Source organism: Pezoporus occidentalis, unplaced genomic scaffold (assembly GCF_034315485.1).
Source record: "Pezoporus occidentalis ecotype Australia unplaced genomic scaffold, CSIRO_AGI_Poc_V1 ctg365, whole genome shotgun sequence".
Taxonomy (NCBI): Eukaryota; Metazoa; Chordata; class Aves; order Psittaciformes; family Psittacidae; genus Pezoporus; species Pezoporus occidentalis.
The window spans coordinates 43,189-104,136 of record NW_026915647.1 but is presented as its reverse complement, the minus strand read 5'-3'; the positions used below and the strand labels follow the sequence as shown (position 1 = coordinate 104,136).

General features: G+C 54.1%; 1 protein-coding gene and 3 long non-coding RNA genes across 6 annotated transcripts; 1 reads left to right on the top strand and 3 right to left on the bottom strand.

Annotated features, from left to right (window-relative positions):
• The first annotated feature begins 3,260 nt into the window (after positions 1-3,260).
• On the top strand, positions 3,261-36,970 carry KCNJ12 (potassium inwardly rectifying channel subfamily J member 12). 2 transcript variants are annotated; one of them, XM_062631046.1, is made up of 3 exons: positions 20,445-20,573; positions 30,670-30,797; positions 31,008-36,970. In XM_062631046.1, exon 3 carries the CDS (start codon positions 31,166-31,168, stop codon positions 32,453-32,455), a length of 1,290 nt encoding a protein of 429 aa, XP_062487030.1. In that variant the 5' UTR covers positions 20,445-20,573; positions 30,670-30,797; positions 31,008-31,165; the 3' UTR covers positions 32,456-36,970. The 2 variants fall into 2 exon arrangements, with proteins under 2 accessions (XP_062487029.1, XP_062487030.1); XM_062631045.1 differs by lacking the exons at positions 20,445-20,573; positions 30,670-30,797 and adding an exon at positions 3,261-3,994.
• On the bottom strand, positions 3,826-4,762 carry LOC134170011 (uncharacterized). Its single transcript, XR_009967094.1, has 2 exons — positions 4,487-4,762; positions 3,826-4,120 (listed from the first exon to the last, which is right to left on the bottom strand). It is a non-coding gene; the product is annotated as an uncharacterized LOC134170011 (long non-coding RNA).
• Positions 36,971-47,186: 10,216 nt separating the features above from the next.
• On the bottom strand, positions 47,187-52,161 carry LOC134170008 (uncharacterized). The gene is made up of 3 exons (XR_009967093.1): positions 52,117-52,161; positions 49,301-49,445; positions 47,187-48,484 (listed from the first exon to the last, which is right to left on the bottom strand). It is a non-coding gene; the product is annotated as an uncharacterized LOC134170008 (long non-coding RNA).
• A 1-nt stretch (position 52,162) lies between these two features.
• Positions 52,163-55,889, bottom strand: LOC134170007 (uncharacterized). 2 transcript variants are annotated; one of them, XR_009967091.1, is made up of 4 exons: positions 55,694-55,889; positions 55,018-55,081; positions 54,586-54,671; positions 52,163-52,215 (listed from the first exon to the last, which is right to left on the bottom strand). It is a non-coding gene; the product is annotated as an uncharacterized LOC134170007 (long non-coding RNA). The 2 variants fall into 2 exon arrangements; XR_009967092.1 differs by having other exon boundaries at positions 52,169-52,737.
• Between the last annotated feature and the right edge of the window lie 5,059 nt (positions 55,890-60,948).

The following is a 60,948-nucleotide window of genomic DNA, read 5'->3' as shown; positions in this document are numbered from 1 at the left end:
AGGGGGGACATGGGTGTTTTGGGTCATCAAATGGCAACCCTGAGCCTGAAAATGGATGTTGTAGGAGCAGAGATGGGAAAGGAGCAGGGTGTCAGGAGAGTGGAGCTGGTACCCCATTGGTGCAGGTTGGCGTGGCTTGAGTTTGGGGTGTCCTGGCTGTGCTCTGGGATGGATGCTGCATCCATCAGCCTTGGGTCTTTCTCAGCTTGTACTTTCGAGTTCCAGGCATCATACTGTGAGCTACTGTGGGGCTTCCAGCCTGTTTCCACCAGCATCCTGATCTCTCCTGCCGAAAATCCTTGGAGCGAGCAGAGGAGATTCCCATGGGAGCCAAACCCTGCCTTGGCATGGTGGATTTATGAACAACCGTGCACCTTTTTGGGGTTCAACAAAACCGAGTTGCTCCAAATCCCACCCTCTCCAGCTACTGGGCATTGGAGGGGCTGGAGGATGGTGAATCATACCCCTGGGGCTAGGCTGCTCACCATAGGATGGGGAGCTCACCTGGATGGTGGTACCCGGTCCAAGCATCCCCGTGCCGTTGGGAGGATGGGTGACTTAGCACGTTTCCCCAGCCCTGCTCCCCCCATGCTTCCCTCTTGGCCTCTTCCTCCAGGAGCCCTGACACTAATGCAGCGGGAGTGCGGGATTGATGGGCGGCAGCCCTCCAACGGGGCCATCCGTCTTGATTAAATTAGCCCTAATGGCTCTGTGCTGACTCGCTCGCGCAGCCGCGCTGCCGGCATCGGGAAGGGACCTGCTGGAGACCCCACTGGCTCCATCCCCTCCTTTCACCCTCTTGCCCTCCTTCCCTTGCTTTGCTGGATCCTAAGCAAGTGGCTGAGTCTGGCCTGGCTGCAGGGTGAGGGTGGATCCCAACCTGTTTCCCCAGCCAAAAGCCTGCCAGGAACTTGGGGTTCCCAGTGCTGCAGTCCTGCACCCACCCAGAAGCAGGATGATGGGGTGATGCGCTTCCCCATGGCTCTCCCCATCCCCAGGGCCGTGCTGCTCAGAGCTGATGGGGGACCTTCCTGCTTCCCCCAAAGCAAAAGGAACCTTGGGGCTTGCTGGGATGGAAATCCCAGGCTATTTATTAGCATCTCCTGCTGTAAACCAGGGAGTGAGGAGTAAGCCACCAGGACGGCAGGGTGATGGCGACACCAGCCTCACCAGTTCTAGCTGCCCAGCTCCATCCTGCCCTCCCAGCCAGCCCAAGGGCTGCGGCCCCACAGCATGCCCACATCTCCCCCTGTGTTTAAGCCCCACGTATTTCCCACTTGCTGCTTTGCTGCAGCAACACTGAGCTCGAGCAGCTTGAAACTGCTGCCCTGGCAGAGCACTGCGCTGGGGAGGGGGCCAAGACTGGGGATCCTATAGCTGCTCCCACTGCTCTCACCAGTGCCTCTATGCCTTGTCCTGGCCTGTATCCAGCTCCCTGCCCCAGCCCTGCAGCCAATTTCCAGCCTGCCCAGCATGTTAATTATCATTATTGCCGGAGGGAATGGATGGAGCTGGGGGGCCGGAGAAGGGAGCCTGGGGCTGGCACCGCTGCCAGGGACCAAGGGGATTGGGAAAGCTTCCCATGAGTGATGGGCATGGTGGGGTGGAAGGAGAGGAGCCCTCAAAGAGGAGCAAGCCAGGGTGTGAGGGGCTGCCTGATAGGCAGAAGGGAGCAGTGTTTTGGGGTTAGGATGCTGATGACTGCCCCTTGTTCTTTGGGTGGTTGTGACCACCATACCCACCATGCAGGATCTTGTTCCCTGTGATCTGCAAAACCCTAATCCCCACTGGATTCATCCATCAGGACTCAGAACAAGGCCCTGCAGTGCTTTTCACCTGGGGATCGTTGGTTAAAAACAAAAGTGCTTTTATTTGTGTTTTGATTTCACCAAAGTGTTAGTTAAAATTTACTGTGGGGTTGGTGCAATGGGATGAGATGGGGAAACTGGTTTGGAGAGGGGAGAGAAGGCAGCACTGCCAGCATCACCCTGGGATGCTCTGGAGTTCAGGGGTGTTTGGGAGCAGCAAGGGGAAGCACGACGCTCTGCTGTGCTGAGGAGAGGATGGGAGCTGGGGATGAGGAGCATCACTGCTCCGGGATGCTGCCAGTGGGAAGAGGAGAGGGAGTGATTGCTGATCCCAAACCCATGTTGGGAAGCCAAGAGCGAAGAGAAGGCTGGGAAGGAGTGGTAGGCTATGCAAAAGGGAGATGGGGCACATGGGGAAGCTTCATGGGTTTGATGTGACCCGCTGGCTGCGTGGCAGCCAAGCTGAGCCGTGTTGAGCATCACTGTTGGGGCTGGAGGGCTCCTGGCTGTGACTCCTTGAGTGAAGCCCACGAATCCCCAAAAAAGGAGCAGGCAGCAGCTCTGGGATCTCGCAGGGTGAGGAGGAAGTCTATCAGAAACTACAGACGGTGGCTGGTTTGCATCTCCCTCTGGCTGGAAGCCAGCCGGGGTTGTGAGCCCACTGCAGCATCCCTCTGCCTCCCTGCCTCCATGGGGGGGGGCAGAAAAAGGCTGCTGGAGCAAGGTTCCACTTTGACCCTGTCCAAAAAGGCCTCGCTGTTATAAGGACAGAGTGACCTGGAGGCACCCAAAGCCTCCCGAATGGCTTAAAATAACGCTCACCACCACGAACCAAACTTGGACTCCAATCAATCCTTAACAAAAAATAGAAATCTCAGCCTGCGATAAAGGCAGAAGCGGTTCAAATCCCAGCCCTCCTCTCACCTCACGCAGACCCTGCCCCTCCTAAAGCAGCCGAAAGCGGAGCGAAGCCTCCGGGGACGGCGGTACCCGCCATCGATTTTTCATGGAAGGCGCCCAGAAAGGACGGTGATGGGCTGCGGGGCCGCAACCCCCCGACCACAGCAGCGGGCGCGGGGGAGCTGAGATGGATCCATGGGGAAAGGGTTGTTGCTTCGTCGTGGTTGTGGCTCTCGGAGCTGGGGCCAGGCTGGGAAAAGCAAGCGGAAGCCATCAAGGTAAAGGAGAGGAAGCGAGGAAGAAGAAGAAGAAGAAGGGCCGAAGGAGTCGAGTGAAGCAGCCATTAGGAAAGTGCTGATGCAGAGGTTCACTTGTGTCTACGGGCAGAGTTGGAGTAGTTGCTGTTCACGGACAAAGGCAGTAGGAGGGAGTGGAGCTTTGTAGAAGCTGGAGCCTGTCTCACTGGGTGTCTGTGTTTCATTCCCTGTCAAAAGGCTGGGAGCTGGAGAGAGGAGAAGGGAGGGGTGGTGGTGGTGGTGGTGGAGGGGGGGGGAAAGCAGGGAAGCGGCGAGCTGCAGCGCTCGCTCAGGATCAGATAGCAGGGAAACCAATAGCAGCGAGAAAGGAGGCAGGAAAAAAAACCGGCAGAAGAAAACCAACCCACATCAACCAACCAACCCACCCACCCTGCACGCTGGGGCTGAACCAGGCAGGTCCCTGCCAACTCCACAGCACGCAGCAAGCAGGGAAGAAGTCCACCCTCCCCGGGCAGGAGCGGAGTTGAGCCCGAGAGGATATTTGATGACACTTTGGCGACGATGGGTCCCCCAGCATCTTCCAGAGCCCGTTTGTGGCTGAAGGCTCTGAAAGCGCAGAGGGAGTTTGAAGCGAAATTCACCTGAGTCTGGATCTTTTGCTCGCTGGGATTTATCTGTTTTTATTCTTTATTTCCTCCGGGGGGTGGCAGGGGGAAACCAAACCAAGAAAAACAAACGTGTGGGGTTTATTTTTTTATTCAGAATCTCCCCCTTTTACATTTTTTTTTTTTTATTTAATTTTTGTTTTTCCCTTTTGGAAGAAGATACGTTTATTATTTCCACCCCCCCCCACCGCCCCCCCCACTACCAGTGGTTGGAATGGAGGGGTTGGGTCTGTGCCTAAGAAGCAGCAGCCGAACGTCGGTCCTGGAAGAAACCCGAGTGGATCTGGGGTCCCCCGCCAGCTAACTCTCCAGGACCTGCAGCCCCACGGCCGGGGCGGGGGGGCACGGCTGGATGCAGTGAGAGGTAAGTGACAAGCTCCAAGCGCCTGCCTGCCACAGAGCCACTGCTCCTCCAGCTCCGTCTCCATCCCAAGTCAGAGGCAAAAACAGCAGTCTCATAGTGAGTCAATCACTTCCACCTATTGCAGCCCTAATGGGGAAATCAGACGGGGGAAGTTTCGCACTCCGTCACCCCTGTACCCAAAATGCCAGTTTGGGGATGGGGAAAGAAGGGGTGGATTTTACCAAGCTGACCACTATCACCATACCGATACCACGGGCCCCCTCCCTCCCTGCCTACCCAAAGGGTTTGCTGTTGGCTTTTTGGGAGCGCCAGTGCCGCGCTTGCCTCCGCTCGCTTCCCACATCCAGCTGGCTTTCCCAAGCCAAAACTTTTGCACACTGCCTGGTTTCGGGAATGCCCATGGCAGGGTAATGCCCCCGGTGTACGTGCCCGCATCCGTGTGCCCGCGCGTGTGCGATGCGCGCTCGCGTGACCCTCTTCTTCCTGGCTAACCTGGACCATCGCTGGGGTGAGCTGATGTGAGAGCAGAGGGGTTTGTGTCTGTGTGCTTCGAAGGCAAACTGCAAACCGCAAGGAAGGAAGCTGAGGGGAGGGGGGGAAGGCAAAGGGAGCTGACAACGACAGCAGCAGCAGCAGCATAAATTGCATCACTGTAATAGTATCGGCGCGGAGCACGAGCCAGGCTAGTAAAATGGTCCACAAAATGAGCTGTACTCAAGTGCCTCCAGTTAGCAGCACCTGCACACGCCTTCTCTGGGTGCTGGAGGCTATCTGTATTTTTAGCAGCCTCTCTTAATTATAGAGCAAAGAGTGTTCGAGGAAGGGGGAATGGTGTGTATTTAGCAGCATCCCTTCCCAGGCGCGTCTGCACTGAATATGAGCACAAAATCACCAAAACAAGGGTTTTGTTTTTTCCTTCTCTCCCCCTTCCTGCACTTGTGGTATAGAACCACCTGTTTAGCAGCGGTGTCGGCAAACGAGGGCTGGGTTTTCTCCTTTCCCATTCTTAGAAAGCGTGGCGAAGACTTTGCTTGCATGTGGGAAGGATGGGAAGCGGTCCCGTTGCACCCCGAATCAACCCTGGCCTCCTAGGGGCTGTGAGACATCCCTGCTCCCAGCCCGGGGGTGACACTGGTGGGGATGGGGACTCTCATGCCAGGTCTTCCCAGGGCTGTTTTACAGCTCATTGCAAAGAAAACCAAGCCCAAAGCCTGCAACAACTCATTTTGCTTCTATAAAGCTCCTTCTCCTCATCCCCTTCTCCACCAAACTTTCCAGGGCCTTTTGTTCCGAACAGGAGGTGAAATTCCCTTTGTGTGAGCACAAAGCAATGGAGCTATCAGAAAATAATGAAAACAAGGCTAAAAAACCCCATAATATAATAGTGATAAATTCCTTGCCTGCTCTTTTCAGGCCTGGAATAACAGTGAGTGTTCCATCTGTGCCGGATAAGCACTGGCTTTACTGGGGGAGGCACCTTAAAGGCTGCTTTATTTCTTCCTTCTGATTTATAGGCTTTAAAATCCACTATTACCTCTGCTGCTCTTTACCTGAAAGAGTTGCTTTATCTATGGCGTCAAAGTGGGTTTTTTTCCGAGCCCTGAGATGACCCCAGGGAATATGGCAAATCCCGTGGGATCAGTCGGGGTGGGATGGCAGCGTTCCCCCTGGTGTGGTGTTTTGCGGGCATAGCTATGGCTTGTGGGTTCCCGCATCTCCCCACCATCCATCCGAGGCTGTGGGAGCATCTTCCCTGGCAGTGTGGTGGGAATGGTTCTCCAATACGGATAAACTTCGGAGGAGCTGTCGAGGGAACTGCACCATGAGCTAAAACCAGGCATTTCCTTCCCAGTTGGGGTCTGGGTTTGGAGTGTGAATGTGACTGGGAGCTTCACCCAACCTCTGTGCAGGTAGAGGAGAGGGCAGCGTGGCACTTGGGAGGATGCTGTCTCTAGAAGGAGCGGGAGCGCCGCCGCTATGAGGGATGGATCCATCCCCTTCTCCTGTCGCCACTCGGGATGTGGCACACGGAGCAGGCACCTTATGTAAGCAGTGATGGCAGCGCTGTGCCCTGGCCATGCTCTGCCATAATGCTCCACCACTGCCAGCCCCTATGGCCTTGGCTGCCTCCCTTAACCCCTGTTTTGGGGGTGCCCTCTGGGTGCAGGAGCTGTTGCATCACTGGGGGGCCCATAATCCTTGCTATTGACCGGGGGTACCAGGGCAGTGAATGGCTCCAAGCCATTGTCTGTGCTTTCTGCTTAGTTCATGGTTGCATCTTTACGGCACTGGCTCCATGGTCTCCGGGCCTGGGGAGGTGCTCTTGGGGCTTAAGCCCCTTTATTAGGCTCTTCTGCACCCTTTGGTTAAGGTCCAGCCCTGTTTGGGTTTGACAGCGCAGGGCAAGGCTGCTTGTGGGTGAGAAGGGAGAAACCACCCTGGTTTGCCCCCATTCCTGGTGCTGCTGCCTCGCTGCAGGAGCTGGGAGCTGTCCTCTGAGCATGGGGAGATGGGCTGGGGAAGGACCTGTGTCCCTGTCCCTCTGTCCCCACTGCATGGCCTCAGTGCCCATCCATCCAGCTGCCCTGCTCCCAGTGTGTCTGGAATGGAAGGAAGGAAGGGAGGGAAAAATGAGCATCAAGGGAGCCCCTGCATCCCGGCGAGCAGGACACGGCCCCACTCCAGCTCTAAGTTGGGGTGGGAGGGTGGTGGGTGCCTGATGTTGCTCCCCACAGCTCTGTTTGACTGTGGGTCTGTCACCTCACTGGGACATGCCCCTCTTTTCCCATTCCTGGCTTATTCCCTTGTCCTAGCTCGGTCCTTCAGTGCCAGCTTTGATGCTTTGGTCCCAGCTCCTGATCCCCAGCTCGCTCCCTCGTTCCCAGCTTGCAGCGAGGCAGGAGTGCCGGTGGGCGATGGTTTTCTTGCAAAGCTCTTTCAGATTCCCCCGTTGGACTTTTGAAGCATCTGGTATCACTATCGCAGCGTCATTATGAATTAATTAACATTAATTTCCTGTTCTGGTATCTCCTATTGCTGGGAGCCTTTGCCTGGGCTTTCTTCCCTTCTCCCCACCTCCAAAAAGGAATGGCCAGATCCAGACCATGCCTGGCAGAAGGCCAGGGAGAAGCCACATGGTTGGGGGGCCATGGGCTCCCTATCCCTGTCCTGTACCATAGCAGGGAATGCTGCTGGGTCTCTGCCGGTCCATGAGCCAGGGTAGGGCTTGGTCCTGGGGGAGCCCTGGTGCTGCCAGCACTGCCTGCCCGCTCCCTGTGCTTCCAGGATGGATGATGCCCGTTGTGCCATCCCTCACCTCTGCTTCCCTGCAAGGCAGGTGATGCTGGGGCTATCCCGCAGGGGCAGGATCTCCCCTTTAGCTCTGGGAAGCCCTGATCCTGGTTCCCCAGAGTGCACTGGAAGCAATAGGGATGCTCTCCTCAGGGATGCTGCCCAAGGGTTGTTAACACCAAGGATGCTGTTCCCCAGGCAGCACTGGAAGCAATAGGGATGCTCTCCTCAGGGGTGCTGTCCCAGGGTTGTTAACACCATGGGTGCTGTTCCCAAGGCATTCTGATCCTAAGGAAGCTGACCACAGGGGTGCTGTCCCAGGGATGCTAATGCCAAGGATGCTGACCCCAGGAAGGCTGTCTCTAGGTTTGCTGACCCTCTCGAGACGCAGGGATGGGGAATACACACAGCAGGCTGGGAGGGCGGCCGGGATCCTTTTCCCTGGCTGCATTCATCCTGCTCCATGAGTCACTCTGAGGGAGGCGCAACCCAGGAATCACAGCCTGGCCACCCAGCTCCATCCCTCAGCTCTCACCTACATGGGTGAGCCCCGGTAAAGTTGGGGCTGAGGGATCCAGAGGACTCAGTGGGATGGGAGCGCATCACCCGTTGCCCCCCAGCTGCATCCCACCCCATCTCCAGCCCCACAGCTACACAGCCCCCAGCACACACAGCACACACCCCCCCCCCCCCCACTGCTGCCCCCCTGCCACCACCGTGTGCCCCTCATCAGGGCCACCCTGATCCCCTTTGCACCCCTTGCAGTGTGAGCTGAGTTAACGGGGGGTCCCCCCCTTTGCTCCATGACCCCGGGGCCGGGCTGGGGTAAGGGGGGGCAGCCCCCCAGATGGGGTGGGGGGTAACCCCGGTGTCCTACATCCCTGGAGCCCGGCTGGGGCTTACATAACGGCGGTGCTGCAGTGTGCTCTGCTCAGCGCCAGTGCCACCGGCAGAGCTGCAGCGCGGAGCATCTCCCTGGATAGCTGCTTTTTGGGGAGAGGAGGGAGGGACGGAGGCACTTGAGGAGCAGGAGAGCCCCAGGGGATGGCTGGGCACTAGCGATGTGGCCTCTGCACCCAAGCCTGTCTGCCCAGTGACCTTGGGAGCCAGAGCTCCCCCCCCCCCGGATGGTAGTACCTGGTGGAAGGAGGTGATGGGGAGGAGGAGGGCAGAACGAGCCCTGCTCTGGTGTTAAGGGTGGGATCAGGGTATAGACCCTGTTGGCATCCCCTGCCAGCCGTGTTCCCATCTCTGCCCTGCTCAAAGAGCATAGCCCTGCTGTGCAGGTGGGGAAACTGAGGCAGGAGGCTGTGGTCTCCTGGGGGAACAGCTACCAGGGTTGCTCTGGATGGGGAGGAGGAGATGGGACATTACCAGCCTCTTGGATACCCTTGAGCTGGATGAGCACTGGTCCAGCTTTAGCTCTGCCCTCAATGTCCCTGCTTGGGGCTGGCATGTAGGGGCAGGGACCTGCTGATGCTCAGTGCAGCATCCTCGCAGGGAGATGCTGTATGTGCTGTGGACCGGTGATATGGGGTAGGGGGGACAGCAGGCAGGCCACAGCATCCTTTGAGCCTCTGGCTTGGGTACCCAGAGAGGAACAAGGTGCCAGAGCAGGCAGCATGAAAGAGAGACCTTATTGCCAGGTTGTGCAGAGGCCGTGGTCTGGTGGGGGTCTGTGTGATCGATGCCAAATGCTGGGGTGCATCTGGAGCTGCCTCAGTGCCGGCAACCACTGGGAGAACTGAGGTTAATGGGTGGGCTCAGGCTGGTACTCACTGAGGGTCCCGCTCCATCCAAAATGTCATCACAGCTGCACTCTGACATGGCTCGATGGATGCAGGAGGAGGATTTGGGCCCCAGCTCTGTCCCAGTTGTCACCTAATGCTATGGGCACCTGGCAGGTCTCTGTCCCATCCTGAGGATGCTGGGTCACCCGGTGCTGCACCTCCATGGTGCCTCATGGCCAGTGCCAAGGTGGCCTCAAGTAGGGGCAGATGCCACCACCCCTGGGTGCTGCCTGCTTGACAGGGCAGTGTGGACATAGAATCATGGAATCAGCCAGGTTGGAAAAGGCCTTTAAGATCACTGAGTCTAAGCATTACCCCAGCACTGCCTAACCCATCACTGTGGGAATACCTGGTATGATCCCGGTGTGAATATGGTGTTACCCAGCAGTGAGAGCCAGGACTCCCAAGATCCCCATCCTCCCTGTCCCATTCTGCCCATCGCTCCCTGGTGTTCTTCCCGGGCCCCAGTGCCGTGGATCCCAGCTTCCCACTGGTTCCCCATCCAGCCCTGTCATCTATGGTGCATGGCACAGGGACCCTGCACCCCGAAGCCGGGGGGGGGAACCAAGGACGCCGGTGAGCTCATCCCTGCTGCCCGGGCTGGGAAAATCATTGCATTGTGCTCACTGCAAGAGGCTCAAAGGCCTTTGGTTCCCTTTTAGGACATGGTTGGAAAGGAGCCACTGGAACAACCGCCAGGAAAAATAAGCCTTCAGTAGCAGCCGCTTTCTCTGTGAGTTTGGAGGGATCCAAATGTGGATCCTTCGCCTTGGGGAGCCCTTTGGGGAGCCCCCAGTGCTTGGCTGCAGGGATAAAGCTCCCCTAGTTCAGGCCCTTCTTTTGTGAATGCCAAATCCGGCCCTGCCAGGTGATTCCCATGTTTGGGAAAGGGGGATTGGGCGCTGCTTGGATCCTGCTGCCTGTTGTCTCTGGAATCCTGGCACTGGGAATCCCCCCGGGCTCTGGGATACCGGGAACAGTGGGGTCCTTCTCCCCGGTGCTATTGTAGTGTGGTTCTGAGCCGGGCTGAGAACTCACTGCAACTCACTGCACACGAGGGCCAGCTAATCTCCATCTGACAGCAAGTCATCCTTCCTGCCGCGCTGAAGGCTGTAATGACAACATGCTCAAAGGGGCTGATGAATTAAGTGCATCTTATAAATACACCAGATATTAAAATTCCCGTGTAATTACAGAGCAATGGATTATGTGTGGTGCTGAAGGGGAAGCAGCTCCGCAAAGGAATTACAGTTCCAGAGGAGGGCCAGGGGAGTGGAATCACGCACGGCTCTGCTCTGAGGGTGGTGGAAAGCCAGGGGCCCGGTTGGAGCTGCAGTGGGAGCGGTGCCGAGTGGCACCGGGGCTCTGCCGGCACCGAGGGCTTGTCCAGGATGCTGCAGGGGTTAAGGAAAGCGATTGGGACTTGCAGGGCACAAAGGGAAAGGGCTTTGGGCTGCTTCATCCCTGCTTCTGCCGGGGAGGAAAGCGCTCTGCTCCCCACAGCTGGGGCTGGGGTCCGTGCATCGCTTGCCCCTGCACCCGTGGCTCAGCACTTCCATGGGCACACACGAACACTGTGTGTGATACAGAGAGCGCTTGAGCAGAGCAAAGGGGAGAGAATCTGACCAATCCTTTTCCTTCTCCTTCTCCTTTTCCTTCTCCTTTTCCTTCTCCTTTTCCTTTTCCTTTTCCTTTTCCTTTTCCTTTTCCTTTTCCTTTTCCTTCTTTTCCATTTTCTTCTCCCTTTTCCTTTCCCTTCTTTTCCTTCTCCTTCTTTCCCTTCTCATTTTCCTTCTCCTTTTCCTTTTCCTTCTTTTCCATTTGCTTTCTCTTTTTCTTCTCCTTTTCCTTCTGCTTCTCCTTTTCCTTTTCCTTCTTTTCCATTTGCTTTCTCTTTTTCTTCTCCTTTTTCTTTTTCTTTTCCTTCTTTTCCTTCTCCTTTTCCTTCTCCTTTCTCTTTTCCTTCTCATTTTCTCCTTTTCTTTCCATTTCCTTTTTCCCTTTCCCTCTCCTCTCCTCTCCTCTCCTCTCCTCTCCTCTCCTCTCCTCTCCTCTCCTCTCCTCTCCTCTCCTCTCCTCTCCTCTCCTCTCCCCTCCTCTCCTCCCCTTTTATCCCCTCTCTTCTCCCTAGTTTTCCTTTCACCACTTCTTCTTTATCTTGTCCTTTTCACTTTTTCTTATTATTATTTTCCTTTCCCCTTTCCCCTTTCAGCATTTCCCATTTCCTTTTTTCCTTTTATCCCTTTCTCTTCCCTCTCAGGGCCCATGCCCTGCAGGGCTGCGAGCTCCAGGCAGAGGCTGCCATGTACACCCGAGTGTCCCCTTACAGGCGAGGCAGTCGCTCACATCCTCACTCCTTACTTTCCAGTGTCAGTGACACGGGGGGGGTCGGGTCTCCCTGATGCTTTCAGACCCCTCCCATGGTGAGGGGCTGCCACCAGCAATGGGGCCCAGGTGAGGAGCGTCCCCAGCACCATTTGGCTGTGGGGCTGCTGGAGCAAAGGCTCCTGTCTAATGAGCCGGTTTTCCCATTAATTACATGGTAATTAATGGAGTGGTGCCATCGTCAGACAATTAAGTAGTGTTGGCCCGGCTCTAATAAGGGCAGGGAGAAAGCAGAGCATGGGATGCTGTGTGATGGAGCGAGGCTGCATTGAGGCACTGGCATGTGGGTACCAGCCAAAACCCTGCCAGCACCATTGACCCGTCCCAGGTAGTGCCACCTCCTCCTCCTCCTCTTCCTCCTCCTTAAAGGGACACGAGTCCCACAGGATCATGGTCCCCATCACATCCCTGACCACAGCCCTGTGCTTGGTGGGGAGATGGGGCTGTGGGATGCCTGCAATGGCGCTGGTGCTCTAATTAGCAGGATCTGGCAATCGGCACCGTTCTCCCAGTCATTAATTATTATTAATTATTTGTTATGCAAATAAAGTTGAAGAGCACAGTGCTGGAGACAACACAGATGAAAACAGTCCCAGCTCCAAGCAGTTTATGTAACTGGTGGGTGAGTGGGTATCACAGCAGGACACAGAGCATCCAAGGGCTGTCCCCTGAACCGGGGCTGCTGCACATCAGCATCCCTGGGATCTGGGGATGCTTAAATGGCATCAGTGCTGCTGGAGGGGATTGCAGGGTTGAAGGGTGTGGGCTGTAATAGGGGAAATGGTGCTTTTAAGGTGAATGAGGGCATGAGGGGGGAATAAGGGGAATGAGGGCAATGGGGGTACCCAAAAGTGGAGGGTGAATGTGTTGGGGATAAGTGTCCAAGGCAGCTGCTGCAGGCAGAGATGGGAAAAGCGATTACTGGGTGGGTTTTGTGGGTGCTGAGGGGATCCCATCCCACCCCTTTCCCTGTGCTCTGTCCCAGAGGGTGGTGTCTAGGGAAAAGGTGGGATGTTCACAAACGATGCTGTTCCAATAAGTGGCAGTTTCCTGCCAGGACCTGGCTGTGCGTCCCCCCTGCTTGGCTGCCGATGGCTCCGGGGTGTTATTTCAGTGCTCCCCACCCTCCTTTTTCCTCCACCCCATGGCTCTCTGCCCCATCCAGGGCTTCCTTCCCCTCATGTGCCTCCAAGCTTGTTACAGACCCTATATGCAACCACTCATCACATCCCTGTGTAATGGAGTGATAACGCTGGCAGCGCTGTGCCGCAGGGACATGGACCGGTGCCGGTGGAGCCCAACCCCTACCTGAGCAGTTGGAAAGGGAACTGAGGAAAACTGGAAGTTAAAGAGAGGAAGGAATTAATAAGGATCCTGCCTCGACCACAATGGCTTTGTTTCAGGAGAGCTGATACCACACGCTCGCTAATGCCGCTCCTCAAAGGCCTTTGGGAAGCAGTGGGGTTTTGGCGATGCTCAGGTACATTTTTGGTTGCAAGTGCCCGTTAAAGCTGCGCTTGGTCCATGCCCATGATGTCCCTTGTCATCCGGCTGCTGTCCCCAGCCAGGCTCTGCAGCTCTCATCATAAAGCATCATCCCAGCAGGCGCAGATTTGGGGTGAGAAACCCTGTATTCCTCCATCCCAGGGAACGCACTCTTTAGAGGAACATTTCTTTAGGGAGCATTCAAACAGGGCTGGGAAAACAGCAGGGCTCAGAGCTGCGGCCGACATCCCAGCAAAGCTCTCCCATTATTCCCGTGCCTGATATCCACTGGGAGCTCAGGCTGTTTTCTTGCCTCTCCCCTGCAGGAATCAGCTCTGGTTGCTGCCAGGGTTATCTCCATCCTCCAGCTTGCTGCATGCTCTGCTAGTTCACCATCCCTGTGCGGGCTGGGGCTCGACCCCGACCGTGCAGCACGTGCTCCTGCAGAGGAGGATGATGTCTTTGTTATCCCACCACCAACAACGGGTTTGCAGATATAATCTGGAGCAATACTGGGGATTCATGGAGGTACACCCCTGCTGCCACAGTTGCCTGGGCACTCGTATGTGCTCACTGCCCCATCCTGAGTGCAAGCTGGTGGCCATAGGGAGGGCTAAAGACAGATGCCTGCTTCTAATAGAGCTCGGCTCCTGCCGTGAGCTGTGCTCATCCTCACCCACTCCAGATGATAACGGTGGGGATGCTGCCCCTGGACAGACCTCGTGGTAAACATGAAGGTGAAAGAACAGGGCTCCAGCTCCATATCCATGCACCAGCCTCACTCTGCCATAATAAGGATGCTCTAAGGAGCCCAAAACACCTCCTGCCTGAGACCTGTCCCCATAGGGGGGATATGAGGGGCTGTGGGGAGGCAGCAATGTGGAGGGCTGGGGCACAGCAGGAAGGAAGCGCTCGGCGAGGACACAGCCAGCACTGCGTGCACGTCCTTACATGTGTGCTATTTTCAGCTTGACGGGGAGCAGGCCAAGTTCTCCAACAGATTGAGTTTGGAGCTCAAATCCTCCTCTCCTCCTCCCCGCTGCCCAGCACCCACTGCCTGCAGGCATGGGGAGTCCAAGTGTGCCCAGGGCACCGCGCTCTGCCCCGCTCAGTCTGCATTCCCACCGGGAGATGCACGCACGCTGCATGCACCTTCCCAATGCTGCTGCTGCTGCCTGGATCCTCATAGCAGTGCCACAGGATCTCACCCTGCTCACCGGGAAGCAGCTCCAGCTTCTCCCCTTCCTGCTTCAGGCTGGTTCAGAGACCAGCACCAAATCCATCCCCGCTCCATCATGGACCTGCCTTTGGCTTCGCGCTCTCGTGCACGCTCCCACCCGCTCTCTCCTTGCTTGTTTTCCCTAAGCAGGAATTATCCCTCCTTCCTCCTCTCCCCAAATCATCCCTCCTTTTGCCACCTCCCCTCTCCCCCATCACTGTGACCCTTCCAGAAGTGCAGCTGCTTTTGCGGCCGTGTCCTCACCCTGCTTGAAATGCAGGGAAGAAATCCATGTACAACTTGTGTCTCAGCACCCTGTAATCATTGTGTCAGCCGAAAGGCACTTTTGTCAAACCCCCACAGGCAAACCAGGAGGGGATGGATTGGGGGGAGGCATCTGACACCACTCGCTGCTTGTTTTCCCCCTTCTTGCATCCTGGGTTTTGCTTTACGGGTGGGATGAGCGTTGGGTTTTCCTCTCCTTTCCCTCTCTTGGTGCTTCAGTGACTGTCCGGAATGAGGGAAAGGAATAAGGAGAGTGAGGCTGGAGAAAGAGCATGGCCAAAGGCTGGGTTTGCTCACAAAATGCACTTATGCAATGGGAGGAGAGAGCCGTGTGGTCCGGCTGGAGAAGGGTTTCCAGCAAGGACTAATGGAGCCCCAGGCTCCGTTACCTGGGATGGCCCCAAGAGCAGCCCTGGCCCCTTTGGGTGCTGGGAGGCTTTAAATGGCTCCTTCTGTGTCACACATGCGCTGCTCGGGGTGGGGGGGTCTTTACAGCAGGGGGTTAATGTCAGGGTTTTGATCCATCCTGAGCAAACAAACTGGGCTGCAGCGGCTGCTGTGCCCAAACCTGGTGCGGTTCCTTTCTCCGGAGCTGAATCCCCAAATAGGATGTGGTTGCTTCAATATCGTGTCCCCCACATCCATAGGAGTGCTTGTGTCCCTTTCTCAGCCCCTTCAGCATCCCAATGAGTCAGGGGTCACAAGCCTCTGGGAAAGGGTTTGAGGGTATCTCTTATAGGGTAGACTCTGCTTTACCCCAGCATGGGATAGGCGGGTGGGATGCGGGGACAAAAACAAGCATGGGGACCACTGATGTGGCTCTCCTCTCCTTGCTTTGTTTCTGGCCTGCTCTTGCCTGAGCCTCGGGGCGAGCTGCCTTTGCCAGCCTGCGTCATGCGAGCACCACGGGGAGTTTGCCCAGAGCCGATCCGTTCTCCCTAACCTTTCCACTAATGAGGAAGCAAATGCCTGGGATGGCTGCGGCGCTGGAAGGTCAGAGCCATTGCATCCCAACAGCCCCACGGTCCTATCCTTCCTTGTGTTTTTTCCTATGTCTTTAGTGATGTTTTGGGGTGCAAAGAGAGCGATCGAGGTGCTCCATGGAAATGGTGTGTTGAGGCGGGTACCAGCAGCTGGAAAAATGCTGATCCATAAAGGAAAGCACTCACGGAGCCCTGCCTAACGAACAGGTTGTTATCTCGGCGTGAAGGGTTTGCAGGTCTCAAACACATTCAAAACCCCCCAAAACCCGCTTGCAAACGCTGCTCACCTAATTAGGTTACCGGCAAAGACTCATCCATCCTTATGTGTCCAGCGTGTCCTCATCAGCGCATGTGAAATTCAGGCCATCAAACACTCGCAGTTGACGCCGCAGCAAAGTGCTCCCGTCCGGAGACAGGTCTTTAAATCATCCCTGAGCACTGGGGAAATTGCAGACAGCTCAAGAGTGGAAAATGAAAAGGCAAAACCTTCTTCCCGGAGCTTTCGCCCTGAATTATTTGCTCAGCTTTAATAATAACTTACACACAAGCCAAACTGAAGCGGCTCAGATGAGTTTCCTAGGGGAAACCAGAGGATGCTGCGGTGTGGTACCTGGTCCGTGGCTCCTCCGGCAGCCTTTGGGGATGGGAAATGGTGTGCTCTGGGAAGATGGGCTGGGAAAAGAGGGGAAAATAAACCCGCTTTATAATGTGTCTTGGTGCAGTATCTGGATGCTTTTCATGTGTTTGACTGAGGGAAAAGCAGTGGTGGGGATGATCCCGTCGCTTCCATAGGCTGATACCTGGCAGGCACCAGCAGGGCAAGCTCTGGGCTGTTTTCCTTGCGTTACTCCAGGCTGGTTTAACTACATTGGGCTTGTTTAGGATGAATCACTCCAGCACTGCTGGCTGTGACCTGCTGGCCGCTGTGCTTGCTGAGCTTCTGCATTTCCCCTTTTACTGGTAGAAATGAGAGGTTGCTTTATTCTGCCTTTTTCTCTCCGGGATCACAGATTGCAAACAACGATTGCCTTAAACACAGTATATTTCGCAGCCTGCTGGTGCTTTTGGGGATGGGATGGCTGGGTGTCCAGCACTGGTGACACCAGGAGCCAGGCCAGTGCTGTGTTGACATGGTCCAATGGGTGCCTTAATTTAACTCCCCATGATTTAACTCTCCATAATTCAACTCTCCCGTTTCTCATCTTTATCTTTTACAATGAAGAAAAGTGGGGCGATACCAAGTGTTTTGTTCCTGCCAACGGCTCTCCTCCTAGAGAGGCAATGTCCAGGCTGGATCCTGCTCTGTTACGATGGATCCCATTTTCTCTTGTGCCCAATTCTGCAGGGTCACAAGGCCCACAAGGAGCTGTTTGCCCGTAGCTGAACCCATCTCCCTTGATTTATTGGTTTCTGTTTGCTGCTTTTCCACCTCTTTCATTTCCATTGGTGTTATTTATAGCAGGGCCAACCCTGCTCCCCTGCCTCCTCTCCCTCCTACCTCCCCGGGCTCTGCCTTGAGGAGGCAGGTGGCTTGTTCCCAGCAAAGGATAATGTCAAGGCTCTGCTCAAGGGCACAGGTATAAAACTTCCTGCAGGAAGAATTGGATGCAGAATAGCCAAACAGGGCAGATTCAGGGGAGCAACCAGGGATGCACTGAAACGATCTCCCCTGCTTGCTTCCAGCTCCATCCCATTGCTTGTGCGACCCATAAATGCTTTGCAAGGAAAATCTAAACTGCCGATCCTTCACCCTCTGGGTTGGTCTGGGACCTGATTTGGGCACTTCTTGCAATAGCAAAGTATCAGCTTTTCCCTCAGCTTCTTCCCTATGTGACTCCCATAAGAGCCCTGAGGAGTCTGGTGATACCAAGCCGCATCCCCTGGGACAGCGCAGGGTCTGGGTGCATGGTGTGGATAGGCAGGAAGGTCTCTGGGAGCCTGGAGAACAAATCCACATCTGCCTGGCTGCTGGCAGGATGCAGCAACCTTTCCCCCACATGGAAAACGTGCTTTTAGAGTAAAAAAAAACCCAAAACAACACCAGGAAAAAAAGGAGAAGTCAGGAGCTGCGATGCCATCTGTGTCTGCAGCATCGCGCAGCGGGGACATGCCGCCCGAGCAGGCTGCCGTGCACAGAGCCCCCTGAGTATCTATACAAGAGGTGGTAGGAGCCTTCCTCCTCTCGTCCTCCCCCTCGAAAGGAATGTCCTGTTTCTCTCGGGAACAACTTATCTCCTTGGCATCTCTCTCTTTGGAAGCTTTGATTTGTTTTCCAACTGTGGCTCTCCAGCCTCAGCAGCATGTCATGGATATTTCCCCCCCTCCCCTCCATGGTTCCCCTCCCGTTGATCCCAAGGGAAAAGCTGGTTGGAAAACTCCCCGGCAGCCCTGGCTGGAAAGGTTTGGGGCAGCGGGTTGCCAGTGCATTTGTTTTCCTCTATGGGGCTTCAAAAAGTGATGGGTTTTGAGTCTCAGGGGGGCAATTTCCCCAGCAGCATCCAAGTTGTGTCACCTCTCTGCTTGGCTCTGTGACGACAGTGTTGATTTGAATTCTTCCAACTCAAGACTGATTTAAATGATGGTGAAGTTGGGGGGTGGCGTGTGGGAGGAGAGCACTGAGCGCTATTCTTTTTTGGTTGTCATATGCCTCCATAAAGACTTCTGCCTTGGGGATTTGCATAGATCCGTGGTCCAGATTGTGCTACCAAACTCACCGGGGGTCTGCAAAGCTATGGCAACAGCTTCTGCGCTGGCTCCTCAGTCTGAGGGAGCTGGAAGGTTTGGGTGTATTTGCAAGTGTTATGCATTGGGCATTCCTCTTTCAGTTGCAGGCTGGAGGGCAGAGGGGAGCCCCTCCTCAGCTCCTGACCCACAGCATTTCTCTTCCTTTGCAGCCTCATAACCTGGGAGATGCTGGCTTCATCCTATCCTACCCTACCCTATCCTATCCTATTCTATCCTGTCCTGTCCTGTCCTATCCTATCCTATCCTATCCTAATCCCATCCCGTCCTACTTATCCTTGTCCCATCCTATCCTATCTTACCGCACCCTATCCCATCCTTATCCCATCCTATCCTATTCTATCCTATCTTATCGCATCCTATCCTACCTTATCCTTATCCCATCCTATCCTATTCTATCTTATCCCATCCTATCCTATTCTATCTTATCCCATCCTATCCTACCTTATCCTTATCCCATCCTATCCTATCTTATCGTATCCTACCCCATCCTTATCCTATCCTATCCTATCCTATCCTATCCTATCCTATCCTATCCTATCCTATCCTATCCTATCCTATCCTATCCTATCCTATCCTTATCCCATCCTATCCTATCCTAGCACCTGCCACTTTGCCAAGCGCTCCCTGCCTTGCACTTGAGACAACTCCAACCTGAGGTCAGGAAAAGCCCCATTGTCCATGTTTTTGTGAAGAACAGGGATTTGGGGAACAACCTCCCAGCAGGGAGGCTGCAGAATGAGCCAGTCTCCTACCAGTGAAACCACAGGAGGCAAAGGAGGGGGATCGGGCTAATATTCCAGGCGCAGGGAAAGCTTCATTCGGCAGTTGCAATCCATGAGGACACGCACATCTGTAGGGAAGCAGGCTCCCTTCCTCCGCTGCTCCCACAAGGGCTCCTTTGTTTAATTTGATCTTGCAGAGAAAATTAGGAAAGGAAAAACCCACTCCAACCCAAAGCACCGCGCTCCGGCTTTGCTCAGCTGCAGCACAAACCCACCCCGGCAGAGCCTGGGAAGCAGCAGGGATTGAAACCCAAGCCTGAGCCCGGGTATTTCCATAGGGAAGAGGAGCAGTGAGGGGCTGTGAGGCAGCCCCTGTGCCCTGCCAGCACCCTGCTGCCTGCCTGCTATGGGCTGGGAATGATGGAGCTGGCTATAGGAATAATCGGAGCTGGAGAAATCACGACATCTCACTCTGTGCTGGTCAAATCCCATTGCACAGAACAAGCATATCCATAAAAAAGGGGGATATTTGACTTCTGACAGGCTTGGAGAAGGATGGGGACGCCGGCATGGCAGCCTGGCTTGCCTGTCCGACCAAGCAGAGGGGGCAAAGCTGCATTTTGGGGTAAAAAGGGGAGATCTTTGTGACGGTTGGTGCTCTGCAAGCTGCCATTTAAACCCTGCCCTGGTGCAGCTGGATAACACGGGAGCGTTTTTGCTCTGGTTTCAGCTCACTTTCTTCGCTGCCATTAGTTTGTATTTCCAAGGGAGCCTGGGCTTGGCATCAGACACCGACATCCTTTAATTTAGCAAATGTAAAGACGGGCCCTTTTCCAACTGGAGCGATTCGAACCGTCCCGCGCCGTGTTGGGTGCTGGCTGGGTCTCGCTTCCCCCACCCTAGTACTGAGGCCACCCACACTCATCACATGGATGTGACAGCCCCGTCATCATCATCCCTGTCCTCTGGATCATCGGGAGATGCCGATGGTCCCACTGGAAAAGAGCATCGGAGTGGGCTGGATGCAGGAGGGGAGGGATGGAGCTGTGACCACCCCCTGTGACACCCACTGAAATCCCATCCCCTTTGCCCTGACCAGCCCCTTCTCCACCTCCAGGTTTGCGTATAACAGTGCGTGTCCCCCCTAAGCTGCTTAATAAGGGTTAAGAGGCTAATGGGCTTATTACCAGCAATTATAACCACAGCCCTGCAGGTGTCCCTGGGAACGGCCGGGGCCCCGTTTCCCATACAGGAGCATCCTGCTGGAATCACTGCATCCAGCCTGGGGTGCAGTGAGCTTGTCGGTGCTCAGCTGGTTCCCAGAGCCAAATTGGTGGCTGTTTTCAGGGTGGTTTTACACCCTGTTACAACGATCCGGGCCGTGGTTTGGGTAAAGGAGTGGAAAAGGGGGGTGGTTTCCCTATGGATACCTTCCCTCTCCCGCCCTGGTCCCTCTCACTGTGGCTCTGCAGCATCCCTGGGCGGTCTCCTGGAGACGGCCGCGGCAGGTTGCCACAGCGACAGAGCCTTCGCTCAGCATCCCTCCGACTCCACAGCCCTGGCCGAAGTTGGGAGACAGAAACGTACCCCAGGGAGGGGACATCACCCCCCCGCCAAGCAGCACGAGCAGGGATGGGGAAACTGAGGCACAGCTGGTAGAGATGGAGCTGTGAGGTGATGGAGAAGGTTTTGGAAGCTGCCTGTGGGTGCAATGGGGCAGAAAGGGGTGGAAATGGGGCTGGTGGAGAGCAGAGGGTACCTGCAGTCACTAAAGTGTGTGTGTGTGGGGGGGATAGGTGCTGATGCAGCATCTCCACACGCATCCTCCCAGCAGCAGCGGTCGATAGTCACCATGGCAATGTCAGCCGTGCTCAGGCTGTCATCGGCTGTGACACCCAGCGCGTGTCGGGATGGGCTGGAGGAGTGTGTGCCAAAACCATGGGGTCCCCTACACAGGGTGAGGGGATTCAGCACCAAACCATCAGGGCCCCTTGGGGATGGGGTCCTATGGGGACATGTGGTGGCACAGGCTGGTCCCTGGCTCTGCCATAGTGAGGGAGAGGAGGGTGAAGCCCTTTGGGGTGACACTGGCAGTGGTGCCCCTCACCCCAAACCTATAATTACAGATGGTTTCCATGGAGGACAAGGAGAGGGGATGTAGATTTGGCATTGGGAAAGTTCTTTCTGCTCCCTTATTGGTTTATAAATACCTCAAACTCTGGCCAGGCCAAGAGGAAGGCAGTGATGTGGGCATCCAACTGCTGTGCCTCAGTTTCCCCCTCTCTATGGACTAAAGCATTCCTCCTGCTGTGCTAAGGAGAGGACTTCTGGCTGCTGGTGAGACCAGCAAATGTGTTTCACCTCCAGCAGAACAGGAGGGTGATTTTTCTTCCTACCCTGCAAAAAAAGCTTGAAGGTGATTTTTGGGTCACGGGCATCATTAATGGCGTGTTCAAAAAGCCAAGGTGCTGCCTGAGGGCACTTGGAGCTTTGCTGCTTTGTCTGGTGTCACAACCCTCAGGTTTGAGCTTGTTGCATCCTTCTGCCTGGTCCTTCACGTCCTAAAAACCAGTGGGTCAGGCTTGGGGTGCTTTTAGCTGCAGGGTACTGGTGGTGGGTGCTCTCCCCATTGCCCCTACTCTGCTCATCACCATCACATCCCTCCCAACCCCACCACCGCTCAGGGCACAGTGGGATGCTGGTGAATCCAGAGCATCACTGAGGACCACTGCAGGAGCTATGGGGTCAGAGGGGGCTGGATCAGTCCCCCCCCACTCACGTGCACTCACATTTACACCGCTTGCAAACTTTCCTCCCTGCAGGGATGTCGGAGGGCGGCCGGGGCCGTGTCGATAGCAGCGTGCACAGCGCACACAACCAAGGGCAGCCGGGGCAGGGTTGTGTAACTGCGTGTGGCTCTTCACCGGGGGCATGTCACCGTGTCCCACTGTCCCCAGTGCTGCCGGTCCTGGGTGCTGCACCAGCCACAGGGCACCTTTGCTCCGTGCCTGCCCATCGCAGGGATGCTGAGTGATGTCTGGGTTTATACCTCCAAGGGTTGCTGATGGGCAGAAGCAAGAGGCTGCTTTTGCACCCCAGAATCTCCTCTTGAGAGCATTTTGGGTTTGCTAGCTGGAGGAATGGTGCCCTGCTCCTTGTCAACCTGTGTGTGTTCATATAGAGGTTCCCGGGCTCACCAAAGCTTTGCATTCACCTTATTTATTGTAGGGTTGTCCTGGAACACACATAGGGGTTGGTTTTATAGGGCTAGCATAAAGTAAAAGGGATTCCTGGCTTCTATTTCATTGTGATCTACCCCTGTGATCCTGCAGCGTGTGCCTGAGTGAGCCACCCATCAGTGACCGGGCTGTGCAAGGGAGCAAAGGAGGGGACACAACTGCATGTGTGCTGGACATTGCTGGGTTGAAAATGACCTTTTCAGCGCCCAAGTCTCTGCCCATAGGGTCTGCATCTACCAGGTCCCTTAACAAAGTGATGCACAACAGAGGTAATGAGAAGGGAGTTATTAATGAGCATCCACATCTGCCCAGTGGGTACCTTTGTGCATCCCCATTTGAGCAGCGCTTCCCAAGTGACGTAGGTGCCCTGGGTGATGGTGTTGGGGTGGCCCCCAGGACCTCATCCCCAGCTTATGGGGTACCAGCCCTTGTGGATGCTGATGTTGGGCAGAGATTTGGCTCCTTCCTGCTGGGCCAGGCTGGGTGTCCATGGGCAGGGAATGAGGGAGAGGGAGGATTAACTGAGTGGCTGATCCCTGATGGTGATAGGGGCCGGGAGCAGTGTCCCACCCCAGCGTTACGCAATGCTTGTGCTAAATCTTCCTTGCAGCAGATAAAGATGGTCCCCAAAATACCCTGCAGATGCTTGATTTGGGGTCATGTCTGCAGCCTGGGGGTGTCCAGCTCCCCAGTAACATTGGGGTAGAGCAGAAAGGCAGAAACCTGGGGCCAGAAAGTTGGTACCCCCCTCCCATGAAGGAGATGCCCCCTCAAGAGGCTCAGCTTGAGGCATGGGAGTGTTAACGGGAGTCCATGCAGGATGTAAAAGATACTGGGACTCTTGAGCTGGTTGTGGGCAGAGCCATGAGCTGGAGCCATGAGCAGAGCAGTGTAAAGGCCTCCTTTGTCCTGAAGATGCTGAGTGGCATCATGTGCGTGTCAGGAGGGTTTGTGCCTCCCAGATGAAAAGGATGGGGATTTTAGTTCATCCCTTGGGAAACACATGAAGATGGGGTTTGGGTCATGGCCATCATGAAGTTGCAAGACCAAAGAATCGAGGTCTTGCCCTGCACCCCTGGCAGCCTGGCCCTGCTGTCTGACCCGATAGGTTTGAATGTGTTGCAACCCTCTGGCTGCTCCTTTGCATCCCAAAAATCTCTGTAACCCTCCTTGAGCTGCTTCTATTCCAGTCCCCTGAGACCACTGAGGCATCCTGGGCTTCCTACTCGTTCTTCCTTGCCATGACTGCAATTTCACTCCTTACCCCTTAGAAATAGCATCAAAGGTGGGTGTCCCTCTGGCTGGTGATGGGTCCCCATGGCTGCAGCCAGCTCCTGTACATGTAGGGAAGAAGAGAGGCTGTAACGTGAGCTGGGGAGCCATCAGGCAGGACAGCAGCGTGCTGCTGGGCAAAGTCCCTGATGTTCCTTTATGGGAAGGAAGGAAGTGGTATCAGGCTTGGCATCTCCTGCTCTTCCTGCCATCATTGGGTAAGTAGAGCCAGGAGGGTGGCTCTGCCCAAGCATGGCTTGGCCTTTCCTCCCCATCTCCTTCTTCCTTTGCTTACAAGCCAAGTTTAGGGCTCTGCTGACACCTCAACGATGCTGAAGGTTGCTGAAGGGTGGAAATGGCAACTTTACCCCAGGAGAAATTGCCTGGGATAGCAGGATGCGGGTTGTATTCCTCATCAATCAATAGAGCTTAGGTTAGGTATGAGGCAGAAGTCCTTTACTAAGGAAGTTGTGAGCGCTCCATCCCTGGCAGTGTTCAAGGCCAGGCTGGACAAAGCCTCGTGCAACATGGTTTAGTGTGAGGTGTCCCTGCCTATGGCAGGGGGTTGGAACTGGATGAGCTTTAAGGTCCCTTCCAACCCAAACCATTCCTTGATTCTAATGCTTGGATGGAGCAGGAATAGCAGTGGGTTTAAAGCCCAACAAAGAGCGGAGGATGCAGATGAGTGGTCGATAGCTCAGCCTTGCCTACATCCCATCTCTTGCGGGAACATGGGATCCGTGCATCCATCCCGAGCTGGTTCTTGTGCTCACCCTGCTCCTTTCCATGCTGACTCCCAGCCGGTGCCGTAGCACTCACGGCTCCATGGGCTCCGGCTGTCATCCCAATCGCTCCCAACCTGCCGCGTGTCGCGCCTTCAGGATAAACATTTCCTGGGCGCAGGCGCTGCCCACACACGCGATGTTCCAGACGCGGCTCCTGGAGTAAAGGGGGGGGGGGGTGTGTGTGTGATGGGCGAGCGCCGAGGAACACGGGAAAACCACCGGTGGGATTTGGGACAAGGACCTCAATGGGAGCTGGGAAGGATTAGTCCTGCGGCAGGACTGAATGGAGCCCAGATCCGTCGCTATCTGCCTCTAACCCTAAGGTTTAAGCAGGAATTGCTCCATGAATTCATGCTGTGGAGCTCTGCCCTGGTGCTGCCTGCAGCATGGGAGCCCCTCGGTGCTTCATCCCTCGCCTCATCTCCATCTGCTTGGTGATCAAATCCCCTTGGAGACATTTGCCTTTCCTATCCCGTTTTTCCCTTTCTTCCCATGGTGTTTTTAGCAGCGGGGTGATCCCCTCTTGTTCAGGGCCTTCCCCCCCTGAGTCTTTTGGCGTGTGCTGGATGGGAACCTTCCATTCCCAATGGAAACCTGCATCCCTGCTGAGGCCCCATCAATGGCGCAAGCAGGGCGCAGGGCAGGCAGGAGCGTGACCGGGTGATTTCAGCTCTACCATCATCTGCTGCAGCCCCATCGCTGGCATTTGTCCTTGGGAGACACTGGGGTTGGAGCCCAGCACGTATCCAGATATGGGAATATGCAGGAGGGAGCAGGGCCATGTGATGGAGGAGAGTGCACGGAGACACCCCAAGGTCACCCATCCACAAACACCCTCCGGCCCATGCGGTCCAGGGATGCGGCTTTTGGGGAGGGAAGCTCCCAGGGAAGGGGACTTGCTTCAGTTCAAAGCCCCAGACACCTCCCATCCAGGGGTGCTCATCTTCATCCCCCAAGCACCCCACTGACCCATTGCCAGCTCCCTTCAGCACCATCCAGCACCACTGGTAGCCCTACTGCAGAGCCTTAATTCCATGGCTGTTGGGAGCAGATCCCTAACATCCCATGGGACAAATCCTGTGGGGAGCTGGGTCCGGAGCATCAGCAGGCTGGGAAGCATCCCCTCCCCCTCTGTAAATCCCTTCCCCAGCGCAGGACAGGAGGTTACGGGACGCGAGCAGAGGTTGGATTTAAGGAGATTACAATTTCTCCCCCGGGATAATCTAGAAACTCAATTAAAACTCTCTGGCTTTGCCCTGGGCTACAGCAGGGCCAGGGGCACCCTGCGCCCTGCAGCCATGGCCGGGGAGCCATGGGGAGACCCCCCCGGGCATACACCAGGTAAGGGCTGACCTCTTCCTCCCAGTATCCCCCTGCCCAAAGGGGTGCCTGAGGCTCTGCTCCCCTTCCCAGGGTGATCTGTGGGGCATTAACATCCATTCTCTGAACTGGGGCAGCCAGGACTGGTTGTGGGGATGGGGCTGTGGGGATGCAGTTGTGGGGATGCAGTTGTGGGGATGCGGTTGCGGGGATGGGGTTGTGGGTACCACAAAGGTTTGGGCAGGGGTCTTGCAGGGATAGGGCAGTCTGGATGCATCCCTTGGGGTTTAGGGGCATCCTTTGGCAGCACCCAATGTGGATTGACCCTGCCAAGGCCTTCCTCCCCCTCCATACCCCTTTGCCCTCCTCCTTATTCCCAGCCATGTCCAGCTGTATGGATGTGAGCACACCCTGTTTCTGAGGGAAGCAAGATGGGATTTCAGGGCTGGATGTGGGTCCTGTGGTGTTTCCTGACACCTTTGACACTGTGCTGAGGGGAGGACATCACAGGAGTGGTGGTGGGGTCCTAACTGTGAAGCCTTGGTGTTGGAGCCCAGATGGGTGCTGGGGCTGGAACAGACACAGAGGCATCTGGACCGGGATGCTCCATCCCTTGTTGTGCCATGGTATTTGGGGACCAACCGTGTGCTCAATGCAGCCCCTGTAGGGATCTTTCCCAGGATCCCCACTGATCCAGGGCACATATAGCAGTTTTATGGCGCTTAAGCACAAGCCCATCACCCTGCAGAGGCCACCTGGCCCCGGTGGTGCTGAGCACCGCACGTGGACCCTTTTCTCCTCCCATGCGGCAGCATCCGCACGTGGCTCAGGGGGATGGGGATGAGCCAGCACCTCTCCAGGTACCCCATTCCCTCCATATTCCCCACCAAGGGCCTTCCTTGTCCTTTGTGCATCAGTTTCCCTCCTGCGTGCACCATCAAGGCTTGCAGACAGCGATGTCTCGGCTGCTCGCTGGCACTAAGGGGGTGCATGGGGTTCCATGGGGGGGGGATGCATGCCTGCGGCTGTTTTCTGTCCATGTCCTTGCCAAAACAGAGCAGTTTTCTCCCATTCTTAGGAACAATAACCCCGGCAGCAGAAGGAAACTGGAGGGCCATTTATAAGGGCCTGGCCCCCCCTCCATGTCAACCCTTAATTTATTGGAAGTACCCAAAAGCAGGGCTTTGGAGGACCAAGTTATTAAGGCAGCAGCCTCCCCTCCGCAGCTCCACTGACCCCCATTGTGTGGGTGCTCAGTGCTGGGTCACTTCATCAGGACGGGGTGAGCAGGAGGGGTTTGAGCACCCTGGTGTGGCCACGGCAGAGCTCCCTCCTCGGTGCTGACATTGCTGTCCCGCTGCTGGGGCATGAAGGGCATTGCTGCAGGAGATAGCAGCATTATCTCCCAGCGCAGGGCAGGCAGCAGCGCCGAGAGTGACCTCCTTGCACCATCCCCTCTTCTATGGTCACCTCCATCCGCAGCCTCAGCTCCTCCGAGTCTCCATATGGGTTCATCCCACTTGAACTCAGCTCATTCCCCTTCCATTCACAGGGAGAAAATCCACACCGAGGGGTTGCAGGAGGGGGAGCAGCATCCCTGATGGCCCTAAAACACATCCCCTTCCAGTGGTTACGGTGGAAAGGTGTGATGCTAAATCTCACCGACACATTCAATGGGCTCTAACTAGTGACTTCCCCGGCACTGCGCACGTGTCCTTGGCTCACAGGCTGCTCAGAAGCTTGGTGTTAACATTTAACTCCCTTTTAAAATAGAATGAAAATAAGATTAGGCATCCAGCTTGCTGGAAACACTTGGGTTCTCTGCGGGAATTCGCTTCGTGGTGGGATTTTGGTGGCTGCAGTTTAGTGGCAGGAGTCATTGCCTCTAATGTCAGCTCATTAGCTGGGGTAGTCCATGGCGCTATGGGCTGTTCCTTCCCGCTACTGATATTATGGGCTTGTTTTGTTTCCTACGTGTTAACACTATTAGTGCTGCACAAGAGCAGCAGGGGATGGTCCTGGACCTGCTCAACACCCAGCATGGGTTTGTCAGCACTGACAATAGGATTAAGGGGGAAGAGGTTATTAGGGAAAGCTTTGAGTTTGCTCCCAGGGGGTGGAATTGTGATGCTCAGGGGTGTGAAACACACAGAGAGGAGGCAGGGACAGGGGGATGTCACCTCTTATAACACCTCCATCAGTTGGGAGATGCCAGGGTGATGCTGGAGGGTGACCCAAGGACGCACAGGGTCCCTATAGGGCCGTGGTTCCTCACTGGTACCCACGGCACAGCCCATCCGGCCGCGGGTTTCCATGAGCTGTATCCCAGCCCGAGCCTCCCGCGGCGGCAGCGTGGGGCTCGAGCCTTCCCATTGGAACCACAGCAGAAACTCAGCTTTCAGCAAACTCGGAGAGAGTTTTTCCAAACAAAACGGGGCTAAATAAAGCAGGAGCCGCAGGCGGCTGCTCCGGCAGAGCCACTCTGAGCGCCTTTATTTAGCTGCTGTCTCCCCATGCTGCTGCTGCTGCCGGCTTCCAGGGGAGACTCAGCCCCAGTGGATGCGGGGTCCCGTGTGGGACCTGGAGCTGCTCCATCCCTGAAGCAGTGTCAGCCCCTCGGGTCTGTCCTGGCATCCTCCTGCAGCAAAGGGTTCCCTGATGCTGGGGTGCTCGGATGGGGTGGAAGGAAGGAAGGAAGGAAGGAAGGAAGGAAGGAAGGAAGGAAGGAAGGGAGGAAGGGAGGAAGGGAGGAAAGAGAGGAAGAGAGAAAGAGAAAAAAAGAGAAAAAAAGAGAAAGGGAAAAGGAAAAAAGAAAGTAAAAAGGAAAACTGAAGGGGAAAGGGAAAATAATGGAAATGGAAAGGGAAAGGGGAAGGGAAAGGGAAAGGGGAAGGGAAAGGGAAAGGGGAAGGGAAAGGGAAAGAGGGAAAGGGAAAGGGAAAGGGAAAGGGAAAGGGAGAGAAAAAGAAAAAGGGAAAGGGAAAGGAGAAGGGAAAGGGAGAGAAAAAAGGGAAGGGAAAGGGAAAGGGAGAGAAAAAAAGAAAGGGAAAGGGAAAGGGAACGGGAAAGGGAAAGGGAAAGGGAAAGGGGAAGGGAAAGGGGAAGTGGAACAGAAATGGAAAGGGAGAGAAAAAGGGAAGCAGAAAGGGAAAAGCAGAGAAAAAGAGAAAGGGAAAGGGAAAGGGGAAGGGGAAGGGAAAGGGAAAAGGAAAGGGAAAGGGAAAGAGAAAGTACTAGGGAAGAGGAGAAAGAAAGAAGAAGGGAAGAAAAAAAGAAAACAAAAAGAAACAAGAGAAAAAGAAGAAAAAAAAACAGAAAAAATAAATAAAAATAAAAATAAAAGAGCAGGAAGAAGGAAGAATGAAGGGAAGACAGGAGGGATGGAAGGAGGGAAGGGGGAAAGGGGGAAGACAGAGGGGAGCGGTGACAGTGAGTGGGGAGCCCGGGGGTCCCTGGGGCTGTCCCCCAGGTGAAGGCAGCGCTGCTGCCTCTGCAGTGCCCTGCACGTCTGCCTGCCAGCACAGTTAATCCAGCCCCAGCTAATCCTGCGCAGGTCACCGGGCGCTCTCTGCAGTTCGCTCCCTTCTCCGATGTACCAGGACTTCATTAAAAGGACATCCAGAGGGGTGATGGAGAAACAGCCTCTTCTGGCTCCCCACGCTCCGCTCTCATTGACAAAGGAGAAGGGAGATAAATGAATGGAGCTGGTGCGGTCAGGAGGGATACTGGGGATGGGTGAGCAGCAAGGATTTGGCAGTGTGAGCCTGCAGCCATCCTGACACATCAGCTCTGCACAGCCACTTCGGTCCCATTTGACTTCCAAGTTGGAAATATTCAAAGTTAATATTAGTGTTCATGCCTATTTTGCTGTTCCGAACGTCTGGAAGGAGGGAGAGGCTCTCACGTCGGTGTGAGCAATCCCTTGGTCTGCTGACACACCATAAATGACAGTGGCGCTTGGGGATAAAACAAGGTTGTGCTGGAGGAAAGATGCTGTTTGGTGTATCAGGACCTGGGAGGTTTGGGTAGGCTGTCAGTGCTCTGCTTGTGGTGCTGGGATTCCCAAATCCCAGGCTGGATTTGGGGAGATCTTCAGTAAGAAGGCAACCCAGGGTATCATTGCTAGTCAGGCTGATGCAGCCCCAGGCAGGCTGTGCCTGGCAATGCTCCCTGGTGCCGGCCACCATGTAATGGTGTAATGGAAAGGGTGTTCTTGTCCCAGCATAGCTCCAAGCACTCGAGCTGATAGCAGGAATCGACTGCATCGATCCGATGCCAGTGGATCCGACATAGCGTGTACAGCCCGGCGGGATCAACTGTGCCCCCAGGCGTGAGCCAGGCTGGGGAATGGGGTGTTACATGGGGCTCTGCGTCCATTCCCCACCACACTGCTCCTCCATGCAGGTCTCATTGCCAGCAAGGTGGTTCCGTTGTTAGTGACACATCCCATGTCCCTAAATAACAGGATGAGCTGCAGCAGGGGTGGGTTTGGGGAGCGTTCCTGCCGTGCCACCTCTATAGGGTGCTTTATGTGCCATGTGGCTTCTACAATGCTGTTCACTGCCTGATGCAGCTACACACGCCATTGCAGAGGGGATGGGGTCCCCTCTGCCAGGGTGCCACTGGGTTCCCCCACCGTCCCAGCTTGGGCCTCCTCTCCTATATCCATGCCACGTCTTTCCCAGGCAAAGCCATGTGTAGGTCCTTGACCCTGCAGCTGAGCCCTCTAAAAAGGATCAAAACAGCTCCCCATTCCCCAGTGGCAGTTGTCCCTTCATCGGTTTTGGCCAACAAAACCCATCTGTGACCGTAGATGGCTCCGTGTCCCAATGGATGCGTTGGGAAAGTTGCTCCTCTGCCCCAAGTGAGTGCCTTCCCGGGGCCTTCTCCAACCGGCTGCACGTTGACCGTGTCCTCTCCCATCCCGGGGCTGGGAGATGGAGGTTAAATCCACATCTCCCTGAGCTTTCCCTTGACCCCAGAAGAGCTGGTGCTCAGGAGGTCGGGCAGCCGCTGCTGCAATGTGCTGGGCAGCGGTCCATCTGGCACGGGCAATGTGAACTGATGGAGCTGCTTTCAGGAGTACCTTTATTGATATCTCTAAGGAGATATCTGCTGAGGAGAACATCTTGGCCTCTCCGCTTTCCTCTCCAGCAGCCTGACCCTGCTCTGACAGCGGAGTTCATGAGAAAAGCGAAGGGGAAGAGATTCCAGTGCTACCCAAGGCTTTTCATCCACTGCTGTCGTTGAGGCTCCCACAAATGGTCCATCTCCCCAGCAAGGTTTGCTCACTCGCTCTGTAGTATGAAAGGATGAACTCTAAGACCTTCTTCTTCCTCTTATGCCTAGGCATAAGAAGGAGAGTTAGCTCATTGGGGGGGGTGTCTTCATTCAACATGCAGCCACCCACCCTGTCAGACCCATGGCCAAACAGCCCTTTGGGTACCTTTGGCATGAGAAGTAAGAAACGTGTCCTTGTTTTCTCCTTGCAGAGCCTCTCACGGGATCAGCGTGCTGACGTGGCAGCCAAGACGTGGAAGCTTGGGACTCCTCTTCCACCGCAACAGAACTTGGGGGGTGGGCAGGGGTGGGCCAGGGGGACGCTGGGTGTCACAGGACCCTTCACCTTCACTGTGGGCTTGGCTCAGGGATGACTGCCGGCAGAGTCAACCCTTACAGCATCGTGTCCTCCGAGGAAGACGGGCTGAGGTTGACAACCATGCCAGGCATCAACGGCTTTGGCAATGGGAAAATCCACACCAGGAGGAAATGCAGGAACAGGTTTGTAAAGAAGAACGGCCAGTGCAACGTGGAGTTCACCAACATGGACGACAAGCCGCAGAGGTACATTGCGGACATGTTTACCACGTGCGTTGACATCCGCTGGAGGTATATGCTCTTGCTCTTTTCCTTGGCGTTTCTAGTGTCCTGGTTGTTGTTTGGGCTGATTTTCTGGCTCATTGCACTCATTCACGGAGACCTGGAAAACCCAGTTGGAGATGATACCTTCAAGCCTTGCGTTCTGCAGGTCAATGGCTTTGTGGCTGCTTTTCTGTTCTCCATCGAGACCCAAACGACTATTGGTTATGGCTTCCGCTGCGTGACGGAGGAGTGCCCGCTCGCCGTCTTCATGGTGGTGGTTCAGTCCATCGTGGGGTGTATAATTGACTCTTTCATGATTGGTGCAATAATGGCAAAGATGGCCAGGCCCAAAAAACGGGCCCAGACTTTGCTTTTCAGCCATAACGCGGTAGTGGCAATGAGAGATGGAAAACTCTGCCTCATGTGGAGAGTTGGGAACCTCCGGAAAAGCCACATAGTAGAAGCCCACGTACGAGCTCAGCTAATTAAGCCCAGGATCACAGAAGAAGGGGAGTACATACCCCTTGACCAAATAGACATCGACGTGGGGTTTGATAAAGGCTTGGACCGTATCTTCTTGGTGTCTCCCATCACCATTCTCCACGAGATCAACGAAGACAGCCCCTTGTTCGGGATCAGCCGCCAGGACTTGGAGACGGACGACTTTGAGATCGTGGTCATTCTGGAAGGCATGGTGGAAGCCACCGCTATGACAACGCAAGCTCGGAGCTCCTACCTGGCCAGTGAGATCCTCTGGGGCCACCGCTTCGAGCCAGTCTTGTTCGAGGAGAAAAACCAGTACAAAGTAGACTATTCCCACTTCCACAAAACCTACGAGGTCCCGTCCACCCCCCGCTGCAGCGCCAAGGACTTGGTGGAGAACAAATTCCTGCTGTCCAGCACCAACTCCTTCTGCTACGAGAACGAGCTGGCCTTCATGAGCCGCGACGAGGAAGAGGAAGACGATGACAGCCGGGGTTTGGAGGAACTGAGCCCAGACAACAGGCACGAGTTCGACAGGCTGCAAGCCACAATAGCATTGGATCAGCGGTCATACAGGAGGGAGTCGGAAATATGACTCTTGGTCCTTCCATTGACTTTTCCGAGGGTATTTTTTTTCCTCCTCTAATCTCTTCCCCTAAAACCCGCTCCAATTATGCAGAACAATGCAAGTGCCATAGGAATGCTTGAGAAATTAGTATCGTTCATAGTGTTCAGTTTCATCGCAATAACCACTGAGCGGTCTGCAGGAGGGGACGGCGGCAGGGCCACGGCGCGGCTCCCGCGCCCGGTGCCCGCGGTGGGGCCGGTGGCTCTGGGGGGATAGATGGATAGATGATGGATGGGTGGATAGATGATGGATGGAGAGTTGGGTGGATGGAGAGATTGATGGATGATGGATGGATGGATGGATGGATGGATGGATGGATGGATGGCGAAGGTCAGTGGGGTGCGGGAAGGCGCTCGCCCCATGTGCCCCCATGGGGCTTTGCTCTCCTTGCAGGGAAAGCGTTTTCTTGGACCCGAGATCCAAAAAGAGGAATTATCAGGAAACAAATCTTTCTCTTTTACTTTTTTTTTTCCTTTCATTTTTAACTGAGCAGCAACAACAGCAACAAAATTGCTCCTTCCAACAGGCGGTCGGGTTCAGTTGCACAAGAACAACACTTGAAATACCATGCAACATTAACGTACTGCTTTTTAATTTGGGGAATAAAAGGGAGGGGAGTGAGAGGTGAGAGAGTTTTTAATTTTTTCACTGAAACTCTTTGGGAGACTGTTTACCAAAATAATAATAATAATAATAATAATAACAATAATAATAATAATATTAAATCTGAACAAAGTCATCCGGTATTTTATACAAATGAACTAGGGAATGAATAAGCCACCAGGGTCCTTTGAGGGGGTGACTTGCTGGGCAAGATTTAAGAGCTAGAAGTCAAGACTGCATCCAATTTTGGGGTGGTTTGTTTGCCACTGGCAATGGCTTCATAGGTAGAAAACAGACGTAAGTGACTGGAGGTCTGTGGAAGCAAAAGCAAGTGGCATAATGACTGGCAAAGGGAAGTTCAAACCAGAGAGAGAGAAGCATTGCAAACACAGCGATGAGCCAGTTTCAGGAAATGCTGATCTTCAGGGTGGAAATGGGGCGTGCGGCATCAGCTGCTGAAGCGTTGGGTCTCCCCCAGCATCTCCGATGGGGAATTCATGAGTTTCGCCGTAACTGGGACAAAACAGTGAAAAGCACAAAAAGGAGAGTGGAAAGCTCTCAAGATTGGGTATCCCCCGCCCCCCTTTTCCAACCAATTTGGTATTTTCGCCTTTGAAAAACTCATTTCAAACGTGGAAACCAATGTGACAGTCATCTTGGTGGGTTGCACTTCTTCTAGCACAGGAGCTGTCCCTGTGCCAGGCTGGGATTTAAGAATTCCCCATTCACCGGAGAGTCCTGCTTCAGAGGCAGATGCTTTCCCTAAACCAACTGAGGCCAGACAAAAGCAACCACCCTGTCTAGCACTTCAACCCGTCCCTGCGTCCCAGCCTTGAGGTGGATTGTGCCTTAGAGATGCAAACTCATCCCACACCAAGCCCTCCTCTGCGGTATCCTGCTTCCCTGCTTGCATCCCTCCCCGGGGTGATGCCCCCTTTGCTCTGCCTCTGTGGCAGTGTCCTCATCCCACTGTCTGCTGTGGTTTAGGCTGGCCTTGGTGGCACGCTGGTTTAGCTTTTGCTAAGGCAAAGCAACCCCATGCATGGGAAGCCTTGGCTCCTGCCCTGTTCCCTGCCTTTGCAAGAGGGAAGGAGCTGGAACAGGCAGGTTGCGTTCCCTCCATCCAGGCTGTGCTGCTCATTGGTGCTCTGGGAGCCAAAATCTGGCTCCCTGCTCCCTGTGGCTGTGGGAAAGGCTTTGGTATCCACAGGCATCCCACACCCAACCCTGGGTGTGGAGCCCGATAGCACCCATCCTTAGGGATAAGGCGTTGAGAGCCGGGTCCCTGTCAGTGTGACAGGTTCCCGGTGCTTCTCTCCCCAAGGCCCACATCAGGAAAGCCGTGTCCTGGCATTACATCTTGCTGTGGCATGTCCAAACCTCGGTGGCAAAGGCAAGATTTGTCCTGTGTCCTCATCCCCATCTTGTAAAGGGCTCTGGGGAGCAGCTTCCCCAGTGCCCCCCACTTCCCTGTGTCCCCAAGCATCGCATCTCACCATTCGGCTGCGGGAAAGGGACCGGGATATCATCCCTGCAGTTCCTAACAGCATCCATCACCACCACCACCCCACACTGCCCACCATGGGGCTGCCCTAAAAGCCAGCCACTGGGAGAAAACATCCCCGGGGCTAGCACTGGGAGCCCCAAAAGCAGGGACACACAGGGATACGCCATTGAGCTCTGGCCACAACATACATGTTTCTAAGGCAGGGAACGCGGATGCCATCCCATCACCGATCCCTTTGCTCCTGGGGGGCATGGTTTTCCCACCTGCTTTTTGCACCATAGCATCCAGGGGGTGGGAACGATGGAAAAGGGGGGGCAGAGAGACTGTGTGTGCTCACTACCTATTTATTTTTTTAAGAAGATGCTTTTAAGTGGTTTAGGTTCTTTTGAATAAATACTTATTATTATACAAACAAAAGGTGCACATCTTGCTGCTGTAGGGTTCTCAGAGGGTTCCTTTCTTTATAAATATATATATATATCTCACAGTAAATATTTGTATAAAACAACAGAAGGAAAAAATAGAGATGTCTTTAAGTAAATTATTGCTTTTAAAGAAACTTCTATGACTGTACAGTGTTACCTGGGAGAATAGAATAATATATACAGATGTATTTTTAAACTGCTGCGTAGGAAGATGTGAACCAGGCCGGGAAGTGCCCATGGATGGGGGGTTCGGACCCTTCCCGGCCCCTGTTCACATACCCCCTTTCCCATTCCCCACTAGTGAGGATCTAGCTCTGGCGAGTTGTCATATATATACTGTATAGTCCTCGTCCTGGCCATGGACCACGCTGGTACATAGTGTATAAACCTTATTTTTGCCTACCTGTGAGTGCTCTGAGCTATTGGTCTTCTTTCTCACCATCAGGGAGCATTGGGGCAGCTGCCCAGGGAGGGTTGGAATCACATGGGTTGTTAAAGAATGAAGGAGGGGAGTGGAAAAAGGCCCCCAGGTGGTGTTTGTTTGGCACTTGGGTTCCAATGAGGGGTTGGAAAGGCACAGGGATGCTCGCGGGGTGTGGGGTTTAGTGTTGGTCACCCAAGGGATGGAGCGGGATCCCGGTGGGAAGGGGATTAGAGGAAAGCAGGGGGACATGCTCCCCTTGAACCAGCCATCAGCCATGTCCTCCAAGCCGAGGCCGCTGCATCCATGGAGTTAACTCCAGCGTTACACTTGATCCTTGGAGGATGGCAGGAGGCCGAGAAAGGCAAGAGCCGCTAATCCTCTTGGCCAGCATCCCATAGGGATTGCCCTCGGCTGGGGCTTGGAGCAGCCTCCAGCACCAGCCATGGGGACCAGGAGCTGGACCCGCTGCTGCTCCCGCTTGGCTTCACCCCCCCGAAATACACCAGTGAGAGCAGAAAGCAGCCGCATCCCTGTGCCCCAAACCCCCTGGATCGGAAGAGCATCCTCTGCCCATGGGAGACCCGGGCAGAAGATCCCCAGGGCTGGAAGCCGTTGGGATGAGCCTTAGCTTCTCATAACGGAATTTAGTGCACTTAGTCTTCTTTTAGGGCTGGGACAATCACTTAGTGCTTAACCTTTTGCGATTCGGTGCCTGCTTGACCTTCAAACCTTTTGTAGGAGATGAATCCAGAGCCACCTTTTCTATCTTTAATAAGGCAGAACAAATACGGTTATTTTTAAACCCTCCTGCTCTTTCCTTTCCTCTCGTGCTGACAACCAAAAGAATCCCCAGTGTGTTTCCCCTCCATCTTCCGTTTCTTTCACACTGAAATGAGTGTATGGCAGCCGGGTTTGGCATTCCAGCTGGATCCTGCTCTCTTAACCACCCCCCCCCCCCCCAAATTCAGGAATGCTGCCACGGTGGGGTTGGCACAGGGCAGGATCTGGCTGTGTTATGAGCAGGGAGGGGACATGAGGACAGTGCCCAACCTGATGCCACCCATCGCTGAGCACATCTGTGCTGCTGCCCGCTCCTGGGGCTCCATCATCCCCCCCAAAACACCCTGGTGCTCCCACAGGCTTGATCCCACAGGGTTTGGGGACCGAGACCCAGCGCCAGTTCACACGGGCAGGTTGGCAACTGGGAGCACTGGTTTCCCAGGGGTAAAAGGGCGAGTCGCTGGGGCGACGGTGACGCGCAGCCATAGATGAGCTGATGGATGCAATGAAGTATCTGTACCTTTTCCACCTCTGGTGTTTCTCTGTCTCATTGCACATATATTTGAGATATATGTGTCAATGTATATATATATTTGTAAAATGTATTTCAGATGACAAAACTGGCCAATTTTATGTTATTTTAAATATATTATATATATTATATATAAGAGTCTCCAAAAGATATAAATAGACTAGAGAAAATAATATAAATATGTAATAAATGTATTTTGATCTATTTAAAATCCCTCGCGTCATGCTGTATATTTTAAAGATCACAGGGAAGTGTCTGCCTGGAGCAAACTTCAGACGTGGTTTCAAGCCTCTCAGTTGTCCCACATATAATATATATATATGTGCAGAAAACTTGGTGCAAGACTTGGGGGCCAGCGGGACAACCAGAGATGCTTTAGGAGCCTTTTAGGTCCATCCTGCTGCCTCTAGGTAGGAGCAGGAGCCCCACATCCATGTGTTCCCTGTTATCCTGCAGGTGAGGATAGCTTTATCTCTCTGCTGAAGGAGCTGCAGGGATGCTCAGCGGGATGAGGGTTCTGCAGGGTCCCTGCACAGCCCCATAATGCGGGTACCATTTGCCCTGCTGCACTGATGGGCTTTTGCCAGGGGACCGGATCGCAGCAGCTCAGCCATGCAGGGAGCCTGGAGATGGGAAAATGCCTCTGGAGCCCAGGCAGAAAGAGCCCAGTCATCCGAGACTGCCCCAACAAATCTTCCCAGAGCGACCTTGGTTCCCCTTGGGCTCCATTAGGATCTATTTCCTATGGTTGTCACCTCCTTCGGGGACCTCAGGGGACATCACACCCTGTCCAAGTGACAGCTTAAATGTCTTTAATGGTATGTCACGGCCGAAGGAAAGCAGGACGAGCGTGTGGGATGCTATTTATGGAGAGGTTAATGACCTGGTGGACACAGAGCCCGTGGATTTGCCATCCTGGATTCTCCTCCTGGCTTTTGCACCTGGAAATGGGGATCGTGGACCAAGATAACCTGGAGAAACTATTCAGCATCTTTTCTCAGGGTCTGAATCTGTGACCAGTCACCTATAGCTTCCACCCATCAGTGGTGTTCAGCTGGATCCCATCAGCTCCATCCCTTACCCCATAAAGGAGATTTTTACTCATTAAAAGAAAATCACTGCCATCCACTCGCTCTAATCACCAAAGACAGGGCCGGGGTTAAGCATGATTGAAGAGCACAGCACGTTTAATTTATCAAAGGGGGAGACTGAGAGGTGACTTGATTACAGCATTTGTCAAGGGGAGGATACACTGGTACAAGGAGGTAACTTAATCTACCAGGGAAAGGCATAATAACCACCTCTTCCTGGAAGCTGAAGCCAGACAAATCTATCTTGGAAATAAGGAGCGATCTTTTAATAATGATTAGCTATTAGAACAAGCTACCAATCTCTGTCTCTTAATGCCTTTAAATCTGGACCAGATGCTTTTCTGGAAGCTTTTCTCCTGCTGAGGACAGGAGAGGGGGTTATTGGGGAATGTAACGGCCTGTTACAGGAGGTGAGGTGGGGAAAAGCTCCCTGTTTTCCTCCAAAACTGGATGTCAGAAAGGAAAATGCCAGGGATAATGCAGGGGATGCTCTTGCAGGGCCCTGGCAGCATCTCTCCTGGGGACAAGCATCAGCCCGTGTAGCGCTGCTGGAGCATTTGCTTTGCCATTGGCAGTGACTCTTCACACAGCAGTTTGCACTACAAACCCCATCGCTTCGTTGTGGAAGCATTTAATGATAAGTCAGCAGCTCCCCAGGGACTGCTCCCACTGCCTCCAGAATTCCTCCCTCAGTGGCTCTTGTAGCAGAAATCCCCAGGGAGCCAAGCTGGCACTGGCACCAGGGGAAATGCGCTACCAGGTCGTTCAGTCCTTGCTTTATTTCCATTCTGATCATCGTTGTCTTCAGGGTTTAGAGCTAAATTAACAGGCTGTGGTGGTGGCCAGGATCAGCAGGGATGGGAAGGCAGGGAAGGACCTTCCTTACCGCCTATAAGCACGGCCAGGGTGCTTCCAGCAGGGATGCTAAGCCAATGGGCTGAGGTTGGGGCTGTTTCTTGGCTGGCAAACCCCACTTTTAGTACTCAAGAGATCTTTAAATGCTAAAACCCTCTCTAAACTCAGCATTCCACCAGCTCTCACCTCTTTCCCTTTGGCTTCAGGGGACCAGGGCATCTTTGTGTGCCCTTGCAGAGGTTTCTGGCCTCCCCAGAAGCAGGGTATCGTTTCATCCATTTGGATGTGTTTAGCTCAAACACATCACCACCAAAATCTGGGTGGGCCAACCCCTCTTTATCAGGCAGACAATAAGCAGAGAGGCTGTGAGCTCTGGATTCCCATCAGGGTGGAGCTGGAATGCAGTTGCGTGTTGCGCTGTGTGCCCTTGCTGTGTCTTGGTGCCACGGTGCCACGCAGGGAGGGCACCACACTGGTCTGACTCCTGAACTGGTGTGGATTGGTGCCACTCTCCTAACCAAATCCCCAGTGCTTCCTAACAAATCAGCCATGCTAAGGCCTCGCACCACATCTCAGAGGGCTGGAGGCAGGAACCTTGCCCCGGCCCCACTGGAGATGCTGCTCATCCACTCATCCTGGATGCATCCTCTCCTGCCTGCTTCGAGAAGCTCAGACCCCACAAATCCCTCCAAACTTGTTCCCTTGCCCACCTGATTTGCCCCAGCACCATTCCGGGTGGCCGGGAGCAGCTCGGGTACCGCATGGCGATACCCAGGGATGCTTGGTTGTCTCTGGGGTAACCATAGTAACGGAGCAGCATCTCTGCTCTCCTGCTGGCAATTTGCTTTTTCATCTTGCATTAAGGTGGACCCTTTCCAACTCTTTTCTCCCGCTACACCTGCCCTGGAGAGCAACACCAAGGGCTCCCCCACCGAGGGGCTGGCTCCCCAGCTCCTCGTGCCACATCCCCCCCCATCCCATGGTGGGTTTCATCCCACTGCACAACAGGATACGGATGAGGAGCCAGCCACCGGCATACCTGCACGGAGACCAGGAAGGCAGCAGCTGGAGTTTCTCCTTAACACAGATTTAGAACCATGAGTGGGACAAAATTAGGGGTTTCCTTACACTTGTTGTTAAAAGGTCACTGTCAAGGCTAAAAACCTTGAATATTTCTCTTTTCTTTCCCCCCCTCTTAATTGTAAAAGGCCTCTTTAGTAATAACATTCCAGCTCATGAATATGGATCGGATACAGCGCTGAATGCAATTATCACCTGTTAAGCGCTTTGCTCACCTTTCACATCTCTCCCCGCTGGCAGAAGGCAAACACATGAGTCAGCGTCCCTTTCCCTGTCGGTTTTAGGCAGTTTTGGTGACAAGCCGGCGTGAATCAGCACAACGCTGCCGAGTCCGGGTCACAGGCGCTCGCCACGCTGCTGCTCTCGGAGGAAAACAGGCATTTAAAGGAGGTGAAGGAAACCCCTGGTTCCTGACACTGGGTTTTGAGGGGGAAAACAACCCCAAATGGACACACTTGGAGTCAAACTGGGCACTGTGGTGCTGCTGGAAGGAAAGATGGGATATTAAGGTTGTGGATGGGGAGGGAAGAGGAGATTTGTCTGAGAGCATCACCCCTTCCCCAGCCAGTCGGTGCTTCCCCTCCTCTTCCCCTGCAGCTAGCACATTTATTTTGGCAACACCTCATTAGTGTGTAATTAATTAACATTTATCCCCCTCTTCCCCAGCGCTTTGTGATGACCCCAAGCATCACTCCTGGGACATTTCTCCCTATCCCCTTCCAGCATCCCTGCTCAGCATCTCCACACCGGCTCTGCGTGCGGAGTGCCGGATGCTCAGGGATGTGCATTAGAGGAGTGGGATGACCCTAAAAGCCTGTTACCGGGGGGGGGGGGGGGGGGGTGGCATCCCCACCTCGTGGGCTCGTGTCCGTTTGGGTTCGTGGGTCTGACTCAGCCCCAGATGGTTGCTGCGAGCACTTATATAACGGCGTGTTTTGGTGGGGGCCGGGTGCGCGGCGAGGAGGTGGGCGCGGAGGCGACGGAGGGAACAGAGCTAAAGATAAGCCTTGGCAGCTCTGACAGCGCTGTGCCAGGCCCTGCGGGAGCTGCAGGGGGGAAAAGGCTGCTGGGGACCGGGCACTGAGATCCCCATCCCACCTGCAATGTGCCTGTGGCCAGGGGGAAACAGCTTCGCATCCCGCTGCCGGCCGCTGCATCCTCCTCCCTGGTACCCACCTCACTGGGTGCTCAGCCACTGCTCTTCCTTTCCAGCAGCCTCTGCACACAAACAGATCCCAAACTATCCCTGTTCCTTAAAATAGGTTTTATCCCCCCACAGTGTTTCATGGCCTGGGTGCAGCAGGGAAGGAATTTTGCCTGGTTGTAGGACTGAACCTCCCCGCATCCTTCACCTCCATCACTCCCTCCTTCCCTCTTGTACCCTCTGCTTCACTGCTGATTGCTGACCAGCGCGATCAGAACAGAAAACTGATGTTATTTCTCTTAAAGGGATGTTTTGGGATGTTCTGACCTCTGCAGAAGTCTCCTTCTTTTGTTCAGCATATGAATTCCATGTAAACAGAAAGATGATCCTTGTTTTATGGGAGTTTTAGTTTAACGCTCTGGAGACTTGCTAAATAAAACGATTCCAATACGAAGGATGTGCTGGGTGTGATGGTTTTCTCAGGTGGGGGCTTGGGCCAAAGGATTTATAACTTGAGACCCTGCACATCCCTCAGCACCAGGGTTAACTGCAAACCCCCAGGGATGGCTTTTGTTTGGCTGGAGCTACCCTCCAGAGCATCCTCCCACAATCCCAGTGGGGCTGAACAGGGATTTCATTCCCAAACTCCTTTTTTGCCTCATATAAGGCCTAGCACATGGGTACAGGGACAAACTCAAGAATCACAGATTCACGGAATCAGAGAATAAGAGAATCAACCAGGTTGGAAAAGACCTTTAGGATTATCAAGTCCAACCATAACCCCTCAACTGCCAATCCACACTAAACCATGACACAAGAAGCCTTGGAGGCTGTTTGCAAGCCCTGGAGCAACACAGATCCCTGTGATCCCAGGGGGGATAATGATGGTCAAGGGTCCCCACTGCAGGAGGGATGGAGAAGATCCCTGGCCATGCCCCGGTGATGGGGACCGCATGGACCTCTATATGGCAGAATCATAGTGATGCTGGGTGTGGAGGCGATGGCAAGAACAGGAGCTTGGGGTCAGCAGGAGGAGCTATGGCTGGGAGCAGCACTCAGATGGAAGGGGAAGGCCACAGCTCCTGATATTTAGGAGGAAGATGGAATAAATCCCTTCGAAACAATGTTAGGGGGGAGAAGCTTGGATCTGGGCTCCTGTCAGTGATGGGTTTGCAGAGAGCTACCACCTATGCTGGATGGGAGCAGAGAGGGGTATTGTCCCTGCGAGGCTGGGGTGGCAGAGGTGACACCCAGCACATTGAGGGCTAGTGGTGGCCTTGGTGATGGTGGGGTCGGGTGGTTGCCAGCACAGGCACTGGGTGCCTGGGTGCCCCATCCCATGCTGGTCTCTGCATGTTCCCCCATGCAGGGCAGGTCTCCATCCCTGGAGGGGAGAGGACTGGGTTTATAGGGAGCAGGAATGTGGGGATTACTCTGCCGGAGTCTGACCAGCCAAAAATTGTTAAAAATCAGAATATCCGTAGCTCAAATCCAGCTTAAAAGTCAAACCAATCATCCAAACCATCTGCCTCGCCATTGGAGATAATACTACTTTTATTGTTTCCATAAGCTGCTAAGCAGCTTTTCAGCAAGAAAAGCCCTCTCTGCTGGGACACTCGCTGTGGTGGGACAGCACAGGGGCAGCCAGGCCCTGCTGGGATGGGGAAGCAGGGTACGAGGATGGAGGATGCTGCACAGGGATGGGGTTTATTGCATTGCTCCTCAGTGGGGATAACTGCCCCCAGCCAGCTGCAATCACCTGCCCTGGAAACCCACTGATGGAAGGAGGAGCTGCAACACCAGCTTTCCTCTAAGACATCCCAAAGCTTTCCTGGAGGATATGGGGTGTGTGACAGCCTGTAACGGAGCTGCCCTCGCTGCCCTTCTCCCAGAGGTATTATCGGCCTGGCCAAGCAGCCGGCCCAAACCATGAGCTTTCCATCTGCAAGCCCTTTGTAGCAGCAGGACAGAGAGACCAGCCTGCTCTGCCTCGTCTAGACCCTGTATTGTCCATGCAAAGCAGCAGCCATGCTGTTCACTGTCTCCCAAACCACCATCCGTCTCCCAGGACCTCACTCCACTATCACCTCCATCACTATCACCTCTAAGGTGGTATAAACTGATGTCTCTATTCCCACCTCCAGCTTCTCCAGGGGACAAAAGCATCATCTATCATGGCCTTAACTGACACCCTTCCTGACATATAAACACCCCCTTAGCCCAGGGATTTCAAACCAGGATATGCATGGGCATGGAAAAGTCTAAGTCACGTTATTTGCCCCAGCCTGAGAGAGCAAGACATGTACTCAGGTTGAAGATGTGTCTGGGGTGGAAAAAATCACCACTGTCTGAGTTTGTATTGGTGAATTAAGAGCACAAACATGAAATCACCCCAGAGTCACTCACATTATACGTTCACGCTGACATCTGGATGCTCCTCCTGGATGAGTATGTTTAGAAAGGTTATTATCCCATGGGAAGACATACCTAAACCAAAACTGAGTTATCCTCACATGGAAATAAGGAAGGAGAAAGCTGTTAAATCAGCAACCAACGGGAAACCTGCTTTCTAAAGATCACCCAGCTCTTGCTTTGTCTTATCTGAAGTGCCTGGCAGCGAGCTGGCCCTTCTTTTCCCCTGGAAGAGCCAGAGCATTGCCAGCCCACATGAGTCTGTTGTGGGATTCACTACCTCCGCTGCAGAGCCGCAGCTCCCAGAGCCATGTGTTGAGAGGAGTCACCATTCCCACCTGGAAAACGACTTTGCAGCTCACATGGAACATTTCCCTCAGCAAAGCACAACAACTTGGGGGGGGGCAGCATGTCTCTGGCAAGATTGGCTCTGGTTTTGTTCCTCCTCTTGATGCTTGGCCCTTCTGTGGTACCCAGAGCATGCTGGGCGCCAGGGATGTCCGCATCCTTCCCCATCACCTAACCTCTGCCTGGGGCTCGCCTTGGGGACCTGGCTTGCAGCTGCCAAAGCCACATCACTCCCTTATAATTAGGGAGAGCTGCAATTAGGGGAACACCAGAAGAGTGAAAGGGGAAGCCCTGACCTGTCAGTCTTGGCTGTGCTACAGTGTTAGCCTCCAAGGTCCCTGACACCTTCCCTAACAAGCCCAGAAAGACTTCGCCTTGAGGGTGACAGTCCAGTGACTGGGGTACGTGTCAGTGCCCTGGTACAAATCCTGCCTGGATGCACTTTGCATTCAACACAGCAGCTCCTGTGGGCTCAATGTCCACAGAATTCTATCCAGCAGAGCAGCCTGGTAATTTTCCCTATGGAAAGACTCAGGGATGATAGCACAGTTTTACTCCTGTGCATGTCTGTGTGCTTTCTCTACACGTGCTCTCTCCACACTCCATTCTGCGAATGCAGGAGAGGACGGTACTTTGTGCCTGCATCCCTTCCGCTGAGGGTTTCAGTCCCGTGGATGAGCACAGGCTCTTTGATCTCAACATCAGAGATATCCACACACGGTGATCCAGAGAAACGCAGCTGGGAAGCACCAACAGGGTCAGTCCCTTGGAGCTGTGTGAGACTCAATGCAACTGTTGCCGGAGGGGTCTGTAGATTTCCATATGCCACAAGCCATAAAGCATCCCCTGGAGGCCCTGCATCAACATAAATCGTCTGTTGCACTCATGACAAGAAGCCACAGAAACCACAGGGAGCAGCAGGCGATGCTGGGATTGTCACCGGGTCCCTGCTGCAAGAGAACTCAGCCGTGAGCTCCCAAACACGGGCAGTGCAGGGCTGGCACAGGGAGCTGCTCCCGCTCTGCCCATCCTCATCCTCCTGCTGCAAGAGGGATTCGCTGCTCAGGGCTGCAGAGAGCAGGTCCCTGACTGACAGCGCTGTGCCTGGGCTGCCATCCCACCGGTGCCATTTCCGAGATGCTGGCAAGCATCCCCTCGAGAGGAAGGAAGCTCAGCCAAGGCTGGAATGACCTGCTGGGGCAAGGTAGGCTCCTTCCACTCTCGCATCATGTGCTCTGGCTTTACATAAAAGGAGACTCTTTGCAGGGTGGCCTGACCCACAGAGGGTGACGTTGGCAATGTGCTGCTCACAGAGCACAGCTTGAGTGTTCCTGGGGGCAGGGTGAGCCCCATCCTTTGCCACAGAGCACTTGGATCCCTTTGAAGTCAGGCTGGACCCATGTGTCGAGTCACAGGACAGGGTTCCGGGCCATTGATGCACATCAAGTGATGCTCCCAGTGCCTTCAGCACTGCCTGGACCCCCAGCACAGCACCCTGCTCCTCTCCTCATCTCCTGCCTGAGAAGTTAAGGTCTTGTTCCTTATGTTCCTTTGGTGCCACTTGCTGAACTAACCCCCGGATCCCCACATGCCCCATCTCCCATAGGCCCCAGGGCAGCTCTGCTCCCTCTCCAGCACAGAAGCCTGTACACTCCTCAGACTCAATGGAGATTCACTCTCTCTTCACACCCTGCTGGGGAATAGAAGCTTCCAGAGATGCAGGTTGTCCCTAGCTGATGGAGAAAGCAGGGGTCACACTCACCTCCAAGAAGGGGCTCTGTTGAGGTTGCGGATGCAGCTGGAATGGCCAAGGATGCCGGCAGCCAGCGGGGCATCCCTGAACCCCAGCTCTGAGTGGTTTGGTTGCACAGCTGACCATTGGGAATGCACCAGATGCCAATGGCATTGAGAGGAAATACCCCCTCCCACCTTCCCTCAGACCAGGCAGGACTGTGAACCCAAATCCTGCCCACAGCCCCTGGGTCATGGTGCTTTCTGAAGCTCAGATTTCCTTGGTGTGCCCCAGGGACCCTCAGTATTGATTGTTATGTCAAAGACTGTCTGGATTTGGCTACCTTGCCAAAGCAGGTAACTCAAAGGTTATCCCAGTCACCTCTGCCAGGCTGAGTGCTCCTTTGGGACAGCATGGAGTTCTCAGGCCCTGCTCAAACACAACCCAGTATGGAAACCCTATGGAAAGGAGGCAAGCTCAGAGATGGAGACATCACACTGGTCCTTGGGAAAGCTGGGCTTCCCCATCTCTGCCACAGTCATAGAATCATAGAACAGTTAGGGCTGGTAAGGGCCTTGAGATCATCCAGTTCCAACCCCCTGCCATGGGCAGGGATGCCTCACCCTAGACCGTGTCACCTCCCTTAACGCCCACGATCCCATCAGAAACTGGTTTCCAGGTCCCAATCCCAGCGCCAAGCCACAGTCACTGGTTTTGGTTCCAGCTATCAGCCAGGTCAAGCAGGATCCTGAGCCATCCCTTCTCCCACGAGACGGTACCCAGAGCGTGCTCAGCCAACAGAAAAGATCCAGGAATGCGGGTGCATCACCCTGCCCACCGAGCCCTGCTGCCTGCTCCGTGGACACGTGCACACGCGGCAGCAGGACGGGCGATGCCAAGCGCTCCTCAGGCACCGTCACCTGATCTCCACAACCCCATTCCAAGCCATTCCCGGACAAAAATAAACCCGGGAGCACTGCAGCGGAGCCGCTCTGGCAGTGGGGGCCCAGGCTGAAGCCATTGTTCCAACGAGAATGCTGGTTCCAGTGACTGATCCGGGAGCAATGCAGATATTCCCCAGCTTCCCATTGCAGAGAAACAGGAGCGGGTGAGCAGAAAAGGATGTGCTTTTTCCTCGACCGTATGATTCTCCTTGTTGATGGAAGGTTCCTTCCTTGCAGGCGAGGCCAAAGCTTCCACAGGGATTAGCTTTTCCCTTGGAAGTTCCTATTTGTTTAAATTAGAAGGCAAAAAAAACCCTCCCTTGTATCCTGAAAATTGGAAGCCTGAAGCTCCAGCTCCCCCCCCCCGTTCTGGCAGAGCACCTCACCCCTGCGGTGCAGCATCATCTTCTTGCTACGTAAAACTGGCATCTCCTCGCAGCTACCACAGTGCTTCCAGCCATGGAAAGCAATAGCCATGGTGGGGCAGGCTGGGACCTGCCAAGCTCGTTTCACTCCTGACCTAAGTCGGTGCTAAGGGTACAGACTCAGTGCAGTAGCTGTGGCTTTGGCAGGACGGAGTCAGAGCTGGGTGGTGACTGACGGGAGTCCCATAGTGATGCAGGCTGAGGAGGAGCAGCAGTTTGGGGTCAGCACTCAACCAATGCAAGCCGGACTCACCCTTCCCCTGGTACACGCTGGGCTTTCACATTCCTTTGGGAGGCTCAGAAGTTGCCCTCACATCCCTCATTCCTCCTGCGCTGCAGGAACGGTGCAGAGACTCTGCCCCAGAGCATCTTTACCTGCAGCTATCCCAGCACAGAGGCTGGCTGAGCTCTGGACATAGAATCACAGACCCTGCATGGAAAACCCTGTGAAGGCTTTGCCACAGGAGCCTCCCACCAGCAGAACTAAGAGTGGGCATCAGCTGCACCTCTTCACGCTCCAGGTGGCCAAGTGGCTTCCAGGGCCCCTGCCTGGAGCAGAAGACATCAAAGTCCCTCACACGCAGCCTCCTTCCAAAGAGCCCAGTGTGCTCACAGCCTTGGCACAGTGATAAAACAGGAGGAAAATCCAGATGGGAGCAGAAAGCTGGGAGAGGAGGCTGCAGCAATATGGTCCTGGAGAAAGCAAGAGCACGACCCCTCAGCTTCCCATCCCTGCTGCTACCCTCGCTTTCCAGTGTGCCTCAAGTGTCTCAGCCTCACAAAGAGCTGATCTCCTGGTGTTTGCTGGACCACAGCCCCAGCCCCAGCCCGTGAACAACAGCTTAAACTGTGGTGCATCCACCAAAGAGCCTCCTTGCTCTCCCAGCAGCATTCCAGGGAAACCACAAGACACTGGGGTGAGCAGCTCTCCTTGTCCCAGCACGGTGCGGGGATAAAACCCTGCCTGCCCTCATCCCGCTGGCTTCTTATCCCTCTTCCCCCAAGCCTGACTTCTCTCACCCAGACCATACCTGGTTCTTCTTCTGAAGGCATCATGACTTCACTGTCTATTTTTACCCAGCCCACTGCTAAGTAAAAGCAGAGTTGACACTGGCTTTTGTAGGGGAAAAAAAAAAAAGGCATTTTTCTTATTGTGTGGGAAAAGATCCATGGGTTGGGTTTTCTTTTTCTTCCCCCTTAACTTGGAGATCTCCCAAAGCAAACAAGTGCTGTTAACTGGAAAATAGGATGATTCACCAGTCCCCTGGGCAGATGGTACCCGGGTCCTCTATTCTCCAGCTCCTGGCAAGGGAAAATACCCCCTATAAAACTTAAATAGACGATCCTGTATCCATCACAAGACCCGTTTGGCAAAGGCAGCACATCTTCAGTGACCTCCTGCATGTGCCCAGACCGCTTGGTTCCATCTTGGTGTCCTGCATCAGAGGGGTAGTTTGGGGTGAAAAGGGACAGATTAGGGGCACAGGAGGTTTCTATAGGCTGTAGATGCTGGAAGCTGAGCAATGCGCTGTGTTACATCCCTGAGCAAAGGGATGGAGCAGCCTTGAGCCACTGCAGGAGCTGATCGCTGTATGACAAGGTGTCTCCTCCTCCGTGGAGCATCTGCCACGCAATGCCCTTGCTCTGGGCTGGTGAGAAGATGCTGACATAGGGAAAAGCTGGCCAGCAGATCCCTGTGGGTGAGCAAACAGTGGAGCCAGGGCAAAGAAGCAGCATTTCTTTTCCCTAAAGCCTCTGACATGTGCCACAGAGAGACCGTTTTCTTCACCGTGTGACTCAAATCCCATCTGGATAGTGCTGGAATCTGCTGTCCTTTCCAGAGACAGGGAAGGTCTGTTTTTAGCTGTCCTCAACTCCTCTCTCCCCTGGGCAGTGGGACCACTCAAACTTATCCACCCTTCATACATTCCCTTCACAGATACCCATATCCTGGCCTCACCAGCAGTGAGGCTGTCACCGCAAGGTATGAGGGATCACCACCCCAAAGCACATACCACAGGGGAAGTGCTGTCCATTACCAGTGTCCTTTCAAGGCAGGAGCTGTGATGATGGTGCTGGGGTGAAACCAGGAGCTGAGCAGGTCGTGAGCTGACCCAGTAGTGAACTGTTCCCTCTGGAGATGCTGGTCCTGGACATCAGGGTCTGCCTTTCCCTGCCCGGGACATTACGACAGCAGAGGAGCCTGAAGCACAGGCTGAGAGGCCAAATTCCCAGCACTTTAAAATTCCCAGCACTTTAAAATTCCCCCTTGGAAGCTTTTTGGCTGCTGGAGGCCTGGGTTATTTCTGGCTGTGCTTGGCAGGAGTGTTTTCTTCTTGCTTTGTAGCAGGGCAGGGATGAACAAAGAGCTCAGCTCTGCCTCTATAGGGACAGCCCCGCTGCCCTGACAGCACTGACATGGAGATGCATGTGCCCTCTCCCTGCTCTCCAGGCCAGGGATGAGCTCGCTGCTCCCTGCAGAAACACAGGGAAGTTTCTTCCTTACTCACCTTTAAATCAGCCCTTTTCAGTCCAAAGAGGCCCCCACTCCTCCCAACAGGTCCTGTTCTGCTCCAGGGACTTTCTCCTGCATCCCTGCTGGAGGCAGGTCGGAGACATTTGGGTTGCAGCAACGCTTCCGCTCCTCTGAGGGCTCTTGGGACAGAGAGAACAAGGTTTCTTAAGCAAGCCAGACATGACAAGCCCCGAAGTAAAAGCAGTGCCACCTCATTGCCCACATTGCCACTCTCTGGGCACTTTTATTAGCTCTGCACTCCTCCTGTTGCCGTAGTGCTTTATGCAGATGCACCCACTCAACCCCCTCAGCCTTGGGGTAGGCAGCGACCTGCTGCCTCAATACCCACTCCTCCGCCTCTTCCCCAATAGGAGGCTGTGACAGCCACTAGGTCACTTCTAGGAATGCCTGGAGAGGGATTCAGAGGAGGAATCCCATTTGTTTTTGGATGCCAAACATCTCAAGTAAATGATGCTGCTCCAGTTTTAGAAAGAAAATACAGCCAGCACCCAGGAGTTTAAGTTTGGCAGCGATGTGGGCACCCTGGGGGTGGGAGGTGTTTGGGTCTGGTGGGTGTGGAATTGTTTTAGGGCTACAACTGCTCCTCTAAATCCCCTCCTTGCTCCCAGGCACAGGGCTGGGAAGGCTCTGATTTTACACAGGGATGCTCAACAGAGCCAGGCTTGTACCAGAAGGCTTAAACCCACCAGTTCATCCAGCAAACTGGACCCATCCCCTCTGTAGCACCCAGCAATGTGGTGTTCAGCTGCAGCAGCAGGAAGGGGGTTATAGCCCCTGCTCCAAACCACACACACACACACACACACACACACACCCTCCAGCCCCTCCAGCCAGAGGAACAAGGACCAGTGGATCAAGGGCTCGGTGGTCCTGGGGGTGATAGGTGCAGAAGTGACCTTAGCCCTGGCATCTGGGGCAGGGCAGGTGGCTGGGATGAGGTGGGTGTTCTCCGGTCCATAGGAAAGGGCAGGGATGTCCACACTGAACCTCCCTGCACAAGGAGCTGGCTGATGTGCAAAACCCCATGGCTGGGGTTTGGGACTGCCAGGATTCACTCTGGCCACAGACTGTTTCTGGTCTGGCTTCAGCTCGGAGCACAGCGATCTGGCACCCAGATACCCAAACTGCCCCACAGCTCACCTCAAACCCATCCCCAGGGACTCCTTCCTTGGATCCAGCCCCCATTCGAGCTACAGGAAGCTGGTGGACACCAGTTAACACCTTTCCAGAGGGCTCCAGGCCTCTTTGTTCATCCCCCAGCCTGTGCAGGGTGGCAGTTCAGATGGACACTGGGGACAGATCGCCTCTGCAATGATGTCTGAGGGTGGGAAGGCTGTGCCTCCTGTGCAGAGGGATCAGCATGGCATCAAGCAGCCCCAGGTACCCACATACCGCTGTGATCATCCCATAGGACCTGCTCCATTGGCCTTTGCTCCCCCAGACCTTGCTCAGAAGCAAAGGGGAGCAGTGGGAAGGAGAGATCAGCCTATTTTAGCCCAAGCAAATAAACCTTCTTACAGACAAGGACCTGCTCCCTCTAACAGCACTGCAAGCCTAAAAATGGGGTCCAGCACCAATCCCCACAAGGTGCCAGGAGGCATGGGCACTGTCCCCATGTCCCACACATCCTGCCTCTGCCATCAGCTGCTGCTCCCCTTGGAAATTTGCTGTTTTCCCTCTGCCACCAAACCCTGCCCAGTGCTGGCTCTAACTGGAGTTTCCCTGCAGCCCTTCAGCCTCCCAGCATCAATCCATCTCCCAGACTCAGTGTCACAAGTGCATCATGGAAAATGGTATTGATCCAGCAAGGTGGTGACTTAATTTGAGGGCTCTAACGAGGCGGTGATTTAACCTTATTACACAGAGGTAAGTAGAGCTGCTGCGTGCCCTGTGCCAGAGGGGAGGACAGGAGGTGGCTTTGCTCTTGCCCAGTTCCTTGTCTGGGAAGGTGCCTCCAAAGACACGTTGGTGGTAGGGAAGGGCTGGGGTTGTTGTGTCCAGAGTGGAGTCAGCGCTTTGTGCTGGAGTGTCCAGGCTCTTGGTCATGTCCATAGCCACAAGGAGTTCAGATCTAGCTCCGAGCTGCATCTCTCAGCATCTTCTTTAGTGCTTTCCTCCATCTCCTGGCTTCTTTCTCCCCACTCACCCCTAACTCAACACTAAGAGGCTTCCTAATGCACTGTTTTGAAACAACATGTCCTGGCTTCATGAAAGGTAGAAAACCCAGGAGAGAGCACCCATTAGGAGAGTTCCAGCCTGCCGCTAACTCACTTCACATCCCAGATGAAGTCCTTCAGCTCCATTTCTCCATTAATGCATTACACAATCACCCTGTAACTCGGATGTATTTGCCTTCCCTTCCCTCAGATCATGCAGCTTAACTGGACGTCTCCTTTGTGTCTTCAGGGCCTTTGGGCCACAGCCAGGATAGAACTGGGGGTTCTATCCAGGACTAAGGCACTGCTGTGGAATGGAGCCAAGAGCCCCAACTGTGCCTGAAAGCAGCCAGGAGGGTGATGGGGCAGCTGAGCATCAGCTGAAGTGCTCCTCACTTGTGAGCAGCCAGGTAGTGCAAGGAGGGAAGCTGCAGCCCTTAGTGACCCATGAGCTGGGGAACATGTCCTCTGTGGCCTGGGGCAGCTCATGCTTACAGCAGCAGCTCAGTTCTGCAGACCATCAGGGTGATGGCTTTAATTCAGAGCCCTCTCTGGCTGATAGCAATGATTTTTCCACCCACCCTGACCACAAGCTTGCCATATCAGTTTCTGCCATGCTGAGCCCAGCGGAGACCTGATCATTCCCGGATTCCTGAGACACCATCATCATCCTCTACTCCTTTCTCCTCTCAGCTGGAAGCAAGCGCAGGCTCCTGATAACTCTTTTTTCTGTCTATGAAGGAAATGGGGTGTGAGAACAATCCTGCACACACACACAGGGTAACAGCCCTGCTCCCCCTTAGCTGAACTCAGGCTTGGAGATGCCTCTTCCCTGCTCTCTGCCAGGCCTGGGAAAGTAAAGACACTGTGAATAGAAAACAAGTGCTTCCATCTCCTTAAGCCAATGATCCCATCGATGTCTCAGCACAACCTAGAAACAAGGATCTCCTCCTCCTCCTCATAGCTGGTGGAGGCAGGACACAAGCACATGTTGGTATGACTGTCCCTGCCTCCAGGCCTGTCGCTGCCAGCTAAAAGAGGGTCTCAGCACATGCAGAGCTCTCCCTAGTCATGATTATGGAGGTGCTGGTATCTCTGGGACACTGCAGAGTCAGATTGCCCTGTGAGCTCTTGGTGTAACCAACCTCAGCATCACGTGAAGGTACTGTCTCAGTGGTCTCAGGAGCAGGATGCTGGGAGCAACATCCTGAGGTTCATACGCTCTTCCCAGCTGTGTATGAGCTTCTTCCTCCTGCTGCAGGAAATCTGGGCAGTGAATGTGGATCCCCACAGAGACGTGGAACATAAACCTGGCAGCCACATGCAATTAAAACTCAAACAAAACCAGCAAGAACAAAGCAAACAAAGCCAAAACCAAACCAGAAAAACTCCTGGAAACCGGGAATGAACCACAGGGAAGGGGAGGAAAAAGCTCTCTGCCTTCTAGTCCTTCAGGAGGGCATCACGCATAATGCATCCACATCGACAAAATCCAGGCAACCTCATCCCTTCTCACATGTGTCCACAGGAAAAGGAGACCACCAAGGAGAGGGTCAGGGAGGGATTGCTCCCTCTGCTCCTTCCTCCCGCCCACCACCAGCTGTGGCTGGCAAGGACAAGGAGCAGGGTTAGCGAGCTCGGAGACACCATGCTCTCTGCCCCGGATAAACCCCAGCCTCAATGCTCTTGTCTCTGCACACCGAGGAGGCACCGCTTCAGAGACACGTTCTCCCCAACAGCCTCCCCTCACCGCCTCCTGCCTTGCAGAGCCTCGTACGTCAGCGCCTGTGGAGGAGAACCGGTGGGCTGGGGACCGAACTTTGGTCCGCGTGGGCAGCTCCCCGCACGCAGCAGCAAGGGCGAAGTTTAACAGGGGTGTGCAACAGCATCCAGCAGCTTCAGACACCCCCAAGGGCTCTCCCAGTGATGGCTGGAGGCTTTCATGCAGCGCTGAGTCCTCAGCGGCGTAGGGGTGCCAAGAGGGGAGATGGGGAGGGGGAGAGAGGCTAGAATGGGATAAAGAGGTTGGAGAGCTGCCCTGTCCTTTCTCACTCTTTGCCACGCAAACGACATTTCCCTTTCAAGGAGCAATGAAAACCCTCTACATCTTGGCAGGGCTTGGAGAGACCAGGCTAAGTCAGATCCATGGAGTAGCTGTGCCCTGCAGCCAGCCTGGAATTGTACCCCGCAGCTCTATCGCATACTCCTGCCTTCCTCCCCAGCAACCCCCATTTTCAAACCAGTCAGCACGGGGCTTTCTTTGCAAGCAAAGGAGTTGCAAATAGGCTGCTGAGAGAGGTGGATGCCGAGGGAGAAAGGTTAAACAGGCATTGCACTCTGAGAGGAGGGGGGGGGGAAAGAAGGATCCAATTCAGCTTTGCAGCTTCTAAAACAGTCTCATTAGATCCTGAGTGAAGCGTGCACAAGCAGTTTTGGCAAGGAGAAACAAAAGACCTGAGGGGAGTGAGGGAAAGGATGAATGAACAAAAGACAGGAAAGCTGCACACGTTTTCAGTCCCTCACGTTCAATGCCCAAGCCCTTTCCTTTGTGAGGCACCTTTGGGAAAGGTAGGAAATGGGGGCTGGGAGATTTACCGCTACCGGTTTTCTCACTAGATCCTATTAACTGAAAAGAATGGGACTAAGGAGAAATTCCCAAGGCGAGGGAAAAAATCCATCCTTGATTGACAGGCCCCTGGGGGTGGGGGGCTGTAGCGGAGATGTTGAGCTGAATTCAATTACAGACCTGGTCAGAAGGAGGCAGGAAGATGTGGCTTCTTTCACTGTGTCAATTAAAGAAGCAACTGGGGAACAATAGGTTTCTCCACACAGCCTCTGCCCCATGAGTCAAAACATGCTTTCATCCGGCGCTGCCTGATGGCTCCGTGGCTCCCACTGGGAACATATGGGCTCATGGGCAGTGCAGGGATGCCAGAAGGCATCTTTGCAGGCTGGGCACTGGACAAAAGCGAGGCTTGATTGCTGTTCTCTGCAGGAAGGTGGCATCACTAACAGTAATTAATTTGCAGCCCCTGGCCTTTTCCTTTGTGGCACCTGAGCAGAGCCAAGTGCACCGCCTAGCTGCATTGCTGAGCTTACCCACCACATTTGGGTATAGAGCTTCTTGTGTCCCTGTTTAGCATTTCCCTTAAGGAACGAGGAAATAGCTGCTCACACTCCCCTCTGGCCCTGTGAAGAGACACAAGGTGCAGAAGCTGTCAAAAAGGTATCTGGGCACTAAAAGCATAGCAGCAAGTCACACACACACCCCTTCCTGGCTGATGGAAACAGGTACAGCTCCCCTCGTACCAGCTGGCTGCTGCCCTGCTTGCATCAGGGACTGGGAGCTGGAGAGTGCAAGAGCAAAAAGCAGATGCCAGGGAATGTCTCATCCTTTTGCCTTCACTGTCGTCTCTACACCTTAGGCTAGGTTTGGGTCTCCCCAGTTTTCAGCCTTCCATCATTTCCCTTGCAAGACCATCACACAGTTTAAGAACTCCTAGACATGCAAAGCTGTCCTGGTTAATCCACTTACCTTCTCTCTTCCTCCTGTGCCTTGATCTTGTCCCTACAGTTCATCTTCAGCATTAGAACAGGCACTGATAGAAGAGAAAAAGCCAACAGCAATCTGCACCTCAAACACAACGCACACAGATGCACCCAGGAATGGGCTAAGAGAATTTGCTAGGTGATGTCTTAAATGCAAAGCAGCGTACGTGTGCCAGGGGAAATAAAGAGGGGAAACCATGGCAAAGGATGAACAGGAGCAAGGAAGTTCCATGCTCGGCCAGGCAGGGCTCTGAGAGCACGGCCCAGAGAAAAGACAGGGTCAGACACATCCGTGCTGAGCACCAACAAAGCAGGGCAGAGCTGAGCATGGCCACATCCTCTGCTTCCGATTCCTGTGGGGATGTGTCCTTTGTAGGAGCAGAGCATTTCAAAGGAGCCTCCACTCCATTGCCACTTTCTTCTCTACCTGGGATAACCTGCAAGCCCTCCCATTTCCAGCTAACGGGTCTCATCAAAGGAATAACAATACTATGTTCCTACTGACACCATTTTACACTTTCAAAAGGATCTTTCTTTCTCCAGATTCCCCTGCAAGAGCTGAAAACATCCTTTCTTCTGCTAGTTCCTGCTACTTCCCTTCTCCTTTGAAACCATTCGTTAAGGAACAGCCTCCATCACAACACATGCGCCTTGTTTCTTACCATCCTGCATCCATCGCGCCTGACCAGGTCACAGGACACCATGGGCTGGTTCAAAGCCTTCCTGGCATCCTCACACACTGCCTCCAGCACAAAGAGCAAGGAAATGGATGCCAGAAAGAGCTGATCCTCCTCTGCCAGCACAGCCCAGGATGCAGGAGTCATAACTATAAGAAGGATATGAGCTGATCCTGAGCTCTCTGTGTACTTACTGAAACAGGGAGCACCATAAAAGTAGCAAGAACAAAGAGATCCTAAACAAGTGCTTCTATATAGAGCTCTTGAGTGCTGCTTTCCTGTTGGTGCTAAAGTGGCATTGCTGGCACCTGAGGCAATGGATCCTCAAGAGATGGGCTAATTGATGGAATTATTCATGGCCAGTTAATGGATAACTGCTAAGTGATGGAAGAGGCTGAACAGAGGGGATGTGTTGTTGGGAGAACTTCTCTGAGGCCTTCCAAGGGAGGAAGAAGCCAAGAACAAAGGCTCTGTGCAGTGTCACTAGCAGGAGGAATTTCTGTTTCTCATGTTCTTGGCTTATTTACAAAGATTCCCAAAAATCCCATACTGAATGGATGAGCAACGCTCCATTCCCAGCCCCAGAGCACAGTCGCTGTGATTGTAGGCTCATGCTTGAACCACTTTTCCATCCCATAAAGCATCTCCATGCTTCTAGACACTTGCAGCATCTCTTCCCCTTCTTTCCCTGCCTTTTTCAGGTTCCTTGGAGCTCAGAGGGTATCGGGATGCCCTGGAAGTGAAAGAGAAGGCAGCCCTTACTTGAGGCATTAACAAATGCTCTCCTGCCCCAGTCAATAGGCTCATCCTGCGGAGAGGCTCTGGAGCCAAGCAGGCACCATGTGTGCAGGAGAGCTGTCAGCAGCAATGAAAGGAGGGGGGAGAAGGAAGAGGCACATGCTGTACCCACTGACTAAACCCTGAGGCTTTGCTTGCTTGGTCCCTCCAGCCCTTGTAAAAGTCAAATGAACTTTTTAGCTCAGAGCCCAAAGGGGAATGGGGAGGGCTGGGGTAAGTGCTGCAGGCTGGGCTGTCACCTCCAGCAGCTCCCCCTCTTGTGGGGCTCAGGGGAGGCATTTCAAGTCCTTTGGTCTTATGGGAAGGTCTCACATTAATACCTTGGTCTGGAGCTCCTTGTCCTGCAAGTTTCTTCTAGGAGCAATTCAGGAAGGCCATACAAAGGTGGCCAAAAGTTAGACATCCCAAAAGGCTGCAGAGAGTGCTGAAGGGCTCAGCTTGAAGCTGAGCTGGGACTGAGGACTGCGAGAGGAAGGCAGCATCACAGCCTCCTTTCCTCCCTGCTGAGATGTAAGGCAGGACCAAAGGGCTGCTCAAGACGAGGAGCATTTCAGAGAGCACAAACGCTCCCAAACCCATTCCTCCAGCCTCGGAGCAGCCATGGCAGCAGCTGAAGCAGCAGTTTTCCCTGTTGGGAGAAAGGGAAAAAGTGAGGAACGCTTAGCAGGGAGGTGTAAAGGGAAATCCTATCTCACAAGGGCCCAGTCAGTCCTGCTTGTACCGAGTGACAGACCTGACAGGGGCGTTCAGTGACAGGATACAGACAGCGTCTGGCGGGTACAGAACACCAGCAGGGACTCAGCGATGGCTGCCCCAGAGGGTATTTGGATGCTGAGAGACAGCTCCCAGGTAACACGCGGGGCTTTCTATTTGAAAACTGCTCCTTTTATTATTATCTCGCCTCCCACTGCAAGAGGCAAAGAGAAAAGAGACAGGGAGAGGGAGAGTTGTTTGACAAGCTGCAAACTTTTTATGGGGGGAAGAAATGAGTAAGTGGGGGGAAAAAGAAATGAATAAGGGGTGGGGGGAAGAATAAAAGTACAAGTCACTTTGTAAAGGAGGAAAAACAAAGTCAAAAGGCTCCGAGCTGAGTCAGTGCCTTACAGGGCTTGCGTCTTTTGGAGCTCAGGAATCCAAAGGACTCCGCGTGTGTGTGTAAAGTTATCGACTGCCTGCACTGCATCCACTTATCCCCCATTAAGCAGCAGGCTCCAGCTTGATCCCAAACAGCAAGGAATTAGAGTTACTTTACCCAGCGTTTCTAGAAAGGTTTCCATCTCCAAGGAATCCAAAGTGCTTCAGCATTCACCTGTGGGGAATGCAGGACTGACATCCCGGCGCTTCTGGGGTGCAGGCTGGCAGTGGGACAGGCTGCTGTGTACAGCAGTGATGGGAGGGAAAGCCTTGTGCTCCTGTGACAGCTATAGGATGCCTATTATGCAAGCAGAATGGAAAAGGGTTGGCTTCCAAGGACACGGGATATAATTAGCCTATCTCAGAACAAGCAGCAATTCCACCCCTGCTAAGCTTCTCTCAGTTCAGCTTCAAACAAGACATCTCTCCTCGCTGCTCTGCTGACTGCGTCTCCACACACAGGAACCAGACACTGTTGAAGTCTGCAAGGGACGAGTGGCTGTAGGTCTCCATATAGTTACAGGAGATGTTCAGTGATGGAGCTGACTTAGAAAGTTTTTCTTCCTTTCTGCCCCCACTTCAGTTTTCCACCCCCTCAGCTGTACTGATGCAACTGCTCAGGGGATCTGTGGGGAAATCAGACTGCAGAAATGATCTATTTCTTAATGATTTTAATCCTTCTTTGTTGTCTTTTTTTTTGCTCTCTTTGAAGACACATTCACTGACATCACTTCAGCACAACAGGTTCCTCACAGCCCCCAGTCTCAGAGCAGCACAAAGTTTGGTGAAGAGGTGGGAAGAAGCTCCCGGGAGGGGGGGAGAAGGAAAGCAAAGGTGGCCTCAGGGTCCCTTCTCCAGCTCCCACTGCCCCATGGTGGTCTGCTATGGACCCACCGTGATGCATGCATCACCCTGTGGATCCCTGCAGCTCTGCCAAGCCAGCTCTGTCCAGATGTGCCTGCAGCTGGCACAGGGGGACACTTACACTCTCTTGTTTCAAGGATGCTTTGCTTTGTGTCTCTGGCTTCACTGCCATGCCCCAGTTGACTCCAGTATGGCAAAGCTGCTTTGTAAAGGATGCCATTGAAACTGCTGCTTCTCATGGAGCTCCCTCCAGGGGAAACTGAGTCAGCTGGAAGTGCAGGGTTCCAAGGTCATCCCAGAGCTCTAGGAAAGAACTTGAAGGAATAGGTGAAATCAGAGCATTTAATCCCTACTGTGGTAGCAGCCATGGAGGTGCCAGCACCTGCATACTTTATGCCTTACCTGCCTCCTCTCACAATACAGCTTCACTTCTGCTACAACACACAGCAGTGGTCCTCAACTACATTGCCTCTGTCCTGCACCATTCCCCACATCCTCCATATCAGAGCTAGGGGTGGTTTTGTTTGTTGCCTTGAAAATAGCTGGTGTCCCAACGTCAATGACTCCAACAGGGAGCTGTCAAGCTTCCCTGTACACCCCTCTGCACCCTCCAGACAGTGCATCGGAGAGGCATCTTGTTTATGGGCTTGACACTGGGTATGACTTAACCAGCTTTGACAGGGGTGATCCTATTTATAGGAGGAGGCTCCTAACGCCTCTCATTCAATGTCATGTTGGGGAAAAGGTGAAAAAGGAAACAGAAATGACCCCTTGAGTTTCTGCTTTCAGTCATGGAAATTTCAGCTGCTGACCTGGCCAGGATGGGCAGCATCGAGCCACTTTCCTCAAGGTCACCAGAAGTCACACATCGCAGTCCAGCTTCACCTCTTGGAATGCTCTTCCCATCTCGGTGGGTGGCAATTCTGATGCTATTTCAAGCCTGGACCCCTTGCATTTTGGAGCATCCCAGAAATTCAGCCCTGGCTCAGCTCATTCCGTAAGGATGGGCATGTGAGGAGCTCAAAGACAGGCCATCATTATCACTCAGGAGTTGCACAGGTGCTTTGCTAAGCACCCTGAACACAGGTCAAGCACAGAAACACCAATCACCTTTATTCCTCCACGCACACCAAAGCCTTCAGCAGAGGTCAGAAATGAGTCTTTTTCCTTTTTCCTGTGGGTTATTCCACATTCCAAAGGATGGCTGGCCACCAGTGCTAGCCCTTTGAAAGGCTTATGGTCAACTCCTGCCTCACAGGGCGATATCCAGAGCCCACCAAAGCTGCACTGCTCTGTGATGAGCTGTGCCAGGAGACAAGCACAAGGCATCTTGAGCTCCAGGCGGCTCGGATGAGTCAGAGCCAGTCGCCTTTTTCCCTGCGGTGCAATTGTACCAGGCCCTGACAGCATCAGCATTATCACTGCTCCACATCAGAGCTGTCAGTCCTGAAGACAATGGAAGGTGTGTGGAGGGGGAGGAATTGAGCATCTCCGCGCTCAGTTGGCTTCCCAGGATGATGGCAACGTGGCGAGCGAAGGGTTTTTGATGAGCAGCCTGCTGTCGCAAGAGGATTAAGCGAGGACGTCAGTGAGTGTGGCAGCACTGGAAGGGAAAGGCAATACTTCTTCAGCTCCCTCCACTGCCGTTCAGTGGGGAGAGCTCTGGAGGGCACTGGAAGGTTCAGCTCTACCGGCTCCACTGGGGTCTGAGAAGGAGCCAAGTCACCTCCTCCATGCAAACTCATCTGTAATATCTCAACCTCGTGTGCTGCTGTGGCAGTGACAACGAGAAGGAAAAGAGCCTTGAATAGCAAAGTGCAGGGGCATTTAGGGAGCGAAGAGAAAACCTCATGTGAATGAAAGGATCAGAACCTGCCAGAGCCGAGTTCTCTGCCGAGGAAGGGGGTGTTCGTGCCTCCTTCAGGCATATCACGGAGTCTCCCCCAGGCTTGCTGGGAAGATCACCCACATGGATTCTCAAGCCGCCCCTCGTGTGCATTGTCCCGTGCCTCTCCCGCGCGCTCGGGGGTAGCTTCCTGTGAACACCCACGGAGTGATTCGTTCTCTTCCCTGCGCATCCCTGACGAGATGCCGACGGGAAAGCTGACAGCAACTGGTGGGCAATGCTTGGGGTCTCTTTGCCCGACAGCTCTGCCTTGTCTCGCTGCTTTTCAGCACCTACCCGGTGTCCCCATCTTGCACTTGCACAGTGAGGTTCCTCCGGCACACAAATCAGCTTTCTGGGCTATTTGTAAAGCACAGAACACAAGGAGTCTGATACCATCTAGATTCTCTGTTAATCCTCCTAAAACCAGAGGTAGGGAAAAGTGTTGTGTTGTTTATTTTCCAGATACAGAAGTTAGGTTCGAGATAGGGTAAGTGGTTTGATAAAGGTCTCTGGAAATCTATAAGCATTGGCAGAATAGGGATCTTTTCTCCTGGAT

Excerpts from the sequence above, each read along its gene's own strand:
- KCNJ12 (XM_062631045.1), top strand. The coding sequence starts at position 31,166 with ATGACTGCCGGCAGAGTCAACCCTTACAGCATCGTGTCCTCCGAGGAA.